This window comes from Lactuca serriola, chromosome 1 (genome assembly GCF_051521515.1).
Source record: "Lactuca serriola cultivar US96UC23 chromosome 1, Lser_US96UC23_V15, whole genome shotgun sequence".
NCBI lineage: Eukaryota > Viridiplantae > Streptophyta > Magnoliopsida > Asterales > Asteraceae > Lactuca > Lactuca serriola.
In genome coordinates this window covers 106,178,458-106,250,546 of record NC_136408.1, presented here as the reverse complement: position 1 = coordinate 106,250,546, position 72,089 = coordinate 106,178,458, and the positions used below count along the sequence as shown (strand labels likewise).

General features: G+C 35.0%; 1 protein-coding gene across 1 annotated transcript; it reads right to left on the bottom strand.

The window, feature by feature from the left end:
- Window positions 1-33,396: 33,396 nt before the first annotated feature.
- Window positions 33,397-35,163, bottom strand: LOC145059980 (uncharacterized). The gene is made up of 4 exons (XM_079007731.1): window positions 34,720-35,163; window positions 34,620-34,626; window positions 33,729-34,397; window positions 33,397-33,641 (listed from the first exon to the last, which is right to left on the bottom strand). Exons 1-4 carry the CDS (start codon window positions 35,161-35,163, stop codon window positions 33,397-33,399), a joined length of 1,365 nt encoding a protein of 454 aa, XP_078863857.1.
- Between the last annotated feature and the right edge of the window lie 36,926 nt (window positions 35,164-72,089).

Sequence of the window (72,089 nt, the reverse complement as noted above, 5' to 3'; positions counted from 1 at the left end):
TGATAAACAAGTTCAGGCTGTCTCACAACTTTGATCCCAAATATTTTTGTTTTTGTTAAATTTGTTCATAATTTTCCTCTATGCACAAATTTAGGGGGAGAATTAAAAAATAAATTCAAAAATCAAACAAAAATCAGAAAAATTCAAAAATCAAACAAAAATCAGAAAATTAAAAAAAAATAGTGTTATTTCTGTTTTTTTTTCCAGAAAATATGAAAACCCTAAAAAAAATATTGTGTGTTAAAGTTTTCTTTTAGTTTTGTTTTGTCTGGAACAATGAATTCAGATGTAGATGAGAATCATGGAGTCTGTATCGAGATTTCTGAGTCGAAGCTTCATCCGTGAACATCGAAGAGTTCTCATTCGAAGGAGCAAGAAATGATGATTATTCTTCCAACATTCAAACTTTCAACCCCAGAAGCAAGGTCAAGTTGTACTTGAAGATTATGTGACGGATTGCATTGAAGCCTCCTCAATCAATTTGGTGCTATTCTTGTACCTGTTGAAGTGACCTAGAAGGTTATTTCTCTCTGATGTTCTATCTGAAGATTCTCAAGCTGAAAGCGCTATCTTTCAAGAATCAGTACTAGAAGCCTCCTCACCCAATGTACGTTCAATGTCAAATTCTAAAGAAAAGCCCAACTGCTCAAGATGAAGTTATTCATTGAAGATTCGTATGTTCATCTTGATGTCATGAAGATATCGAAGATTAAAGCTGAAGCCAAAGCTCCCAATGAAGAATTGACAAGAAGAGCTAGCTACTTTTTAGGGGGAGCTTGTTGGGTCAATTAGAAAAGAAAGCTATAAACCAAGAGGGAGATTGTTGGGTCAAAAATACGGTTTATACTTTGCTTTTCTAGGAAAATATATTTTTCTAGAATGTTATATGTAATTTTGTGGCTGTGTACGGCCGTACACGGGTGTACGGCTGGTGTTTCATATATATATATATATATATATATATATATATATATATATATTGGGTGAGGAGTGCATGCAAGTGTAAGGCTAGAGAGGAGGAGCATGTTCTAGAGAGAGAAACTAGAGAGAAGAATAGTGTGTGTGAGAGAATCTTGTGTAAGGAGCATCATTCATATCTTCAATACATCACAGATTCATCATCTTCTTCCCCTTCTCTTCTTATTGTGATATGGCATCATCCGTTTGATTGCGATTCCGCACTATCAAATGGATCTGATTGATACACAAGCAAATTGGGACTTACAATCAAAAAATATATTTTCTTAGAAAAGAAAAGTATAAACCATTATTTTGACCCAACAAATTTCAATCAATTGTCACTTATAAATGGATATGGAGCCATTTAACTCAAGAATATGAAAACAACTAAAAGATGAGTGCCAAATTGCTTAGAGAGGAGGTGAAAAACACTTTTGGCGTTAAAGTGACTATGAGTCGGTATAGGATATCTAAGAAGTATGCTTTGACTCTAGTTGAAGGAAAAATGTAGAAAATTATTCCAGGCTATGGTCATATGGTGAGGAGATCAAAAGATCAAATCCAGGATCAACTGTAAATTTTTATGTTGATGCAATGTCTAATGGTAAGAATTACTTTAACAGGATTTACATTTGTTTCCATGGAGCGAAAGAGGGATGAAGGGGAGGGTGTAGAAGGATGAATAACCTAGATGGTTGTTTCCTGAAAAGTTTTTGCCAGTATGAGTTACTTTGTGATGTGGGTAAGGATGCTAACGATGGAATATTTCCAATTTCTTGGGCAGTTGTATGTATGGAAAACAAAGATAATTGGAAATGGCTTATTGAAAATCTTACAGAAGATTCGTAGTGTTCAAGTCAAGGACTCGGGCTAGTTCTTATTTCTAATCAACAAAAGGTATTGTTCATTTTATAAATTTATTACAATAAGCATTGACAATCCTAACTTCATTACTTCTTATTACATATGTAGGGTTTGGTTGAGGCAGTGGAGGATGTATTATCATGTAACAACGTAAATTTTCAAGCAAAATTTTCATTTTCAAAATCACATAATTCTCAATATCATATCTCAAAACCCTAATTGTCAAATTGTCAAAAACACAATTTCATAAATTGTTTGATAAAACCAGGATCCTTAAAACATAAACTCCATCTCGTGTGTACAATCAAGCCAACGCCTTCCTACGATCCTGAGAAGTACCTGAAACACAGAACACATAACATGGTAAGCACAAAGCTTAGTAAGTTCACCAAAATAACACACACACATCTCATTAGCCTCTCATGGCTATATCTCGATAAAGACCCTCCGGTCAATGTGTCTCAGTGGAGACCCGATAGTTCCACAACTCGGGATAGACCCTCCGGTCCTAACTCAATAAAGCTCAAGATAATACACAATATAAATCACAAAGACATAGTGCATGATATCACATAACTCACAATAAGCATACAAGACCCTCCGGTAACACAATATTACCACTCAGGTAAGTATAGTGAGAAGACTCACCTCGTAAGTAAGCAAGTAAGCCTCGTACCCCTCGAACAGTCTAATCTCCACCTACATGCCATAATCATCTCTAATTGACACTTATAACCAAAACCCTAAATAATTTAAGCTCACCCCTCACTCTAACTCTTGGAAAGGGTAAAAGACCATTTTAACCTTCCATAGTCTCCATAATTCATGTCTTGACCAACCCTAAAGTCAACAGAAGTCAACACTCGAGTCAACAGTCCATGTTGACCCAACTCGTTGACTGCATCTATGCGACTCATTGAGTTCCCTCATTTTCCTCAGAATATCATAAAAATCCAACTTAACTCGTTGACTTGTCTCGTCAACTCGCCGAGTTACAACACGTCCAGACTCATCGGGGAAAACCCTAACTGAGTCATCGAGTCGGCTCACCAACTCGTCGAGTCCCTTCAGTCCATTTTCTTATTCAGAGGATTTCAAGAAGAAATAAGGTCGCGTACTCTAGATCTAGCCTTATATGACTGAATCATCACGTAAAGCTGCAAGCTTTATGTTCATGCATGGCATCTAGGGTTCAAAATGCCAAAACAAGCTCTATAAAGGTTTTCATGCATGGAAACTTGCCCAAAGCTTGATAAAGCTTGGATCTTTGGGCTCACGGGACCATAATTGTCCAGATCTGGAATCTCAACCCCATGGCAAGCTCCAGCAACTCAAGAACCACAAGATAAGGGGGGAAAGCCCTAAAACTCCCTAGAAAGAGATCTATCAAGGACATGATCAAGGTGGTAGTTTTTTTACCTCCAAATTGAAGCTAGCATAGAGAAACACTTGATCCACTATCCTCTTCTTATTCCAAGGATTGATGCTCTTCACTCCTCTTCCAAATGTGCACCAAAACACCCAAAGTTAGCTTCTCTCTCTCTCTCTCTCTCACACACACACACAAATGGATACACACGATTAGGGTTTCTCGCAGAGGGTTGGGATGATAAGGGAGGCAGAAATAAGGGCTTAAGGTCCTTTAAATAGGAAACAAACCCTGATGATTAGGGTTTTCTCACTTAGCACCTACTCACCGAGTTGGGGTCCTCCAACTCGTCGAGTATACTCTAAAAATCACGCCGCCATTATCTCCTCTACTCGGCGAGTTGGGGAATCCAACTCGTCGAGTTGCTCTGAGACTATCAACTAATGTGGACCAAGAACTCTGCCCATGTCAGTTGTAGTGGATCATGGTCTCCCCAAGGCATTCCACTAGCGAACAACACCACCTCCAAACCGACTCACTGCATAAGTGGTTTGTAGCTTGCCCTTGCAACCACATGTTATGAAAGCTAGCTCCATTTCAAATATCAAGTCCATAGCTCCTTTGGATCTTCTTTCCCAGTAAAAGTTGATGGTTTGCAAGTCATGAACTCTTTGTACTTTCATCCGTTTCTTTCAATCCCTTCGTCTTGGTTATTTCTCCTAACCACTGGCGGTTCATCTTGGCCAACGGTCCTACTATAGTTTCCTTCTTTTCACTGACCTTCATTCAGTTCAGGCTGTTCAACAGACATAATAGGTTCATCCTTATTTTGTTGAAGTAGACGCCTTGTCTCTTCCATCTGACGATCCAACATCATTTGAATCATTGCTTGTACTCCTGCGATAGTGATTGTCTCGGGTGCAACCGCTACTTCTGGTCCACGCTTAATCACAGGCCGCTGATTAATGTTAACATTTCCAAATCCGCTTCGACTTCCCACCATGTTGATATATTCACAAAATTAGACGTTCAGTGTGTAGTGATGAGAATTTAGAAGGGAAAGCTTTATTTACGATAGACCTATAAATCTCCTTATCTTTTCGAAAATTTACATGCCAGTTCTAATACCGTAATTAAACGTTTAGAAATCTGAATACATAAAGTTTCCAGATCTGGTCGGCAACAGACCATAGATCCAATCATATAATGGCATCATAAAGCATCACAAATCATTTAGCACATAAAAGCATTTTAGGCATCTTCCCTAAATAAGCTAGTGCCGGTGTCTATTTAGGTGTACTTCCTAAAATATATTAGACACGCTCCTCACGATCATCGCTTATCATTCTAAGTTTAAGTCTAGAAATAAATCCTTATTCCTAGTTCACTTACACTAATGCTCTGATACCAACTTTGACATCCCTAAATTCACGGTCATTTTCAAAATTTTATTTATGCTTATTTGAAAATTAGAGTATTCATTTTTAAGAATACTAGTGCGGAATTTGTTCCCAGATTACAGGATAAATACATTATCAAATCATTTCCGACGAAATGTATTTTGTTTATATGAAAACCTTGGGATGTCATTGTCAATATAGAAACATAAGCACAAACAGACCTTACATTCATTTACACTAGTGATTTACATCTCCTTAATCTCTCAATGTGATGTAGCTTCGTATCGACACCTGTGATACAAGTTAATTGAGTGGGTCAGGTTGGGAAACCTGGTGAGTGCATAGGGTTTTCAACCCACAATAATAAAATTATTATGTTTCATAATCAAACAATTAACCCAATTACCCATCCCCATTATCTTCTTTATTTCTTAAGGTTCTACCCTAAGAATCATCTATCATTCACTCATTCATTCCTAAGGATTGTCCTAAGGAATAGGCATGAAGTCCATTGCTGCAAATGGCACAACAACTAATAATATTTATTAGGCACAACTGTCAATATTATCATTTGGGCGTAGCTGCAAGGATTATGACGCTCTCTATTAGGCGCTGCCGATATTATCCTTTAGGCGAACTGCGAGGATTATGATGTTCTCTATTAGGCGCAACTGCTGATATTATCCTTTAGGTGCAACTGCCACAAATATGTTGTTCTCTATTAGGCGTAGCTGCCGATATTATCCTTTAGGCGCAGCTACTAGGATGTTTAGAGTATATCCTTTAGGCACATCTGCCAGGATTATAATGCTCTTTATTAGGCGTAGCTGGTGATATTATCATTTAGGCGCAACTGCCAGGATTATGATGTTCTCTATTAGGTGCAGCTGCCGATATTATCCTTTAGGCGCATCTGCTAAGATGTTTAGAGTATATCGTAGTCAAAAACACCTACAGGTTGTGGCGCAGCTGCCAATATTCATCTATATCATCTTTAATCTCTCATCATTCATCTACTGATGTTTTACCCAAAATATTCGTAGGTATAAAATACATATACAGTTTAAATCATTTAAAACATGTATAAATCGTTCATCCATCATAGATATCAGGAATGCAAATATTATGCACACATAACACGTAATTTATATTAAATACTTCATATCTATATGTAAGATTAAAGCAACTATGCACTCACTTGTTAAAGTGGTGATTCCAACTTGGACAACGCTTCACTTCTTAACAATATAATTTCCTTCGACGAAACCTAGTATTATTACGACTATTTACGAGCAATATTGTTTTATAAGTGTTACACAATAATTTTCAACCACTATGTATAGACAGGCGCCAGACATGAAATACCGGAGGGCAGGACCATTTTGGCATTATAGCAGTTCTAAAATCCAACAACCCTATGCGGCCCTTCAAACCAGATTCCCCGTACCGCGAGTAGTTAAAAGATATTATAATAACACTTTATACATACATACATACATACATATATATATATATATATATATATATAAGTTCATAATAACAATAATAAATTTAAACCTAAGCTACACTTAAAGTAGGGTAAGCAGAACTCACTTACCGAGAGGTTTGGCTAGGAACCGGACTCTACGGGGGAAGAACTTCCGAGCCGAAAAGCTATTTTTCTCGTAGCCTGCAGGCACTCCGGGGCTTTCCTCTAGCACTTTGAAGTTACTAGAGTTTTGGGAGGGTTTTAGAGAAAGGTTAGAGAGAGAGAGAGAGGGGCTTTGGTGTGAAGAAGAATGACAACCCTCACACCCTTTATACAGGGGTCTGGTCCTCGGTCTACATTGGGTGTTCCTCGGTGGGATGTTGCGCGTACAAGGAATATGCCCCGCGTATGAAGGGACCCGTGTCTTCATCCAAAGTGCTGATCGTAGGGAGCAAGCAAAGGTCCAGATCATGCCACGTCACCCATCCTTGCACAACATCCTTCCGACTTCTAAATTCCATATATTTCACATACGAGCTCCTTTTTCGACATTATTTATATCCACACATAGGTGGAGGCGTACTCTACAACTTTCGTTTAGACTCTGTCGGCTAATTTTGACTTTATTTTTAAAGTTATATTTTTAATAGGCCAGGATATGTAAAGTCCGTTAAAAATTCGTAACTTTGTCATCCGATGTTTGTTTTCATTTGTTTTTTTATCGTTGATCTCTTATTAACGAGTTCTTCAATTCTCGTTTAGATTGTGTCGACTAAAAATCAATCGATCTAAAATTTGAATTTCGGGTTGTGCACTATTATGCTAAATCTTAGAAATCTCATAACTTCCTCATACGAAGTTAGATTTGGACGTTATTTTTATGTACACTCTCGGTTTAATGTATACTATGACTTTTGTTTAGATCACCAAGGCTAAAAAGTATTTTATTCCAAACTCACTTTTTACGATTCCCGGTGTCATGCCGGTTTTGCCGTAAAACTTTGATGGGTCATAACTTCTCCGTTATAACTCGGATTTCGAAGCTCTTTATATGTATGGAACCCTTGTGATATATACTATAACTTGGTTAAGATTATTTACTCTACATAATATTTTATAAAAAATTCATTTTTGACACTTATTGTCTCTAATTTAACTAGCCCGAATCTACGGGTGTTACAATTATCCCCCCTTAGGATGATTATGCCCCGGAATCATCAACAAAACAAGGCTTGTATAATCAATCCATATGTTATCTCTTCATCCTAGGTAAAAACCGTAACTTCTATGTTCCTTCGAATTAGTATCTAACTCTTGGACTTTTTGACCGCATGTGGTGCTCAATCTTGTACCCGCTCTCTGTCTCGCATTGGACTTTCAATTGTAACCTTCGAGTTACAAAGTCAATCCTTATTGGAGACTCCTTATTATCGTTCAGATAATTTCTTTCATTTTATTACTATAATAGACCGATGGGTCATGTTCTAATGACCTCTCATTGTATGATGTAATGCTTAGACTCAAGTCCTTTAGAGTCATATTCCAGAATAAAATATACCTTCCTTTAAGTTTTAATATGATATAATCACATTCTAGCATTTAACACTTCTAGCTACAAGGTTCTTTACTTTAACGGTGATCGCGATATTTCTATTGATCGCTTCAATTATCTTTCACTTTAATCTTCTGGCTTAAGCCAGATGTTACATCGATCTTGGTTCTCTGAACCATGTAACATACTTGTCTTAGTCGGGTTCGATTTGATATGACCACTAAATTCGGAATAAAAATCATCTTCTTAGTCATTACCGAAACGATGGTAACGACATACTTGAGCAGAACGTAATCAATTACTAGCTTCTTGGTAACCTTGTGACTTTCCCTAATACGAGTGTGAGTCCTGTGGTTCCGGTAGTATAGGCCTCTACTACTATTCACATATACTCATACTCGTCACAGTATTGTCTCATAGTTTTCCAAGTCACCATACAAGAATTTCACATAGTCATTTTGTTGGATTAGTGTCTAAGTCCATAACTATATTTGATATGTACTTGACTCGGTTGTAGCATGGTCCTTTTGGGTTGCCTTCACCAAAGCAACTTGGCTGGATGAATAATAGAGAAAGAGGATATTTTGGTTTATTATTAAAGGAGAAATCATATTTATTTAATTAACATTGGTTAAAAATTAATTAAGAATTAATTTTGTGGTCAAAAAAGGTTAATTGAATTAAGGGGACTGAACTTGTAATTATGTGATAGTTGCAAAGTTGGGTAAAGAAACCCTACAGTATAGGGTGGACGAATTCTAAGGATAAGGCCTTAGGAATTCGTCCAAAGGTAGGGTTCTAGAATTATCTTTGGGCTGCTTGGTGGCTAAGTAACTAGATAAGGATAAGGACCGAAACCCTAATTTCAACACTTATATAAGGACCCCTAAGGCATGGGAATTCGACCAACTCTAAACCCTAAAAGTCTTGGAGCCATTTTTCCCTCTCCCCCCTCTCTCTCTCTTGCTTAATCCAATTGCTCTTGGTGTTTGTGATTCATTAGAGGCACAACATTTGGGGTGCTAAGGTTCTCAAAGCTTCAAGATCCATAATCAACAATCAAGGTATTCATCTAACTTGTTTATTTGATATTCAATTATTTTTGTTGTATTCTAGTTTAGGGTTTACAAGCTTTGGATACATTTGCATGTATAATAGAGAAACCTAGATCCAAAGCTTTAGGGTTTTACATGTGCACATAAGATGTTCTTTTGCTCAAAACCTATCAGTGGTATCAGAGACTTGCTTGGTTTCTATTGTATTTGATGCATTGTGTGTTTGTTCTTTGCTTGAAATCGATTTTCTAGCCTTCTTCTTGAATGAATCGACGAGTCCCAAAGTGGGCTCGCCGAGTCAGATGAACTCGATGAGTCCAAAAGGGGACTCGGCGAGTCGGGTTGTCACACAGAGGGAATTTCAGGATTTTGGCTTATTTTGACATGGGATAGTCACCATAACTGTTTCTAATTAATAAAATCCGATTTTTATTGATTCCTTATGATTATCTTTGTCAAAATAAAAGATATTTTTCATTTAATTAAATAATTATTACCTTATTTGATAAATCTTAATTATTTGAATTATTTGATCAATTATCTAGCATGAAATTGGATTAGGTCAAAATTAGATAATCACCAAATTAATTTTTTAATTGTTTATTTGAATTTTAATCTAGATGGTTTTGAAATATTTTAAAACTTTCCATCAAGCTTTGGAATTTAAATTTTTGATTAAAAGTTTAATTTTGAAATAATTAAATTCCAAACCCTAGAATTTTACAAGTTTAAAATTCACCCCAATACTATTATAATATTATAAGAGTAATATATATATATATATATATATATATATATATATATATAAAAGATAAATGCTAGTCTTACCGTTAGTAGGCCTCATTCACGAAGACGATCTATAAGGGGGTATAAGGTTATGGCCTATAAAATGGCCGTTTAATGGGTGTCCACTCTCACCCACCGCTTCCTTGATTGGTGGAGGGTCGTTAGCCGAACGGGTCGGATAGGGAAACTAAATTCCTCATTAAAAGTATAATGATTAATAAAGTAACTAAATATTTTTATAAAATTCTCAATCTTAGTTACTTTAGGAAAAATGTGAATTTGATGCTAATCCATGGAATTACACGTTGTACCCTTGCTAAAACGTTAGTGGAGCATGTGTTGTGAACCGGCACACTAATTTGGCTCTAAGAAAAGGTGGAAAAGGGTGACTTGTTGTTTGTCATAGATCAATGGAGCGTGTATGTCTAACCGCCACATTGATTAGGTGACTGTAACATCGAGGGCACCAAGTATATTCACATGGTTATTCACACCTTGTTTGTGATCCTCAGTATCCTAGTCACAAACTTGAAGGACATATCGAGATTTAAACATGCCACTGAAAAATTCAATGAATCTCAAATGATCTAGGAGTTTCAATACATTCAAACCTTAATCTTTTTTGGTTTTTCATGGTGGAAATTAGTGAATCGTCATTCACTTACCTTCAAATTATTTTCATTTTAAATTACGACATCCCTCTTTTAAGTTGTAAATAATGTTGTTGGATCCTAGCCCTAATTTCTATTTGGGTGTTTCATTGGGGATTTTTATCTAATTAAACTTTGTCTCTTTTCCTTTTTAGATGTCGAACTCAAACAACGCTCAAGGCTCAAATTCTTCCGGCTCATTCTCACTCATTAATTTGTGTGGGAGGGTGATCTTCGATGGAAACAATTTTAATGGTTGGATCCGAAACATATGAATGGTAACCCGCTACGAGGACAAGGAGTATGTCTGTAATGCCTGTGTTTCTGGGCTTGTCATTAATGTTTATGTAATAGTCTAGGTTAACCTTTGTAACCCGTTTTGAAATAATAGAAGTGTATTATTTGTGTATTATGTGTTTTGTGCTTAATTGTGTGTCTTAATGTAATTGAGAATAAAAATAAGCGTCAAAATAAAACGTTATATAAAACTGATATCTATGTATAATGTTGTAGTAGTTGGAACGAGGTTTCCGAATATATAAAGAATGTCAAAATCCGAGTTATAACGAAGAAGTTATGATCTATCGAAGTTTCGCGACGGAACCGACAATGCTGAATGACGTAAAAAGTGAAATTTATGTTAGAGCGAAATCTAGCCCTAGTGATCTAAACGAATGTCGTAGAGTTCGTTAAACCGAGAGCGTGCATAAAAAGAACACCCAAATCTGACTTCGTATGAGTAAGTTATGATTTTCTGAAGTTTCGACTTAGCATTATGCACCCCGAATACTCGCTTTGAGACCGAGCGGTTTTTAGCCAAAACAATCTAAACGAGAATCGAAGATCTCATTAATTGTAGTGAAACGATAAAAAGATAGGCGAAAACGGACGTCAGATGAAAAAGTTATGAATTTATAACGGAGTTTTCTTGTCCCGGCCTACTAAAAATAAATTCAAAATTAGCCGACGGAGTCTAAACAAAAGTTGTAGAGCGTAGTCTCACCTACGCGTGGATATAAATGTTGGGTTTTGGTCATAAGATATCCTATGTGCTCATACAAACCCTAATGTTTGGATCTAGGTTTCTCTATTGTACATGCAAGTTATCCAAAGCTATAAACCCTAATTCTAGCATATGGAAATCGATATTAACATATAAATGGGTTTAAGATCATACCTTTGATTGTTATGTAGCAATAACAATCGAATTCCTCCTTGAATTGACTTTGGAAGGCTTAGAGTCACAAGTGTCACTCCTCTAATGGCTTACAAACACCAAGAGCAAATGGAGAAGGTATAGAGAGAGAGGAGAGGTATAAGAATTCGTCTCTAGGACCTCTTGGGAAGGCATGGACGAATTCATGAGCCTTAGGGGTCTTTATATAGGTGTAGAGATTAGGGTTTTAGTCCTTATCCTTATCTAGTTGCTTGCCCACCAAGTAACCATAAGATAAGCCTTGAAAACCCTTATCCTTTATCCTTTGGACGATTTCAAGGATCCTTATCTAGTTGCTTGCCCACCAACTAACCATAAGATAAGCCTTGAAAACCCTTATCCTTATCTAGTTGCTTGCCCACCAAGTAACGATTTCAAGGATCCTTATCTTCTTGAATTCATTCAACCCATATTTAGGATAACCGTTACCATATTTTGTAACTATCACATAATTACAATTCAGCCCCTCTAGTTTAATTAATTACACTTGATCACAAAATTAATTCTTAATTAATTATTGACCGATATTAATTAAACAAATATGATTTCTCCTTTAATATATTACTCTTATAACATATTAATAAATCATAATAACCTCTCTCTCTATTTATTTCTCAAATCAAGTTGCTTTGGTGAAGGCAACCCAAAAGGACCATGCACCATCGGGTCAAGTACATACCAAAATAGTTATGGACTTAGACACTAATCCAACAGTCTCCCACTTGGATAAGTCTAATAACTATTATGCGTATGACTTCAGATCTTGATCTGCAATCGTAGCTTTCCAAAGCCGCTGTCAACTCTGATCCTATTAGATACGCGTGTCCTTAGATAAGGGATCATATATTCCTCCATTCTAGATATCGTATGAGATATGATTTCAAATCATTCTCTTTGTACTATATCTCAATTTCCGATTTATGACGACTGACTAATTGAACAAATCAAATTAGCCCTAGCCCGGCCGAGCATTTACGTTTGTCATCACTAAATCATCGAGGGGCCCAAAAGATATCGCTTTTATCCTACTTTGGATAAAAGGAATGGATAAACTTTGATACAATGCTTGCTTGCACTCACTCACCAAATTACACACAATAATATGTTTTATAACACCAAGTTACTAGTGCGTTTACATATTATCAATGTGCAACCGATTTGCAAGATACAACTCACACATCTCGGTTTCAAGAATATAAGATGTTATCGTCTCACCAATCACTCGTGATACAATTCATGGAGTGATCCAAGTGAGCGTGGGTTTTATCCAATGCTCAAATTCATATTCATAAGCACTCATGAACGTTGCAGCAAACATTTGCTTATGTCTAATGCTCTTTAGACAATCCACACACCAATTCACGACAGTCTTCTTTCATATCTACTTCCAACATATGAATGACTGTGGCCCGTTCGAATAATTCGATTATTCTTAATAAACTCAATTATTCTGGAAGTCAAAACATGCAAAGGTGAAACACAAGAATAATACTAATCCCATATGGCCTCAAACCTTTGAGTATAAATAAAACACCTTTTATTTATCACCATATCGATTACTCATTATTTGTCGTTTCGGTTAATCAACTTCTTACTTGAATTACAACACTTGTCCCATGCTCCTAGCATGCACACACTGTTTACTCATGGTTCTTACTATGTGAAATAGATCACATTGAACACATTTCCAATCATTCTCATTTCACAACTCCAAATCCTTTTTCCATAAGTGAAAGAATATCAAATTCTTGCTACTTATAGAATATGCTAGATTCTAACGTTCTATGCAACTTAATGTCACTACACCAAAGTTACAAAGACTATTGCCAATGATATTACAAAGTCTTCTATCGGAGATTGTTGCAAGACAATTCCTTAGATATGATGTTTCTCACTCAAAGTACATTCCTTCGAACATCCTTTTGCATAAAGGTTTCTAATCTAGTCATAGATTTTTCAATATTCAATTCCCAATATGGACACGCTTCCATATTTTTCATATGACAACTCATTCTTAATAGAATCTTATCTATTCGTAATGATGTCGATATGGTCCATCCAATATGGAAACATTTCCATATTTTCCAATACTATACTTCCAACTACTCACAAGCGACCAATCCTCGTCGAACTTTGGATTGTCCTTTGATAGTTGTTTAATCATTTTAGTCAAAACCGATTCTAGTCCTTTGTCCCTCTAAATGCGCTAGACATTTGGAAATTTTAGAATGGTCAAACATTAAAGCATTTGCAATCGATCCTATACCCAAAGCGTATGGGACACGACGCATAATGTTTTATTTGGTATGTTTTCAAAATTCGAATTGTGAAGAGGAATGCCATAATCATAATCGAAATTTTAAGAACACACTATGTACCTTTGACTAAATTTATTAACATTTCTCAACCTAAGCCTTTAGATTTGAAATGAAGCATAATATTCTCTCCCTTAATTATAGCAAAACAACTTTATAACCCTTACTACTTTGCAAGGTATAACTCTTGTTTTCTATAATTAATATTGCCAACTTTGCAATACGTGCCTTAATAATCATACGATCATAACATTTATGCTCTCACTATCATGATGATTATTATTAAACATAACACTTATGCTCCCACTAGCTTCGACATGTATTCAAAACATCTTAACTTCCAGAAAAATAATACCTATTTAATTTCTTAAGTCCATGTTTTTAATACTTAGTGCTTTGATAATCTTTTATCAAGGCTTCTTGAACTTATACACCTTTGCCATAGATAGTTCATATGTGTGTCTAAACAATTAAGACTAATTGCCAAACTTCACAATTCAAATTATGGAAAGGGATACCGTAACCATAATCGAATTCGAGAATGCAATTTTACAATCACTATCTTCTTAAAATCTTTCTTAGTGAAAGCATTTCCTCACAATCATTTTCATGAAGGAGGAAATCTTATGACACTTAGATTTGAGCGGTGTATGTGTTCCTATCCATGTGAATTTGTTAAAACCAAAGTTTACGACAAATTCAAACTCATATGGACCGAACTTTCTTAATCTTGATTTCTTGCCTTATGGTAGCATAGCTGCCCGCCATGTCTTCCAAGTAGTTAAGCAGCTCACCCTTTCCTATCAATGTACCTTTCATTGATTAAGGTGCTTTGCCTTTTATGCGTTCAAAATGAGAACTCATAGAACTCACATGCATAATTAACTCGATTGGATTGGCACAGAAACAAAATAATCTCATCACGATAGGTTGTAAAGTTCAACTCGTGTGCTAGTGATGATCGATAAGGTTTATTTGATTTGTTCTTGAAACCTTTCAAGACCATTAAGACTCCCACTGACTCCTTGACATATAAGATTCTCTTTTCAATAACCATTTCTTGACAAACAAATATTCAAGAGTTAGTGTAGCTTTTATCAAAACACTTCATAAATTGGTCCTAGTTGGTCTTTGTCTTATCCAAGACATCACAACTTTCCACATTTAATGAATGTTGTAAACCTTCTTTATACTTATCACTCAATGTCACAATCTTAACTCTGAGACTTGTTTTGGAACGAAGTATGATTGACTTTTTGATTTAACCATTTCTTCAATTCTTGATTCCTCTTCTTAGACATACAATTGTACTAAGACTCACTTAGAGGATCAATTGAGATATGGTTCCTAATCATTAAGACCTATCATAAAGCATAAAAGCTACACTCCCTTCTTCTTAGAATGGAGAAACTTTTATCTTTCTGCCTACATGATTCTTCTTATTTGTTTTGCTATTGATTTAAACCTTTTTAATCAATTCTGAATTACACTTAATCTTATAAGTATAATCATATTTACTGAACTTTTAGTAAACCATGACGAATATCTTGTTACTCTTATGGTGGACTTGATCAATACGCAACTTTGTGTACTTGATCTCCTAGTCCTTCACTTGACACTTTGTCAATGAATTAGTCTAATTTCCAAATATGAAATTTCTCATTCATCGTGCAACCAAATTGCATGATTCCAAGTTTCTGTCCAATTAAAACTTGGGCGATGAGAAACTCTCCCTGTTTGGTAAATTTTCGACATTTCCATAACTAAGAATCAAATCCATTATTGCTAATAATAGAAACATCCAAACATCAATTTTTCATATACGCCATTGCAAGGATAAATAAATAATATAAAATCAAAATTTATTTTATTGCGGAAAAATTTTTGTCCTTACAATGCAATTCATTGAAAAACTATGCTAATACATCTTTCTTAGCAATCTAATTCTAACTCTAAGTAATAGCTCAAGAATCTAATCTTCGAGAAATGCGATCGAAATCCATTCCTTCATGGTTAGATTCTGCTCACTTCTTCCCTTAAGCTTCCTTTCGTTTCTTCGATCCTACAAAACATCAATTGCAATCTTATCACATTATGTATTAAGAATCTAGAATAGAAGCTTAAAAGAGTTAGTCAATGGATTTTACCTAAAGCAGAGCCATACGTTTTGACTCTCCCATCTCTTAGATCTCTTAGGTAAATAGGGCAGCTTCGTCTCCAATGCCCCTTCTCTTGACAATAAAAGCAAATCGACTCTTTTGGAACAGCACATCGAACTACTTCAGACATTGCCTTTCTCTTATGATCAAACTTTTCGATCATAGCATGTCTTTTGTTGCCATTGTCTATATCCATAGAGGTCTTGAAGGCAGATTCACCAATCAACTTTGCTTTTCTATTGCGCCAAACCATTGCTGATTCAGCAGCAATAAGCATATAGGTGAGATCTATAAGGGTCACGTCGCGGTTCATCATATAGTACTCTCTTACGAACTCACTATATGAGTTAGGAAGTGGCTGAAGAACCCAATCAACAGCCATCTCCTCACAGACAACGGATCCCAACATTCTTAACCTATCAATGTGTGACTTCATCCCTAGGACGTGTGCACACACTGACTTTCCTTCTTTGTGTTTACTTGCCAAAAGGGCTTGAGTGAGCTTGAAATTTTCAAGCCTTCGTACTTGTGGGTTAGGGAGAGTAATTGGAGGAGGAGGAGGAAGTGAAGCATGATTTCTCGTTCCTCGATTGAATCGTGGAATACCATCTTCATGTGGAATGCTTGTTCCACGGAATTTGGGAAAACCATAGTTGTCGAACTTTGACATCTACAAAATGGGAGAAAAACAAATTCAAGTTAGTTGATTGATTGAGTCCTTAGTAAATCACCCAAATGAGATACTAAGGCTAGAACCCACCACAATATTCTACAACTCGGGAGAGGGATGCCGTAACCCTAATTGAAGAATATTTGAAGGTAAGTGAATGACGATTCACTAATTTCCACCACGAAAAACGAAAAAGAAATTTAAGTTTTAAATCTATGAAAACTCCTAGATCCTTTGAGATTCATTGAACTTTCAATGGCATGTTTAAATCTCGATATGCCCCTCTTGTTTGTGACTGGGATGCCGAGGATCACAAAGCGGGTGTGAATAACCATGCAAACTTACATGGTGCCCTCTCATGTTACAGTCACCTATTCGATGTGCCGGTAAACCACACACGCTCCACCGAACTATGACAGACATTGAGTCACCCTTTGCTACCTTTGCTTAGAACCATTTAGTGTGCCGGTTAACCACACACGCTCCACTAACGTCTTCGCAAGGGCACAAAGTGTAATTTCATGGAATTGCATCAATTTACTTTTGCTTAAGTAACTAAGATTGAGAATTTTATGAAAACATTTAGTTACTTTTATACTTTATTATACTTATAATGGAAGGTTTCGTCCTATCCTACCCATTCGGCTAACGACCCTCCACTAGTCAAAAGTGCGGTGGGTAAGAGTGGATACCCATTCAATCGCCATTTTATAGGAAATTTCCTTAAACACCCCTTATAGACCAACTTCGTGAATGAGGCCTACTAACGGTAAGACTGACTTTTACTCATACATATATATAATGTTAGACTTTTAATGTTATATATATAGTATAGGGTGTATTTTACACTTTTAAAATATTAGGTGGTCTAATTTAACAATTATACTTTTAATTCAATTAAATTGTGAACCTAAAATTTTTATGGATTTATTAAACTTCTTTTAATTATACACCTTAATTAATTAACAAAACCATAAGGGTGTGATTTGAACTTTTTCAAAACAATACTAGAGTTTTAGAATTTAACATTCCTAATTAAACTTTTAATCAACTTTTAAATTCAAAAACTTGAGGGCAAGTTTTGAAACATTTCAAGACATTAGGGTTTAGAATTTAAATATACATCAAATTAAACTATTAATCAAAATTTAAATTCCAAAACTTTAGGGCAAGTTTTGAAACCTTTTTCAAAACATTAGGGTTTTAACTATTTAAATTTCAAAACAACAAAACTTTTGGGTTCAAATTTAAACTATAAAACCTAAAGGGGAAAAATATGAAACATTTCATAACTGAAGGATCAAAGAACAAATAATCTAAATTAACAATTAATCACATAATTATCCATATTTGATTTATTTAATGATTTCTTGCAAAACAATTTACCAATTAAATCACAATAAATAATCAATTATCACATAAGGATACAAATATTTTATTAATTGATAAATATCTTCAATTAGATCAAGAATATAGTCAAATATATCATAAAATCAGATTTATATTGATCTAATATGATAAGGTAACTATCCATAAACAAAAACAGCAAGAAATCCCAGATATACCTCTGTCTGACGCACCGACTCGCCGAGTCACCCTCTGGAACTCGCCGAGTAGGGCTGACTCGCCGAGTCCAAGAGTGACTCGCCGAGTCAGGTCGAATAATGAGGCCAACACACGTTTTGCAGTTACATCAAGCATCAATACAATAGAAACCAATCAAGGCTCTGATACCACTGTTGGGTTTTGGTCATAAGACATCCTATGTGCTCATACAAACCCTAATGCTTGGATCTAGGTTTCTCTATTGTACATGCAAGTTATCCAAATCTATAAACCCTAATTCTAGCATATGGAAATCGATATTAACATATAAATGGGTTTAAGATCATACCTTTGATTGTTATGTAGCAATAACAATCGAATTCCTCCTTGAATTGACTTTGGAAGGCTTAGAGTCACAAGTGTCACTCCTCTAATGGCTTACAAACACCAAGAGCAAATGGAGAAGGTATAAAGAGAGAGGAGAGGTATAAGAATTCGTCTCTAGGACCTCTTAGGAAGGCATGGACGAATTCATGAGCCTTAGGGGTCTTTATATAGGTGTAGAGATTAGGGTTTTAGTCCTTATCCTTATCTAGTTGCTTGCCCACCAAGTAACCATAAGATAAGCCTTGAAAACCCTTATCCTTTATCCTTTGGACGATTTCAAGGATCCTTATCTTCTTGAATTCGTTCAACCCATATTTAGGATAACCATTACCATATTTTGTAACTATCACATAATTACAATTCAGCCCCTCTAGTTTAATTAATTACACTTGATCACAAAATTAATTCTTAATTAATTATTGACCAATATTAATTAAACAAATATGATTTCTCCTTTAATATATTACTCTTATAACATATTAATAAATCATAATAACCTCTCTTTCTATTTATTTCTCCAATCAAGTTGCTTTGGTGAAGGCAACCCAAAAGGACCATGCACCATCGGGTCAAGTACATACCAAAATAGTTATGGACTTAGACACTAATCCAACAATAAAGAACGTCGAAAACGGAGTTCGTATGAGGAAGATATGAATTGTTGAAGTTTATTAAATAATTAATATATAAATTTAATTATTAAATCCGATATTATCTGAAGGGGAGTCACCGGACTTATCCGGGTTACGCCCAGCATACAACAAAGCATGACGCGCCTCGCACTCGAGTTGTTCGGATACGTAAGCAGTGATGAACTTCCGAGGCGTACGCCCCACATAGAGCATTACGCCCAGCGTAATGCGAGGCCTCAGCCTCCTATAAAAGTCTTGCGAGGGCAGCCGACTCCATTTGCCAAATTCTTTTCTCTTTCTCTCGTTTTGCATCGTTTTGCATGCCAGAAGAATCCCGAAGCCCCGATATCATTCCCGAGCCCCGAAGCAAGTCCCGAAGCCCCGAAGATCCTGAGAAGTAAGATTCCCGAGCCGAATCTCCGCCCGCGAGAAGCCAATTTTTGTGAAGATCTTCCAGATCTACCGAAGAATACTACTCTTAGAGCCATAGTGATGTTCGATCATCTTCTGATCAAGTGAGTGTGTAGTTACTTTCTTCTAACGCATAATTATGAAGTATTTTATATGAAATACGTGTTATGTGTATATTTTGTTGTTATATGTGTGAATGTATATTCACTTTCTTCTATTTCATAGATATGATTTATTCTCTATGAAATACGTGTTATGTGTATGTGTCTCATTTGATGATTGGAATATGTATCGAATGAGAATTCTATACAGGTTTTAAACTATGTATAAAAATATATATTTTTATCTACTAATATGTTGGGTAGAACAAGGGTAGATAGTTGATGTGTGATAAACAGATGAGAGGCCTCGGTGTTGTTGTTGATCTAGTTATTCAGCGGAGTATGGATAGCGACCATAGACTCTTTTTAGACAGTCCTATGGAACGCTAGCAGGTTCATAACCTGTAGGTGTTGTGAACGATGTGTTCACTTGTGTACTCTATCCCCCTCATGGTTGCCTTTAGGATATCTATTGCTGAGGAAGCCCCTTAGCAGTAATGTCCGTCCCGATGAAAATCCTAGATTAGGTCCCTTGAGATAGATGTTGTTTTAGGGACATAAAGTGAGGATAACGGGAATGGGTAATCGGGTTATTGTTGGTTGGTGAAACTAAATATAATTATTTATTGTGGGTTGAAAACCCTATATGCTCACCAGGCTCCCAAGCCTGACCCACTCAGTTTATTCGTATTACAGGTAGTGGCACGAGGGCATAAGATGGATGAATCATCAAGTTGTTTTGTTTACAAGTCTGTATCGGATCATGACATCCCGAGTTTTGATTATATAATGAAAACGCATCTCTTGATGAAATGCTTTGATAAATATTATTTTATCATATTTTGTTTTTAGGAACAAATTCCGCAACTCTTTTAAATCAAAAAGATTTACTCGAAAATTATTTTAAAAAGCATAAATGAAATCGGTCTTTTCTGGCCGAGATTTTGAGGATGTCACAGTTGGTATCAGAGAATTAATTTAAGCGAACTAGAAATTTGTAAGATTTCTAGACTTAAACTTAGAATGCTAAGTGAAATTGTCAGATGTGTGTCTGTTATATTTTAGACGCGAGCACTAGTATATTTTAAGAAGCTGCCTTAAATGCTTTTATGTGCTAAATGTTATATGTTGCCACATATGATATTATTTGTTCGGATCTATGGTCTGTTGCCGACCGGATCTAGAAACCCTATGTGTGTAGGATTCTAAGTGTACGTCTACGGTATTAGAACTAACATGTAAACGTTTCAGAGTGATAAGGATGATTTAATTATCTATCATGGATGAGGATCTAACTTCACCTTATTTGGTGTGTAGATCAAAAATGGTAATAACCAGGAGTGGCGTTGGAAACGCGGATGAAAACAAGAATCAACCACCAATGATTGAGCAAGCACCTGTTGTAGCAGCAGCACCAGAACCAATAACGATGGTTGGGGTGCAAGCCATGATTCAGGCTATGTTAGCCGAACAAAGGGATGAAATGCGACAGAACCGGCACGATACCTGGAAGCGTAAATAGTGAATTTATGATAGAGCCAGATTTAGCCTTTGTGATCTAAACGAAAGTCGTAGAATACGATAAACCAAGAGCGTCCATAAAAAGAACTCCCAAATCTGATTTCGTATGAGGAAGTTATGATTTTTCGAAGTTTCGGCTTAACAATATACATCCCGAAGTTCGAATGTTAGATCGAACGGTTTTTAGCCGACACGACCTAAACGAGAATCGAAGATCTCATTATTTGTAGCGTAACGATAAACAGACAGACGAAAACGGATGTTAGATGAAGAAGTTACGAATTTTTAACGGACCGATCCTGTCCCGGCCTGTTAATAATATATCTTTTAAAATAAAGTCAAAATTAGCCGACGAGGTATAAATGAAAGTTGTAGATTACGTTCCCCACTTCAATTCAAGCGCAAACCCATTTCTTAGTCACCGGGCTGAGCGCACCTTTGGTACTTCAGTAGGGCGAGTTCTTTGATAGTGCCCCAGGTCAACCCACGCTCGTTGTTGCCTGTATAGCTTTCTAGAGTAGAGATCTAGCAATGCATTCTAAGCACAGATCATTGGTATTGGATGTATCGTTAGGTTGTGCATAGTCAAATCTGCTCCGTTTTTTGTTTCCGTTGTAGAAAAAAGATCCCTTCCCCCTGCTTTCAAAAATGATGAATATGAAGTCCGGGAGGCTGCAGGTACTATGGATCCTCTGACTCCCAATCGGGTTGCCTTCCCAGGTCTCGCCGGTGTTGCCTGTAGGTCGTGATGTGCCTTGAGATGGCCGTCTCCTGCCCCCTCCCCCCCCTGCCAGTGGGGAATCTGCTCCCGGGTCGTCGCTCTTTCTTTAAAATGAAAAAGGGGGATAAGACAACTTTTTAAATGAAAATACAATATTATACATTCCCAATATATAAGAAAATCAGTCAAAACGTCCAAAAACTAAGAATTTAGGAACACAAAGTTTTATATATTATGTAAAAATAATAGCATATTTTGAAAGTAGACATCAACAAGATTTTGGAAATATAAAAAACGCAAAAATCTGACTTCGTGTGAGGAGGTTATAATTTTTCTAAGTTTTTCACTAAACCCCATGCATAAATGTATGTCATAAAAAGTTAGAAGAAAATCCGTTGAGTTTTAGCCAAAACAATGTAAAAGAGAATTGTGGTACTCGTGCATAAGAATCTGTGGATATAAAGAATCTCGAAAACGAAGTTCATATGAGAAAGTTATGATACTCGCAAAATCTTTTTCAGCTGCACCCCTTAAATAATATAAATTAAAGTTAGATGTGAATTAGCTAATGAAGTCTAAAGGAAAGTTGTAGTACTCATCGATACAAACGCGACAATATAAAGAACGTCGAAAATGAATATCGTGTGCGAAAGATATGAATTTTTATAGATCACAAAAATACCCACTGAGGAACGAGCATGGCTGCCACATGTCACAATTTGATAGGATTCCTTGTCAACCATGCTGAGGCAAGGCACGCCTAGGTCAGGGGTGTGATGCGTCCTCCCTCCATACAACCAATATATAGCCTCCGAACATCATTCTCTTGGAGCCCAATTTCCATTTCCCTTCTCTTGAAACATTGAAGGGGGAAGGGGGAAGGGGGGGGGGGGGGGGATACATGCTAAATTAATATTATTATGTATCAATCGTTATTGTTATATTATAAATGTCAACGCATTATTACAAAACTTAGTTTTACTTTGTCATTATTATGCCCGTACAAAAATAAAATATTTTTTTACTATCTCGTTACTATGCTTGCACAAAAATAAAATATTTTTACTTTGTAGTTACTTTGTCCGTACACATATAAAATATTTATACTCTGTCGTTACTCTGCCCGTATAATATAAAAGATTTATTATACACTGTCGTTACTTTGTCCATATAAAAATAAAATATTTTTACTCTGCGCGTACAAGTATATAATATTTATGCTATGTCGTTACCCTGCCCATATAATATGTAATACTTATTATACACTATCGTTACTCTGTCCGTTTAATTTTTAAAACAATATAATTATAACACGTTATTATAATTATACAACATAATCAATGGTCTAATGACTTGAACTTATAAAGTTAAGGGCTACAACGTTATGGTATCGTGAGCGGGATAGTTTTGTATATATCTATACGAGTTGACTCCCCCACATATGATTTCTAGTTATAACAGTGACGAATGAGTCACACAGGTGATAATTGTCTAAACTATGAAGACGTCTGATGAAGTGTCATGAAGAGACAATGCTTGGTCATGAGCTCGGTTATAGGGACTCACAGTAACGGTTGAATAATACATATAAGTTAAAATTATACTTTTATACGTTAAAACGCTACTTTTTTTTTTTTTTTTTTTTTTTTTTTTTTTATAAAAGTACATGTTCAGTAAAAATATTTTTTGTTTAAAAGTACACGTTCAATAAACGTACTTTTGGTATAAAATTACTTACTCAGTAAACATACTTTTGATATAAAAGTACATATTCCATAAACATATTTTTGGTATAAAAGTACATATTCAGTAAACCTATTTTTGGTATAAAAGTACACGCTCAGTAAGCACTTTTGGTATAACAATACATATTTCGTAAACATACTTTTGGTATAAAAGTACTTTCGATACAAACCTATAAACTCACCAACTTTATGTGAATGTTTTTAAAATCACATGCATTCCTAGGAAATCAAGAAACGGAAGCCTGTACTCCCGGAAGGCTAGTCGTTAAGTTGCAATCACCTGTAGTTCGGTGATGCAATTTTATTAAGTAGTCTACTATTTAAGGCATCAGATTATTGTAACTATGAATATCATTTTAATCATTTTTCAGTAATAATACGTTCAATAGTTATGTTAAATCTTTGTACTATTTAATGTATGTTCAATAATTGTGTTCCATGACGACGTCACACAGCCCGGTATTTCCACCGTCGCCGGCCGAGGGTCTAACAAGCATGGACTATTCTGTCGTTTAGCAACCACGGTGCAACTATGGGTTAGCGACGGTGTAGTTGTCTGACCTTTGACCGTTGACTTTGACAGTTGACTTTTGGTCAAACTGAGATTTTTGAGTCATATATTGAGGTGTGACCTTTGACAGGTTATAGGAGGTTCATGTAGCTGGGTTGGCGAGTCAATGAGTGTTGATCTTTCAGCTTGTGTTTCAAGTGATTTTTCTCACTGTATTATTTATGTCGTTGTTATGCTAGGGTTGTATGCTTAGCTAGACTAGTAGGGTCTTGCTGGTTGCTTTTATGATTGCATGCTTAGTTGAGTCGATACGGATTCGGGGTTGATACGGACTCGAGGTTGATACATATCCATTATTGAAACAAACCCGTTGTTATTATGTATGGTTATATGTGATGTATGTGATATTTTGGGGAACCCACTAAGCTTTGACTTGCTGATGTGAATTAAATGTTTCAAGTATTTTAAATGATCGTGAGTATGCGATGGCATGAATGTGCACATTTATCAGCAACTTTTTCTACCTTGTGATTCCAGGTTATTATTCATACTTTGATATTAGGATTTTGTATTTTAGAAAAAATGGTTATTGCTTTATGAAAATGGAATTTTTATCTTATTTAAAAATTAAAAAAATTATCATAAAAATTGGGATGTTACAATTTGCGCCCAAGATTTTTGCAAGCAGAAGATGTCTTTAGCTTCGGGTTCAACTATCTCCATAGCAAACAACAAGATTTGTTATGATTGCTTCCTCCCAATTCAAATTTGCATTTCCAAGACAATAAATCTCGTTGTTTGTTATGAAGATACATGAAACCGGAGCTGAAGCCATCTTCTGCTTTGAGAAAACAAATGCACCAACATTATTTAGCCGATTTGTGAATAAGGATATTGATATAAGCGAGGGACGAGATGAGAACACATTATTAATGATTGTCCCACTTAGTATGCCGTGAGCAAAATCGGAAGAAACCTATCATAAAGACTAAATGCGTACAAAAACATTAAGGACTAAATGTATACAAACGGGAAGTTATATTAACCTATTATGTTGTTTTTTTCGGCTTAATCTGAAGTGGCTGGTTATATATACTGCTGAATGTGGATTAAAAAAAAATAAGTTAAACGGTCAAATGTAGAAAAAAAAATACAGTGACTAAATATGACAAAATAAAATATATATTACCCTGATAAATCATTGTCCATGTAACATATTGATTAACGGAATGTAAATTCAATATTCAAATTTTAAACATATTGATTTCTTTCAATAACTTCATGTAATGAAAGGAGTTTTCTGTATTTAATTAACTAATTGAATAAAATCTAAGAACCAACAACAATGATGTTCTTTTTATGCAGTCAAGACTAATATAATAATTTTTTTTTTTTTTTTGCTATGAACATAATAACTTATTAGATATAAGAATGAAAATACAAGGACTTCTTCTAGTTCACCCAGTTTTTTTTGTTATATAAAATTGAATTTAGTTTTCCTTTTAACTTATTTCAAAGAATAAAGCAAAGTGAAATTATAGCATAACGTTTGTCACATTCCACATTTCAACTTACTATAAATATCTAAAAAATAAATTGACCAAACTATGTATATAAGATAATGTTAATGTCACATTCAACCATTTTTTTTGGAATTGAGACTTACCTACCTTCAAAAATGGTAAAATATGTAATCTTTTGTTATAATGGAGTTTTGAATACGACAGCCTTTTCTTTTTCTTTTATATTTTTTATATTGAAAAAGCTTTTAAAAATCATTAGATGTGAAGTTTCTTATTAAAGTATTTTCCACCTTGCTTGAGGATACCAAAATATCGAAAGAAATGCAAAGGATAGAAGAAAAAAAAAAGAACAAGAGCTTTAGGTTTTAAAGCTGTCAAAGAGTTGAATAATGCTTTTACCAAATTAAACGAGAATAAACGAAACACACACCAAAGTTTTAAATGATTCCAATTAACTCAAAACAAAATTTTATTTATTGTTAATTGGTTGTCTTTTATAATGAAAATAGCAGTTCAACACAATGATGAAGAAATAATTATTACATATAAAAATAACCTCATACATAATTATTTAAATCTTATTTAATTGTAGAATAATGGGCGGTTCAGTATAGCACACTAGTGACACGTGCAACCCTATACATTTTCGGACGTAGTGCAAAAATTTTCGAATTTTTTTTTTCTACTATCATGCAACTCCTAACTTTCCTGTGACACATCTAATATGGAATCCTGCATCTGTTGTTGTTGTGTAGAATATAATTTCTTAACACATAAATTATTGTTCAGTATTAAGAAAAAGTGATCAGCTCTCGTATTTAAAAGGAATTTTGGATAATAAGACTTGAAAATCACCGTCAACACCTCAGTATCGGTTCGGGATACTCCTTGTATTTCTCATCTTTCTTTACCCACTTAATTTTTAATTTTAAAATAAATAAGTACAAATAAAAAACACACAAACTAATTAAAAAATTATAAAATTAATACAAAATAAAACAAAAAATTAGTTAGTTTGATACTAATCTTATTATATTTTTGTAAATGAAAACAGTATTATCATATATATATATATATATATATATATATATATATATATATATATATATATATGATACTATTCTTACTATATTTCTATAAATTCAAACAATTGTATCTAATGTGAAAATTATATATATATATATATATATATATATATATATATATATATATATATATATATATATATATATATATCAAGCTATACTATAAAGAAAATTTGCATCAAACTACTTTGAAATTTCCATGACCTTTTACTATAAAGAAACCTTTGTGTATATATATATATATATATATATATATATATATATATATATATATATATAGAGGCTTAGGTTATTCTATTCAAAGTAATTATTGTGTTATTATATGCATAAATGTGCACCAATCAAATTTTCTTATTTTAAGAAAGTGATTAATACATATTACTGAATTAAATATAATTGAAAAATATCATCTAATTTAATTACAATGGTATTTTAGTCAATTAATATACATTTAATAAAGGAAACTTGTATATTTTAAGGAATCATAGATTTTATTAATTTTAAAAATCCGATTTTACGAATTATAATTCTTTTAATTCGGACATGCTGACAGAATATGTTTATGAGTATATTAAAAAATAAAAATATTTTTGAACCATAAATAATAAAAATATTCTTGAACCTATTTCTTGATCATGACTTTAAAAACTTCTTGTAGAACAACAAATTCTTGAACACTCAATTGAAGAATAAAAACAAAAAAATACATTATTTCTTATAGAATACATATAACAATGTTAAGAATTACATTTATTGTTAAAGAATAAAACTAAAAAAACTTTCAAAACGGGAAAGAAAACATCAAAATCTAACAACGACACTAATACATTCTAAAATATTAATTTTGCTTAGAATCACTTTCAATTTTGTGGTCCGTTCTTCAAGCATTAACTTCTGTGAAAACAAAATCAAATTGTAGTTTAGATTCCAATAATGCATTAGCAAATGAAAAATAAAAAACTAAATTCCTTTGGAAAAATATGTAGACTTTTGAATTGCACCAAAACCAATAACCAAGAATTGTAGAACATGCATAAATCAGTGAGAAAATATCCATACTCAATTCCAACAAAATTAGAATTGATTATTTCATTCCAACAGAATTGGAATTCGTGATTCCATTCCAAAAGAAATGGAATCGCACCAATATCATCCATTGAATCATCTACAGAAACAAATTGATTTTTATCATATAAGAAAAAGTAAATTTGATATGAAAATAGTGTCAAATTACCTTCACTTTGTGCTTTATATATAAGAAGAAGGTCATTGACACAGCCTCTTTTACACTATACCTATTTGCAACTACAGTTACACTTATAGATCGCCATTGGCTTAAACCCTCCCCTAAACCTCTACACAAATAAAACCTTAGAAATCAAGACCGATACAATTTATGTTAAAAAAAAGTCTAATTTACATTGAATCGACTGGAATAATCAATTCACACACACACACAGATACAAGCATATACCTGAATTTTGAGTGATAAAAGAATCGGCATAGAAAACAAACAGGGAAGGTGGGAGCAGAGTGACGATGAAGCCAGGACCACCGCCGCCGATGAGAGGAAGCAAACGATGATGATTTTGAATTTGAGGAAACGCTTCCTCCACCGATTGCTGCCATTGTCGGCAGACTCCTCGCTGTGTAGAATTGTTTAACAAAAGAGGATTTTCAAGCGTATCCCGGCCTTTTTCCTCATATGCTCCTAATTACACATCTCTTCAACGAACGCCTTCTCTCTTTCTCTGGATCGAGATCCTCTAGTGTATCGACAATAGAGAAATTGATGTCTAAGAAAGGTTGTGGCGATCTTAGAGCATCGACGGTTGATAGTGATGCTCCAATGGCTAGGGGCTGTCGGATGTGCCCTTCAACCTCGGCAGTATGTTGTTGGGATCGAATACGTGGTGGTTTTAAAAAGCCGATGATGGATGGAGAAAACCTAGGTAGCTCAAGTAAATGGTTACCATAATTATAGAATATTATTTGTGGAAACTAATTATCAAATTACTTATTTACCCTTATTTATTTATTTAATTATTTATTTTTATTTTAAATTTTGATTGACAATATTTATGCATACAATAACACAATAATTACTTTGAATACCTGAACCTAGCTCTTTCTCTCTCTCTCTCTCTCTCTCTCTCTATATATATATATATATATATATATATATATATATATATATATATATATATATAGAGAGAGAGAGAGAGAGAGAGAGAGAGAGAGAATTAAGATCAAATGAAAATCACTTATTATTGTGTAAATGTATAATTGATTGTAGACCAATCATTTTAATTGAATTTTAGTAAGTTAACTAATTAAATTATTTAATTTTGGTAAAAAAAACATTTAAAATCCGAAATTTGACTAAATTTATAAAAATGTGGTTAACATTTTGAAAATGATTGCTTCAGAATGAGTTATATATAATAATAATAATAATAATAATAATAATAATAATAATAATAATAATAATAATCAGAGGGAGAGAGAGGGAGATAGAGTTAGGAAATTAGTTTAGAATCATTTTCGCGCTACCACTCCGGCGACTAATCCGTTACGTGGACGATACCGTCCTTAAACCACCACTCCTTTCCACCTTTGTTAATTTTTGTTGTTTTATTATTGCTATGGTAACTAAATTATCGTTATTCAATGTTAAATATTTTATAAAACCCATTGTATAATTGTATAATAACTTATATGGTCTTCCTTTTAACTTTGTCATATATTTTGGAAAATATAAATAATGAGTTATAAAAATAAAAAAGGATTAAAAGTTATATGGCCATAATGTTTCATAACATTTGATATTTGTTTTATTTCGAAAATTTCAATAATTACTTTTGAAGTATATAATCTTATATATTTAATTTTATAGATCAACTAATCAAAAAATTAAAAAAATCTAATACATAAATAAACATATGTATAAAATAAAATGTTACTAAATGTATGGGCCAATACGGATAAACTTTACAAAAAAAGCTAAGAAGTTGGACTTTCTATTAAAGGGTTGGAATGGTTGGAATGTCACAAAAGAAACTCTTTATGGTCCTATTTTTTTTTCCTATATATCCTACTACCCAATGAAATACTACCCAATGAAATGGAGACATGTGTAATATTTAATGCTCATTTAATGAGATTTAATGATATTTTAGGATACTAATAAAACACATGTCATTATTTAAATGGGTATGAGGATTGGTAAGATTAAAAGCTAGGAGAATATTTAATTTCTCTAATTCTAATAGTAAAAATTACATTGGAAAATTAAGGTATTGAAATAATAAAAAAAATTCAATAAAAATACCGTTAAAGATGCTCTCGGTAGTTAAATATGATGTATAATGTATAATGCTAGAGGAGTGCACCCCAATTAAGGATCAACCTCTTTAAAAAAATTAAAATAAATAATTAAAAAAAATAAGAACTCGTAAAAGTCTTATGTGAATTAACAAATGAACATATTATTTCCAGTTTCTCTTACTGGCTTTGAATTGTCCGTGACTTCATGACACATTGACAACCATCACGTATACCTAAGCTCTTAAACATCCTTAAATAATACAAATTAAAACACACATTAATGAAATTTAATATGCTTCCCTTTCTCATAAAACTGGAAAATCGGCATATGATGATGTCACATAAGTTATACTTATACGACCTTCAATGTATGCAAAATGTCGACGTAATTTGCAAAATTAATTTAATTAGTTTGGGATTTACACATTTTCAATTCTTGCTTTTATTACAAGTTAGGGGTCTAGAGGGTTGCGCCCCCTTTGAAGGTTCTAAGGGTAGCACCCTTAACACTGGTGTCGGGGGTCCTTTGAAATCATCATCCCTTAATTAAGAGGTAAAAATCAACATTTAATATTGATAGATCTTATCTTTGGTAATTAAAAGAATTCAAAAAATATAAAACCCGAGTTCATGGTCTCATCTTAGAGCCTTGATACAAACTTGTTGAAAGATTATCCTGATAATCTCGATTTCATGCAACTCAACCTTAAAATCGAAATATCATATTCAAAAAGTGATCACACGATCTTCCAAACATATAAATGATTCATATCTATTTCAAAGACATTCTTGTCCTCCTAACACCAAAATTATATAAAAAAAACAATTAGGTATTAATTTTTAAACTGACATGAAAACAAATATTTATGGCTTTCAAAAACTTATTTGATGAAGATGTCCCAAAAGTACCAGCAAACAATAAGAAAATGAGATTTTCAAAGATTCACATTGTCAATTTGACGTAAAAAAAATTGAATTTAATATCATTGGAAAGAGGTTAAAATGTTATGAATTTCTGTATTTTTTTTTTTTTGATAAAAAATAAGTTCTAAAAGTTGAAAAAAAAGATTTGTTCCTTGGTTCCTTGGTTAATTATGGTTCTCTATTGAACCTTACCCTATATATATATATATATATATATATATATATATATATATATATATATATATATATATATATATATATATATATATATATATATATATATATATATATATATATATAGGAATGTTAAAGTGAGCACAATTATAAAATCGTGAACGTGAGAACAAATTCAGCCCAGTGGTGGTGACGGTGCACTTGGTTTATATTTAGATATGAATATTACATTCTTTTGTCGCGCCGGTATGCGAAAAGGTTTTGCGGCACAAAAATATATGGTCCAAATTCATTTTGCGTTTTCTATTATGCAATTGTGTGTGTGTGTATATATATATATATATATATATATATATATATATATATATATATAAATGCTCCAATATGAATTTAGTATTACTTATATGTATATTAAATGTTATTCATACTTATAACTCATTTTTATGGAAACTTATTAAATTCGTCATTACTGTCAACAATAATATTTTTTCAGAATGAATTCATATCTAGAAAAATGAGAGTATATTCTCGTTCTTCATATTCCATACAACTTTATTTTATTTTAAGTGAGTGCGTCCTGAAACAAAGTACGAATTCATATATATAAACCTAGATGCGAATTCATTCTGAAAGAACGTTATTGTAACATTTATAACAAATTTAATTAGTTTCATAAAAAGAGAGTTATAATTATGTATATCATTTAATATACATATAGTTATTATGGAAATCATTTACTATCTATATTTATTTAATTAAATAATTATTTAATTTACTAAATTTTTATTGGTGTATTTTAGCACACAATAAATGTAAGAAATAAAATAATCTAGCCTTTTATATATATATATATATATATATATATATATATATATATATATATATATATATATATATATATATATATATATATATTCAAGTCAATTAGTTGAAAAAAATAAAACCTTTTAACTCGTTTATAGATTTTGTGCCGTGTTGACCTCATAATATGAATGCATCCCATCTTCTCCTTTCTTTATTGTTTTTATTGTTTATAATGATCATTAAGAACGAGATTATGTTTAATGTCAAATTGTTGGTAAAGTCATCTTTCTAGTTGACGTTTTCAAGCATTTTAACATGACCAAGTCAACTCAAATGGTGTTGTCTCACTTTCTCTTACCAACTCCCAAGTGGTATGTGAAAAATAATTGTTATAACGTAGTAACGTACGTTTAGAAATGAGTTTGTGGAAGAGTCAACTAAAAATAGTGGTATTTGGTAGCAAGAAAATAATTGAGACATGAGGGAGGGAGGGGAGGGGTGTAAAGTGGACATTTGTACATAACCCAATTTTATTTATTATATATTTTTATTTAAAAATAAAAAAAATTATAATAAAGATAAGAACATTTTTTTTTCTTATTTGTCTCGGACGTTTGAAAATATTTAATTATTCAGGACCGACCCTCTTTTAAAGCCTTCTCAATTATAGATATTGACCTTCCTTTCTAGACAATTTATTTAGGACGTTGGCTTGAATGTTAGGATTGCCGGAGAGGCTAGGCCGGCTAAACATCCTATCCTCGATAAATTAGGCCTAACAAGATTTTAGATAAAAGATCTAAGTGTTAATGAAATGATCAACCGGGTTATCAAGTACATGGTAAAACACATTTCATATTTTTTTGATTGAATTCATTAATATGAAACGAGATCTTTGTGGGTGTACATTTTATTTTATTTTCATTTTTTTTTGGATCTGATGGATTTTATTAAGGCCTTGCAAAATGTTAGGACCGGTTATGAGAATTCAAATACCTAGAACGAGATGGATAAAAATGCTCTTATACCTTAACGTGTAACAAATTAAATTACATAAACTAATTTTTTTTTATTAAAATGACGATAAACTTTATAGCAGTAAACATAACAAAATCATAGTTCTTTAACGAGTAATTAAATATCTTAACAACTAACCGACGATCCGTGAAGCTCTCATAACATTCTTGATTGCAAATTGGTTGATCAACTATTCGTAGTCTATACTTTCTAAGATTTTGTTCTCGATAGATATCATCGCGAAACCGCTAAGTCTTTCTTGGGTCATTGTGGAGTGTAAGTAAGATTTCACAAGCTTCAATTTCGAAAAAACCCCTTTCTGCAGATACAACTGTTACTGGAATAGTCAATAATATTCTATATGTCATGCTTGTATTTGGAAAACAATCAAGTTCTTTCGAAAAATTCAAAACATTTATAGGGTTGCTAAATTCATTGGTTTCCAATGTCTCAAATAATTTCAACTTTGTATAAAGTTCCTCGGCATCAATATCCGATCTTTCTTCAAACTTGAGTTTTTTTTTCAAGACAATGATAATACGACTTAAGATCTTTATCTTCAATTCCCCTCAAATTATGTGGAAATAAAAAACCAAATACTTTGCCATACTCTTTAAATTGTTCAAATCTTGTCTCAAGAGAAGAAATAGCTTGATTAACAATGTATAAGAAATAATTGACTCTGAAATTCTCTTTAGGTGTAAATGAAACTTCTTCGCTACTTGAACTATCATCAAACCTTTTTTTTCCTGTCAATCAAATGCTTTTGTGAAAGTATTGTACCAATACCCATTTCAATAGCAATCTCCTTAGCTTCAACAATCGCTTTTAAAAACCAGTTTCTCTATAATCCTTGAAGTACCCAATCAATTTATTTATTTCAGTAATAACATTATCAGGATGCATATCCTTTGATTGTAACTTCTTACTCACAATATTCACATGGTTTAGTACTTCATACCAAATAACAATTGATACCGAAAGTTCAAAGTCACAAAGTTCTTTTTTTGCTAGTGAAGTTGCTTCACTTGCAACTGCAACATCATTATCTTTATCTCTAACTTGAAGTAAAGCTTCTCGTACATCCATAAGTTGCAGTTTAATAGCCTTTACACTCTCAACATGGCTTTCCCAACGAGTTTGACACAATGAATTAAGTCTCCAAGCTTTAACATTATCTTTCAAAATTTCCCACCTCTTAGTAGAATTTGCAAAGATAGTATAAATGCATTGGATGAGTCCAAAAAAGTTCTTTCCTTTAACATACTTGTTAGCCATATCACATAATGTTAGATTAAGAGAATGGCAACCACAAGGAGTGTAAAATGCTCTAGGATTTATATCTAAAAATCTCTTTTGCACTCCTTGGTGTTTTCCTTTCATGTTTGCTCCATTATCATAGCATTGACCACACATATCATCAATTTCAAGACTAAGAGACTTTAACTCCTCAAGTGTAATATCAAATAGACCTTTTTCGGAGGTATCATCGACATTCCAAAAACCTAAAAAGGACTCCTCGACAGTAACACAGTTATATGATAACTACAAATACCTCACTATTATGGTCATATGTTCTTGAGCTAGCAAAGATTTTAGTTCGTTTTCAATTAAGTGGCCAAGATAATGCACATGAAGCCTATCGCTCGTGATCTGCCACACATGCTCTTTGATAACTCGGTCAAACTCTTCCAACATTTCAATGACACCTAAAAATTTTTGATTACCTTTTAACTACAATGAAAAAATAAGAAGTGAAATCAGTCATAATAATTAACAAAAAATATTTGGTGGAATTAGAACAAAAAAAATACAATTTATAGTTACCCTTTTTATACAACTTTTCATTGGATCCACAAAATGCAAATTATGTTTAGCAAGAAACTTCACTACTACAATGATTCTCAAAAGAAACTGTTTCCAGTAATCTCTTTCTTTCTTGAATTGCTTGTATTGAACTTTATCAATTATTTCGTTCAAGTTCAATATTTTATGCATATCAAACCACTTACTCCTATTTGTAAGATGATCCAATGAAATTTCATGTTCTTTAACCCTAGTGGTAATGTGGTGCCAATCTGCATAACCTTCACAATCCAATTTACCTTTCGAAATCCCTTTTCTAAATGCTTTACAATAGAAACAAAATACCCTGTCTAGCTCTTTCGAATATACTAGCCATTCTCTATCACACTTCTCCAAATTTGATAAAGTTCTTGTATATAAAGCTGCAGAAAATCGTCTACAAAATTTATCGTATGGACCATACATAATACTATTATCTCTTTTAGGACATTTCTCGACCAAAAGTTTAATCTCATCAGAATTAAGTTTTTCCCACCTTCTTGGATCATATACATCAACAAGCTCTTTAATAGGATCTTAGTCTTTTGCCTATTTTACTTCTACATGCTCTTGATCTTCAACATGCTCTTCAATGTGATTTTCAACAGGTTGTCTATGGATAAACTTATCTAGAGCACCAAACTTATCTAGAGTACCGACGTCAACCTTTCTCTTTTCTTCATCTACTTTTCTCTTTTTAAGTTTTTGATAACCGAATGGTCATTTAGAATTCATCACTATAAGCTCATTAGTTTCGACTTTCAAGTTTTCAACTTTCAACATTCAATCAATTACAATAATCATAATTTGAAAATCCGAGAATCAAATAAACTGATTTTTGATAAACAATTTTACAATAAACATAAACTAATAACTTAATTTTTGTATCTAATAATCTATTTCAGAATCATTATTCATTCATTAAACATTCTATAATCTAATTGAATCATGTTTCACAATTATTAAACTGATAATCTATTAATCATATTTCAAAATCAAACTATTAAACTGATAATCTATTATCAATGAGTCATTCAACTATTCAAGTATGCAATTGACAATTATAAGTTGATAATCCTCAATTTCTCATAAATTATAAGAATCACTTAATATAACCTATGAATCATTCAAGTTATCAAGTATGAAATTGACAATTACGTTTACTGATTTACCTGATTGACTGATTAGTAGGACTGCATGAGATAAGAAATTAACAATCACTGAATACTGATTCACTAAATATAATCGACCTTTCGAAATCAAAGTTTCACCTTGCTATCGCCCTGTTCGCTATTCACTAAGAGCCTAAGAAGAACAATTTGTTTATTTTAACGACGATATCAGGATACGAACATGACGCGGTTATGCTTCTGTTCGTCAAATTCCTTCTCTCGTACGTGAGATGACTAATGAATGATGATATTGGACAGCTTTACATTTGGATTGGGCTGAAAATTGTATATCTTACTAATTTTTTTGGGCCCCTTAAAATCATGGGCCCTATTCCAATGCCCACCTTGCACATGGTCTAAACCGGGCCTAGATGTAGACAAAAAGCATAATACACAAAAAATAACAATCCTAATATTATGCAACCGACCAACTTATTTTATCTTACAAATTTTGCTACTATTGTAACTCTGAAAATATGATTTGGAAACAATGTTATCAAAGTTTTTTGCCTTCCTTGTTTTTATTTTATTTTATTATTTTTTTGGGACAAAATTTTTATTAGAAAACTAGGAAGATGCTAGAAAAAGAGCATTACAATAAGGAAGAAGCTAAAATAGGATTATGGAGCCACGGAGTCCAAACCAACTTAGATTTTCTACACTTATTGGAAATCTAGAAAAAAAAACTCTATCAATCACATCATCAAAATAACAAATTTCCTAGGTAGAACCATGAAAGATCTAGTATGTTGAAGAATCATATTTAAGTGATATTGTTAATTAACATATAATAGTAACAGGTCACACTGACAACAACTTGATACAATTGATTATTTAGTAGAAATTGATTTTAATAAATATTGAATAAAATCTTATAATTAATTGGAAATTAATTATTTCTTGGAAAAATAATTTTCATTATGAAGTAACATTACATAATTCATATGCTATGATTTATTAAGTAATGCACAACATTTTGGACTAGATAAATTCTTTTGTCTTTTACCAAATAGTTAAATTTTATATTTTATAACTTGGTTTATAAAATATAAAATTTATCTGTTTTTTGAGAGATATGGCCGAAAATTGACTAGGATAGTCAAGACATGGCTTTCAAGTTTAATTAATCAAAAGTAATGTCTAAACCATACAAGCATGGGGGAAATGTTGATGTAATGACAAGAGAGGTTAAATGGTTAAGAACTTGTGTGTAAAAGAACCACTTTATGAGGCTTTCATTTGTGTGTCTTTCTTATATGCAAAAATTGTAAGTGCTCTTGCACTTCACATTCTCCCTCACTTTTGGTTCATCACTTGAATACTACTTCCTTTCTTTTGCTCTCTTGAAGTTCATATTGGTTATGAATTTCAAGCTTAAGAGTTAAGATTTTATGGACTAACATCTACATCAAGTTGAGTTCTTATTGGTGTCTCAAAAGTTCTACATTCTCCATCGACTTCCAAGCCTCCCAAGAGGACCCAAACAATTACGAAAGGTTGTTATTTCTTCATCTTCTTCTTTTGTTGGTGATTTAATCTTTCTACAACTTGCAAGATGATCCTTGGTGGGTATAATTTGTTATGTTATTTTCGAAAAATTGAAGTCTTTTATTTGCCATTTTACTAGTTTATGAAACTAATTTTTAAATAAAACCCAACAATTGGTATCAGACTCAAACTTAATATTGTATATTATCGTTAAAATTGATCTGTGTCAAAATATAAAATCAGATTATATATTTGAACCTTAAATGTGACTTTTTGGAAAATCGATATCATGATTAATTGGATGCATGTAATTATCATGATATCATATGTTTTTAAAACTAGAATTATAAAACATATAAAAGACCATTTCAAACCTCAAATCTATGCAATCATTTTGAAGAGCACCCACATATCTCTTGTATGCACTAGTGGGATAAAGGATACCTAACCGCTTAGTGTTATCATTTGATGGCCAGGGTATATTTGCGATTTCTATAACCAAGTTATAGGCCGATTACACAAGTTTTTCAAATTGAATGATTTGATCATAAACCTTTTGTGATAAAGGATACCTAAACAAAAGAAATCTGAGGCATAGATGGGATCAAACATGTCTAATTAAATTTGTTATTAGCCTTCCCATAAATATAGGAATTATATAGTAAGATATAAATGATAATCGATATCTACTGGGTTAGATTGAAATGGATGGGATAAAGGATACCTAACCATTCATTTATTTTGCAACTTGGATAATTAATGTTTTTGGAAACTAAAAGGGTATTAATGAACATGAGATGAAACCCATGTATAATGTGGAATCTCTCATTGATGAGCTTTTATTGATGGTTTATGGAAAATCCATCAACTACCAAGATGTTATGCCAAGTCTCGAATCTACTAAATGATAGAGTTATGAACATGAGATGTAATCCATGCATAATAATCAAGTATGGTCTTCATTAAACTTCCTCCCAATGGCAAGGTTAAAAGGAGTAAGTGATTCTTCTAGAAAGAATACATTAGATGGATAACTATATATATATATATATATATATATATATATATATAAAGCAAGACTAGTATTAACTACGCACTCTGACTATGTTCAAACCTTTTTTACAAGTAGTTATGATTAGATTAATAAGGATATTATTTACTATAAATTCATATTCTTAATATGAGATATAGCAAATAGATTTCAAGAAAGACCGCTTTTCTTAACAGATATCTACTAGAAGATATCTATATAGATTAGCCAGGAGGTTTTCTTAATCTATGTTATCCTAGGAAAATGTGTAAAGCTTGAGTTCCACTTGTGGATATAAATCAAACATGTTAAGGTTGTAATCATCATTTCAATATATAAAACCACAATGTATGCTTTTATATCAAAATGAAAAGAACATGTGTGTTTACTAAGAACTAGTGGGAGCATTGTGGCATTCCTAATATTGAATGAATGAGACATACGTAATCATGAGAAATTACATTCTGACCATGTTAGGACTTTTCATGTTAAATTGGCATGTGTTTTTAAATTAAAGATTGAGGAAATACAAGATACATTCTTGGAATGTAGAATCTATAGAGATAGATTAAATGAATGTTAAAAGTTTTATATCTTTATGCATATACTGACAAGATCTTGAAAGAGATCAGGATAGAAGATTCATTTGGAGGAATCTTGGCATTGTCACATGGCACTAAGTTTGAGCCAGCTTCAAAAAGGACCTAGCTCATAGGTTTAATCTAGCTGAAATAATTTATTTTATATTTGCTTGGCAAATGGATCCATCATTTATGCCATATTATGCATAAGATCTAGTATATCATCATGTTGTAACCATATCATAAGATACAAAGTGAATACATGGTTAAGTCATCAGATGACTATAGGAACATTCTAAGAGTACTTTAGAAGAACTAAGAGAATGTATATTAGATAATTGGTTTAGAATAAAATTTTCATGTATTGAGCTACTTAAGATTTTTATTTCTAAACATATATATATATATATATATATATATATATATATATATGTGTGTGTGTGTGTGTGAATTATATTTGGATCATGAATTTATTGTGGGATGAAGAGTAAGCTTAGTTGGAATGAGGTCCAAGCAAAACATAATAACACAACCTACTACAAAATCAGAATATACTACTTTAGAAGTTAAAATCAAATATGATTGGATGAATAAGTTCATTGAAAAGCTATGTTGATTTATGCCATTCAAGAATCACATAGAAATCTTTGTGACTTCGAGAGTATACTTAATCTAGCTAAGAGACTCTATGTAATGAAAGAAAACTAATCATATTCTCCATGATATTTAACTATACCTAGAATAAAATCAAATATGGATATGATAGTATTCGCATGATTGATACAAATTAAGTTTAGTCGAACCCATTAATAAAGTCCTTCTTTTGAGCTACATATGAATGATCACACTTCAGTTGCAAGACTTTATTATTCTAGAAATGAGATTTTGATTTGGATTTAATATTTAGATATTAGAACATTATGACAACAACTATTATATAATGTTTTGATATACTGGGATATGATCATAACATCAATACTTGCTGTGTTCTATATTAACTAGTTTAATCCCTGAATAATAAAATTATTCACAAAGTTCATAGTCGATTATAATTGTGGGTGCAATTATAAAGTAAGAGTAATATGAACTGGATTGGTTGAATTTCACAAGATGAAATTAGGCAATGGGTTGTAACCATGTTGCATAGGTACTTATCAGAGAATTAGTATTGAACTGACCCGCATCAAGATCATCCCATGGATCATTATCATGAGTGATACTTGATTAAAAGGTACTATCTTTGTATCCTTAACACATGAGGTGCATAGTGGGACTTAAGTGTTGGGAGTGTTGTGCTTTGATATGGTCTAATGTCGATCCTAAACCAAACACTTATAAATTCCATTTTCAGCTATAGTGTGAACTGTGCAAGAGGCTTATGTAGTCAAGATGAGATTTGTTCCTCTTATGTGTTGAGAGTTAGACATCAAGGCGCCTTACCAAATATTGAACACAAAATGATATTGATCGCGGTTTGTATCTCATGTTTAACATGATGTCTATGAAAAAGGGATAACTGATGAACTTACCTTATGCATCAATTGTAGCTTTGAGCTTTTTGGGAATTGGGTATTGATAGAATGGAAAAAAATTCATATGTTGTCAGGAAAAGTGAATTGCTGGTAAACGTTCACCATTGTCTATATCAATATAATATGACTCTTGCACAAGTGGAAATTGAAAGATCTAGAATGCTCAAGAATCATATTAAAGTGATATTATAGTGATATTGCTAATTCACATATAATACTAATGGATCTCATAACAACAACATGATACAACTGATTATTTATTAGAATTTGATTTTAATAAATATTTAGTAAAATCTTATAATTAATTGAGAATTAATTATTTCTTGTGAAAAAAACCTCGTTAGCGAGTAACATTACATAATTCATATGGTATGATTTATTAATTCATGTACAACATTTTGGACTAGATAAATTCTTTTGTCTTTTACCAAAAAGTTAAAGTTTATATTATATAAATTTTGTTTATAAATTATATAACTTATCTATTTTTTTTAGATATGGCCGAAAATTGACTAGGATAGTCAAGGCAAGTTTAAATAATCAAAAGTAATGTCTAAACCATACAAGCATGGGGGATATGTTGGTCTAGTGACAAGAGAGTTTAAATGGTTAAGAACTTGTGTGTAAAAGAACCACTTTATGAGGCTTTCATTTTTGTGTCTCTCTTATATTTTTTCCTGTGTAAAAGAACCATTTTAAGAGGCTTTCATTTATGTGTCTCTCTTATATGCAAATACCGTAAGTGCTCTTGCACTTCACATTCTATCTCTCACTTTTGGTTCATCAGTTGAAGATTACTTCCTTTCTTTTTCTCTCTTGAAGTTCATATTGGTTATGAACTTCAAGCTTAAGAGTTAAGAGTTTATGGACTAGCATCTACATCAAGTTGAGTTCTTGTTGGTATCTCAAATTTTCTACATTCTCCATCAACTTCCAAGCCTCCAAAAGGACCCAAACAACTACAAAGGTTGTTATTTATTTATCTTTTTCTTTGGTTGGTGATTTAATATTTCTACAACTTGCAAGATAATCCTTGGTAGGTATAATTTGTTATGTTATTTTAAAAAAATTGAATTTTTTAATTTTTCATTTTACTAGTTTATGAAACTAATTTTGAAATAAAACCGAACAAACCGTCTCAAAAATAATGGAATTACGGAAATTCCAAAGGCACCAATACGAAACACACAACACTGCCTTAAAAGCCGACCTTTTACCACTCGTCATCCTAACTGTATCCAGCCAAGACATCAAAAAATCAATGGAGGAAAAGTTAGGAATACATAAACCCCACCAAACAACAATACGGGTCCAAAGCCTAATGAGCTTACCACAACCTGTAAAAAGACAATCAACAGTCTCAACTGAATGACAACAAACTGGGAGAATTACGTCTGAGAGAATCTGTCTCTAACCAAACCAACATACTCTCCCTAACTGACACCTACCTATGCATATCAAGCGTACAAATCCGACGAAATCTCAGAGAAAAGGGTTCATTACCATGCCAAACATCCATCCATAAAGAAGTGAAACGCCCATCACCCACCCAAATCAGACAAAAAGACTAAAGATCAAGTTCACGAATCTTAAGAAGACACAACACATAAATAATACTATTCTAGGGACCCAACTAAGCACTTTTTGAGGTGAGAAAGGAGTACTCACCATCTACACCATAAACCCCTTGGACTATCTTGACCCACCTAAGATCTTGAGCATGATAGAACCGCCAACACCATCTGAAAATCATAGCTCTATTAAAAGAAAAAGGCTTCCTACACCTAAGCCACCCTCATCTTTGCTCGCCAAGACTCTATTCCAATGAATCCATTGCATTCGCCTATCATCAAGATCTGTAGCCCAAAAAAATCTAACTTTGATACTCTCTAACTGGCGGATAACGGTAGCTGGAACACAAATAATAGACATCAAATAATTACCCAAGCTGCCCAAAACAGATTTTACCAAAGTTAGACGACCACCAAACGACATACATTTTGCCTTCCAACCAGATAAGTGACTCCTAAAGCGATCAATAACTGAAGACCAAGATGAAACACATGCCATATTCTGACCTACTGGGACGCCTAGGTGGATAAACGAAATAGAATCAGCCCTACTGATGGGTTTTAAGCAAAACAACAATCCTATGGTGCACATGCAAACCCTAAAGCTTTGGATCTAGTTTTTCTAATTGTACATGTAAAAATAATCCAAATCTTGCAAACCCTAATCTAGCATACATAAAATCGAAAATCATAACTAAAAACTAAGTTAGGATGTTACCTTTCAATTGTAGCTTGATCTTTAACCTTTGAGAGCTTTAGTATCACAAGTGTAATACCTCTAATCGATCACAAACACCAAGATCAAGTTGGAGAATATGAGAGAGAGAGAGAGAGGAGGAGGAGGATGAGGCTCAAAATCGGCTCTAAGATCCTTCTAGGGTTTCTGGTAGTTGAAGATATGATGCCAATGGGTTCCTTATCTAGATGAAGAATTAGGGTTTTAGTCAAAGACCTACTCCGGTTACTTAGGCTCTAAGCAGCCCATAAGATCCTTCCAGAATCCTTATCATGGACGAAATCCTTATGGGCTATCCATAATATTTTGTCCACCCTATCCCTAGGGATCCTCAACCCATTTTGCAATTATCACATAATTACAATATTAGTCCTCTAAATTTAATTAATCTCTTTTGACCACAAAATTAATTCTAAATTAATTCTTGACCAATATCAATTAAATAATATGATTTCTCGTTTAATATATTATTCACATAATATATTAATAAGTCATAATTAACCTTTTTCTCCATAATTCATCCAGTCAAGTTACTATCGGGTCAAGTACATACCAATTATAGTTATGGGATTAAACACCTAATCCAACACCTACAACCCACACAAAAACTTGAGAGAAAAGGACTCCCACACCAATCAATTTGCTTTTAAGCAAATTAATCTTCAAACCTGAAGCCAGGTAGAAAAAAAATGCATGATGCGAATAATTCCCCTAGAATTCTCTGGACCCCACTTGTCAAAAGCACCGCATCATCTGCATACAATAAATTAGAGATCTCCATACCACTAACCCTAGCCCCCTTAAGCGTATTCGCAGACTGCACCCTCACTAAAGTGACATTGAACCCTTCCATGGCTAAAATAAAAAGGAAAGGAGACAAGGGATCGCCTTGCCTTAGGCCTCTGTACATCTGGAACTCATATGTAGGAGACCCATTGACCAAAACAGAAGCTCTAGATGATCGCAACATCTCTAAAATCCATCCATATCAAATTGTGTCAAAACTCATAATCTGCATCATCTTAAGAAGTTAATACTAAGAAGGAAAGTCATATACCTTCTCAAATTCCACCTTGAAGATCATAAGGGGATGTTTTGCTGCTTTACTCCAAGCCACCACTTCATTCAGCAAGAATGAGCCATCCAAAATGCTTTAATCACTTCAAACAAAATGTTGTTCCAAAAGTTCAAAATGACCCAAAGAGCTATGATAATTACCGCATCAAAACATTTCATATGATTCGTGCTTTGTTCGCTTAAATGAATTCCGCCTAACCATTTCAACAAAAGACACAAGCGTAAAGGAATATGAATTCCACCACCTTTCAGTTTGGGTCCAACTTGATTATGCAGCCGGGAAAAAAAGTAAAGAAGTGATCATGGTCTCAATAAAAGCATCACAAAATAGGACAAATAGTTTATTCAACACCAATCCCTTTATAACCAATTTATATCGCAAGGTACCCGATTAACACATAATTTCTACATCAAGACATTCAACTTTGTAGGGTTTCAAAGTACTCCATGGATTATGACAATGGGTCCCCTTGATGAAGTGTAGGTTAAAAGCCCAAGACTTGTCTTTTCCCTCTAAATAGTCATCTATTAGTCATAATTAGTGTTAAGAGTGAGACAAAATGTAGCCACCACGTTGTGAGGTTTCTTATGTAGAGTTAGATTCTTTAGTCTATTTTGAAAGTGTAATCTATTCCTCATGTTTTTGAATAAATCGAGTGATTATTCGACATATCTTCTTTATTTGTGTTTGTTCTTATTTTCTGCATCTTGTTCATCAAATCACAATTAGGGTTTTAGTCCCAACAAGTGGTATCAGATCGGGTCTTTGAAGATCTATTGATTTTTGAAGTATCGGTTCTTGATTTGATGATTTTCTGCACAAGTTATTGAAGATTTTTAGTGTTTTGGTGGTATGGAATCAAAATTCTGTTCAAAACACTATTCATGAAGATCTATGATTTTCTTCTACTGTTCATCTGGGTAATATTTTTTTTATTGGATCTGAATTCAATATATTGTTGTTGGATTAGTTTCATTAGTATTGGGCCATTATTTCGATCATATATTGTTCATGGTCCATCCCTTTTGCCTTAATATAATACCAAGAATTCCCGTTTGCGTCACTTCTTCTGGTTCAATCTTCCCTCTTTCTCAAAACAAACATCAATGATTTGTCTGAGGTTATTGATTGTCGAAAATTGTAAATCAATTGATTCCTGTTTCCTTGTATTGTTCATTGTTGGTTGTTTGGGCCATCTATCGTGTTCCTTGTAACCATGTACTGCAATCAACAAAGCTTATCTATGATTGTTAAATTTATTGCTCATCCGTTCCTAAGTCGATTACTGTGAATAATGCCATTATCGAGATCAATTTTGATTTTATCAATTGATTCTATGTTTACAAAAAGTCAATCTATTTGTTCTTGCTCCAACGTCAATTTTGCTTATAGATTATATCGATTATGTGAAGTTAAAGACGAATCAGTGTCTCAATGATTTAAAGTTTTTTTTGAGGTACCAATATATGTTGTGAATCAAGAATACAGATTATGCAGTGTGATGAACAGATGAAGATCAAATGAACAGAACTGGGTTTGTTTTTGGTCAAAAACAGAAAAGTCAAAATTGGATTTATGGACTTTTTTCTGTTTGAATGTTTCACCTGCGAATGTAGTCGGAACCGAGGTCTTAGAATCGTGACTCATATTTGCAATCAGAGTCGAGCCTATGTTTGGAATGATTGGATTTAGGTATTGACAAGGATTCGCGTCTGAAGTACGATGTTCAGAGCGAATGAAATCGCTATTGGTACTCAATTTGGAAGAACATCAGTCAAGTGAACAGTCAAAATTATTGTGAATATCCTTACCTACGAACAAATGGAGTACGAATCAAAACTTATAGGGTGTTTGGCTTAGCTTTTCACAGCCAAAAGTCCTTTTTGGAAAAGTTACAAAAAGTCAGGATTTCCTGACTTTTCCAAAAAATTCCTTTTCCTTGTATAAAAACTCCAAAAGTAGCTTTTAAAACTAGTTTTGCCAAACATCTTTTGTTTTTTTTTTTTTTTTTCAAAAAGGACTTTTGAGCTGTGAAAAGCTAAGCCAAACACCCCCTTAATCAGGGTGAACTACGAACGAATGGTCTTACGGTTGATTCGTAGCGAAACGACTTGCAATCGAGGCTGCGAATGGATCGGATTCGCAGTTGGGACTGGACTCGATTCACATGTCACAAACGATCCTAGCGCTCGGAATGAAAGTATGATTCGTGGCTGTTGATTTCTTGGATTCATATGAAGTCACTATGTTCAATCGTTCGTCTAAATGGGAAGATAACTCAAGTTACTCTTTTGGTCCCTGCAACTTTAGCGACTTGACTATTCTGGTCCCTGTGTTTTTCGTGTCTTGGCAGTTATGGACCAATTCCAGAAATTGCTACAACTAAGAGGGAAATTGATGCAGAGTTACATTTTCAGTCCCAGAATTTCAGAAAAGTGACAGTTTCAGCCCATTTTTTGAAAAGTTTGCAAATTTAAGTGCTGGTGAACAATTTTAATTTTTTTTTATGCATATATTTTTTGTGAACAGAAAAATAAGGATTCCATCAAGTCTTGGCGGTTCGGAAAGTCGTTTTTCGCAATAACGTAAAATTTTATCGACTTTTTGGGATTTTATACTTCATCATTTATATCGTTTTGTCACGGGGGGGGGGGGGGGGGGGGTAGGGCATGGTAATTTTTTATCCATTCAAGATCATTCTCATGACTATTAGAAGGCTTTATAATCATGTTTTTGACTATAAATCAGGGGAGAATTTGGTATGGCCATTCGAAATTGGATTTGTGACTTTTCAAATTTGAAGATTTTTTATAAAACTTGTGGTAGAATTATGAAGGTAGCTTTTAAAGTAGCAGTTCTTCATCGAGCTCTTCTAAAGCTTTTGCAGAAAAGTATCCTTTACAGTGGCAATTCTTCATCGAGCTCTTCTAAGGACTTTTTATATCTCCGACTTCTAGTATTTTCTCGATCAAGTGGCGTTACGAATCTTAAAATTTGGGTTGTTACATGATAATTTTTGGTGGCTTATATCATTAGCTTATTTGAAGATCATTGTGACTTGGAGGGAGATCTCTTCAAAGACAAGAGGTGATTTGGTTTCTTAATTCTGAAATGGGTTTTTATGGCGAGTTTGGCTTGATTGAAGATCTTTGGGATTACATTAGAAAATAAAGTTTAAAGATATTACTTCAATGCTTGGTTTATATATCCTAGAACATGTTTTTGAATACTATTGAAGAATCAAGATTCGTGGATTGCTTCAAATATTTCTTGTCGCGAGATCATTTCTTATTTGCTAGATGCTTGGATTGGAAGTTGAAGCCTTGTCATCCATTCCGTACTTTGAGGGGGAGATTGTAGGGTTTCAAAGTACTCCATGAATTATGACAATGGGCCCCCTTGATGAAGTGTAGGTTAAAAGCCCAAGACTTTTCTTTTCCATATAAATAGTCATGTATTATTCATAATTAGGGTTAAGAGTGAGGCAAAATGTAGCCGCCACGTTGTGATGTTTCTTACATAGAGTTAGATTCTTTAGTCTATTCTGAAAGTGTAATCTATTCCTCATGTTTTTTAATAAATCAAGTGATTATTCGACATATCTTCTTTATTTGTGTTTGTTCTTATTTTCCGCATCTTGTTCATCAAATCACAATTAGGGTTTTAGTCCCAACAAACTTGGTATGAATAAAGAATTTCATCACATTGGAGTATTTTCCACCCCAAAGTGCCATTATTTAAGAAATCTAGCAGAAGAGACCCAAAGGACACATGTAGGTTCTAAGTTACATACATATCTATCATGTTGATTGAAAGATCAGATTCAAGCAGAACATGAAGTTCAGTTCACTGAGCCTCCTTGACGTTTTTGTGAAACTAAGGACCCAAGATTTAATCTAAATTCGATTTTTAACAAGGCAATTTTTATGTTCCTCCATCCGAAAAGCTAAAGTCAAGTTATTTTGAGTTAGTTATAAGGGTAGAATAGTCTTCATTTATCAAAAGTAGTTAGATCCATTTTTGTAGCTAGAAGATGATAGTTATGTATGCATTTTTGTATATATTGTGTTGTAGCTTGTCTTTATAATCAGTAATAACTAAATTTACTGAAACTCTCTCGATCTATCTCTTCACATTCTTCATCTTTCTTTCATCACAACATGATACATCGTCTAATATTCGAGGACATTTGAATTAATCCACTTTATTGATTTCTCAAGCCCATGTTATATAGGATCTTTGGATAATCTTGGAACTGTTCTTGTTTCAAATATTGTTACTGGAATTGGATTCTAAGCATGGAAATGCTTAATGATCATTTCACTTTTAGCGTAGAACTAGATTGGTTTCGTTGATGGTTCCATTTCTAAACATGGTGCTAATTCATGACAATTTGCTAGTTGGAATAGTGTCAATTTCATGGTGATCAACTAAATCATCTTGATGTGCCACTGGGTCTGTCTTCCATTGCTTGAGTTAGAGATATGATTACTTGAAAATTAATTTACCTGGAAACAAAAACAACTTGTAAGCCGATGACCAGGAGGAGATCTTGGGCCAACGCTCTGATGATAATGTCAGTAATGACCTTAAGTGAATGTAGTGAGTAAATTATTTGATTTGATCGAATGAGTGTGTATTGTGTACATCATACAGAAGATTTATGTTACCAATTTATAGATGGTGTGAAGAGGTAGCGTAACGTCCGATTTTTGGTAATAACTTAATTTTCGTTTTTATGTACTTTTTGACTGCCTACGGTGTGGTGAAGAAATCACTACGATGTGGCATTTTGCATTAATACGCGTATTAATTAATGGTCGCCAGGGCGTGGTTGTCATTTATTTCCAAACACTAAATCTCAGGCTTTGGGCCCTATTTAAAGGACATAATGGTTAGGGATTCGTGCATTACCAGCCTCCGTCATCCTCCAAACACATAAACCTAAACCCTAGCCTCTCATTGAAGTTATTAAACTTCTTTTTATTGTTTTGTGACTTTGGGAAGAAGAATAAGGAGCTTTTGAGCAAAGATCAAACAAGATACTCATCTTTACTCCTTGTGTGCATCTTCTCGAACCATTATGAGTTCCCAAGTTTCGATCTTGAAGATATTTCTTTATAAATCTAGGTTATTTGTCATATTTTGGTTCATATTTGAGTTTTTGGTTGTTAAAATATACAAGGTTTGCAAGTTTATGAATCTCCCTAGTATTTTGGTCATCATATATTATGGAACTATAAGTTGGTGTAGTTTTGGTAGCCATGCTTGAGTTTTAGGTCACTTTTATTCCCGTTAACCTAGTTTGGAGAGGGATATGCATTAGTTGTGCATGTCCGTAAAGTTGGGATTTTTTAGACCTTTTAGGTCCCAAGACTCTTACTGGAAAATATAAGAAAGAAGCTTTTCAGATTAAGACCTTAACCTATAAAGATTTGCCTAAGTGTGATAGCCACGATGTGGCTGGTAGAAATCCACGACATGGTGAAGTGAAAATTTACGACTGAACTATCAGGTAGATACCACAAAGTGGGGATAGTTTACCAAGATGTGGTGGTTGTGTTGATCATGATTATGCTAGGTGGCCATAGTGTGGCTATGGGTTGACTATGACATGGAGACTCGCTGAAGTTGACTTTGACCGTTGCCTTGACTATTGGCTTTTGACTTGGTTGAATTTTGGTCATTTGGCTGCTTTTAGAAGATAGACTAATGGTTTACCTTGGATGGTTTATTAGGAAGTGTATAACACCCAATTCATTGTGACATCCCCAAAATCACCGCCAAAAAAGACCGGTTTCATTTATGCTTTTAAAATAATTTCAGAGTAAATCCATTGATTTAAAAGAGTTGCGGAATTTGTCCCCAAAACAATACATGATAAAATAAGGTTTATCAAAGCATTTCTTAAAGAAATGTAATTTTCATTATATAACAAAACTCCGGATGTCATGTTCCGATACAAACACAAAAACATAAATAACAAAACATAGACCTTACACAGTTACATACAACTACAGGTCTATAAACACAAATATCTTCACAAGTTCTCCAACTTATGCTCTCACGCTACTACCTGTAATACAATGAAACTGAGTGGGTCAGGCTTGGGAGCCTGGTGAGCATATAGGGTTTTCAACCCACAATAAATAATTATATTTAAATTCACCAACCAATAATAACCCGATTGCCCATTCCCGTTCTCCTCACTTTACGTCCCTATGACAACAACTATTACAAGGGACCTAATCTAGGATTTTCATCGAGACGGACAATACTACAAAGGGGTTTCCTCAGCAATGAATGTCCTAAGGCAACAATAAGGGGGGATAGAATACAACAAATGAACACCCAAGTTCATTACACCTACATGTTATGAGCCTGCCAGCGTTCCACTGAACTGTCTAGAAAAGTATGTGGTCGTCATCCATATTCTACTGAATGACTAGATCACAATCACATCGAGGCTGCTCATCAGTTTATCACACATCAACTATCTACCGAAGTTCTACCCAAGATTTTTGTAGATAACAACATACACATTCATTCATATGCAACTTAGAAACTGATAAGATACTCATTCAATAATCGTTCCAAATAAACAGATAACATACATATACACGTATATTTATACACACATAACACGTATTCTATAGGCGATAGTTCATATCTATGTGTTAGAAGAAAGGTAATATACACTCACTTGATCAGAAGATGATCGGACAGCACTACAACTCTAAGAGTAGTATTCTTCGGTGAAACTGGAATATCTTCCAAGATCGGGCTTCTCGCAGGCAGAGTTTCGGCTCAGAAACTCTTTTCTTCTCGGGATCTTCAGGCTTCGGGACTCGCTTTGGGTCTCGGGATGATAGTGGGGCTTCGGGGGTACTTCTTTGCACGTAAATCGAGGTAATATGGGAGATAGGAAAGGAATTGAGCAACAAAACTCGGCTGGCCTTCAACTTCTATTTATAGGGCCATTTTCTATACTCACATCGTGAGATTTAAGTACTCACATCATGAAATCAGAAGGTCACTGTGCTCGTCATTCGTCCACTTGCTCTGGAGGGTGTCCAGTCTGTGCTCACGTCGTGAACACTGTGCTCACATCGTGAGCTCTGACTCAGCCTCGAAATTTGTGTTCCAAACTTTAGAAATTCATATCTTTCGCATACGAGCTCCATTTTCGATGTTCTTTATATGCACGCGTAGGTGAGATTGTGCTCTACAACTATCGTTTAGTCTCCGTCGGCTAATTTTAAATTTACTTTTATTATATTATTTTTAGTAGGTTGGGACAGGAAAACTCCGTTATAAACTCATAACTTCTTCATCTGACGTCCGTTCTCATCCGTTGCACTACTATCGACGAGATCTTCGATTCTCATTTAGATTGTTTCGTCTAGAAATCACTCGATTTCATAATCGAACTTGGGGCTGCATACTGCTAAGCTGAAACTTAGAAAAATCATAACTTCCTCATACAAAGTCAGATTTAGATGTTCTTCTTATGTATGCTCTCGGTTTAACTTATTCTACGACTTTCGTTTAGATCACTAAGGCTAGATATTGCTCTATCTTAAATTCATATTTTACGTCATTCAATGTAGTGTCGGTTCTGTCGCGAAACTTCGACAGGTCATAACTTCTTCCTTATAACTCGAATTTTGGCATTCCTTATATATTCAAAATCCTTGTCACGACCACTACATCTTCAGGTATCGATATCGGCTTTATCTACCATTTTCTGTTTATGCTTATTTTTATTCTTAATTCAAGTAAGCCACACAATTAAGCATAAAACACATAATACTCAAATAATACATTCTTATTATTTCAAAATGAGTTACAAAGGTTAACCTAGACTATTACATCATCATTATTGCCTAGCCTAGAAATATAGGCGTTACAATTCTCTCCCCCTTAGAATGCTTCCGTCCTAGGAATCACACATCAACAAAAAAATGCGGATAGCGACTCATCATGTCACTCTCCGTTCCCTAGGTGAGATTTGGCCCATTCGTATGTTTCCATCGGACAAGCACTAATTATACCATTTTGCGTCGCAACTTCTTAGTCTTTTGGTCAATGATTGCCTATGGTTCTTCAATTAACCTTTTGTTCTCATCAATTCTTAACTCATAAATTGGAAGTATATCGAGAACTTCTCCCGTGAACTTCCTCAAATAACACACATGGAAAGTGTTGTGAATTTCATTCAGTTCTTCGGGTAATTTGAGCTTGTAAGCTTGGTTCCCAATCCTCTGAAGAACTTTAAACGGTCCAATAAACCTTGGACTTAACTTTCCCCTTTTACCAAACCTTATAAGTCCCTTCCACGGTGAGACTTTAAGCAAAACCGAATCTCCAACTTCAAAAGGCATCGGTCTTTGCTTGTTGTCAGCATAGCTCTTTTGACGATCCTGAGCTACTAACATTCTCTCCCTAATCACTTTCAACTTTTCAGCACTTTGATGGACTATCTCAGGTCCCATAAACTGCTTTTCCCCAACCTCAAGCCAACAAGATGGCGTACAAAACTTATGTCCGTACAAAGCTTGATAAGGTGCCATCTTAATGCTCGAGTGGAAGCTATTATTGTAGGAAAATTCTACCAAGTTACCTTGGAATTCCAGGGTACATGCTCTCAGCATATCTTCAAGCGTTTATATTGTTTGTTCACTTTGACCATCAGTCTGTGGATGGTAAGCTGTACTCAAACACAACTTGGTACCCAATTCTTCTTATAGACTTTTCCAAAATCGCGAGGTGATACGGCTGTCACGATCTGACACAATCGTTAACGGAACACCGTGAAGCCTCACAATTTCCTTCATGTAAGAACTTGCAAGATTATCCATAGACCATTTCTCATTGGATGCTATGAAGTGCGCACTCTTAGTGAAGCGATCAACGACCACCCAAATCATGTCGTGATCATTCTTTGTTTTGGGTAGTTTAGTGACAAAATCCATAGCAATGTCTTCCCATTTACCCAAAGGCACAGGTAAAGGTTCTAAACTCCCGTGTAGTTTCTAATGTTGTGCCTTGACCCGCGCACATGTCACACACTCCGCCACGTACTTTTCAATATCAAGCTTCATCGTCGACCACCAGTAATAGGGTTTCAGGTCCCTATACATTTTAGTGCTGCTAGGATGAATTGAGTACATGGTTTTGTGAGCTTCTTCCATCAGATGATCTCTTATTCCTCCTGACTTAGGTACCCAAATATGATCTTGGAATACCTTCAGTCCGTGACTGTTTGTACTAAACACCAACGTTTTGCCCAAACGTTCCTCCTTCCGGTCATTCTTTTTAGAAGCTTCCTCTTGAGCTTTCTTTATACTCTCCATAATGGTCGAGACAACTTCTATTCTTAACGCTCTTGGCCTTTTTATTTCAAAATTGACTTTCCGAATGAGAGCATCAGCGACAACATTTGCTTTACCAGGGTGGTAAAGTATCTGACAGTCGTATTCCTTGAGTAACTCTAGCCAGCGTCGTTGCCTCATATTAAATTCTTTCTGATTAAAGAGATATTGGAGGCTCTTATGATTTGTGAAAAGTTTGCACTTTGAACCATAGAAGTAATGCCTCCATATTTTTAGAGCAATTACTACCGCTGCCAACTCCAAATCATGAGTCGGGTAGTTCTTTTCATGCTCTTTCAGTTGTGGAGACGCATATGCTATCACCTTTTCTCTTTGCGTCAAAATACAACTCAACCCAACACCAGACGCATCGTTATAGACAGAGAAGCCTTCAACCCCATCAGGTAGAGAAAGAATCGGTGTTTCACATAGCTTCTTCTTTAGCAACTTGAATGCTTCTTTGTGCTTATCACTCCAAGCATAAGTAGCTCCTTTGTGAGTCAAAGCTGTTAATGGAGTAGCGATCGAAGAAAAGCCTTGGATAAACCTTCGGTAATATCCAACTAATCTTAAAAAGCTTCGGATCTCCGTGGGACTTTTTGGTTGTTCCCACTTCATCACAACTTCAATATTTGTTGGGTCAACCATTATCCCTTCTTGGCTGACCACGTGGCCCAAGAATTGGACTTCTCGAATCCAAAAATCACATTTGGGGAACTTAGCATACAACTTCTCCTTCTTCAAGACTTCCAACACTTCTCGCAAGTGTCTACCATGATCCTCTTGGCTTTTCTAGTAAATCAGAATGTCATCTATGAACACTGACACAGATTTATCAAGGAACAGTTTACAAACCCTGTTCATTAAATCCATGAATGCTACCGGAGAATTGGTTAGTCCAAACGACATAACCAAGAATTCGTAGTGTCCATATCGTGTTCTAAATGTAGTCTTCTTGATATCCTGCTATCTCACCTTCAGCTGATAATATCCTGGCCTTAGGTCAACCTTTGAAAAATAACTTGAACCTTGCAGCTGATCGAACATGTCATCAATCCTTGGCAATGGATATCTATTCTTTATCGTTGCCTTATTCAGCTCTCTATAATCAATGCACATCCTCATACTCTCGTCCTTATTCTTTACGAATAACACCGAAGCTCCCAAGGGTGATGAAATAGGTCTAATGAAACCTTTGTCCAATAACTCCTGAAGTTGCATCATCAGCTCCTTCATCTCTATTGGCGCTAGTCCGTAAAGGGCTTTTGCTATTGGCGTGCTTCCTGGTAACAAGTCAATACGGAATTCTACTTGTCGATCAGGCGGTAATCCAGGAAGATCTTCGGGAAATACTTCCGGATAATCACACACCACAGGAATGCTCTACATCTCCTTTTTCTCCTTCTTTGCATCAATCACGAATGCCAAATATGATGTACATCCTTTGGCCAAACATTTTCTGGCTTTCATTAGAGAAATGATTCCAGAATTTACCCTGCGTTTGTCCCCATACACCATAAATGACTCCTTCCCTGGCAGGTTTACTTTTACTATCTTCTTCCGACACAATATTTCAGCATCCTTGAAGCCAATCCATTCCCAACACAATATCGAAACCATTTAGTTCGATATGCAATAATTCCTTGTGGAACTTATTCCTATTCAAGTCAATTAAGATGTTTTTCATGCGACGGCTAACAGGTATAAACTTGCCACTAGTAACTTCGACTAATAATGCATTATCTAGTCTATCGACAGGAAAAGCTAGTTTTCTACCAAATTCATGCGAAATAAAGGAGTAGTTGGCTCCATAATCAAATAAAATTTAGGCAGACAATTCGTTTACGAGAAAAGTACCTAAAGCGACATCAACTTAATCTTTCGCAGCCTCAAGTGTCATCTGAAAGGCTCTCGCCTTCGGCTTTGGCGGAATATTGGGTCTTGCTGCCTCCTTCTTTTTAGGACAATCTTTCAAAATGTTCCCCTCTTCGTTACATCCAAAACACACTCTCTTGTTAGACGGACACTCGTTGGCATAATGCCCCATCTTTCCACACTTGTAGCAAGTCACTTCCTCAATACATTTCCTGGAGTGCTTTTTCTTGCACTTTTCACACCATTTCAATTCGCCCTCTTTTCCTCCAAACTATTTCGAATCAAACTTCGAAAATTTGCTTTTCTTGCTGGAACCCAAAGTTTCTTCAAAATTTCTCTTTTCACTAACTTCAACTTTGCAGGCGGTTCTTCCTTTGATCATGTCCTCAACAGACTTGGCAGCCCAAATAGCTGCCTCCAGAGTAGGTGCCTGACGTACTGGCACTGCATACTCCCATGGCAGTCCCTTTGCATATCGATCAACTTTCATCAACTAGTCTGGAATGATGCGTAAAGAAAACTCCATTTTGTCAGTGAAGGCGTTACTGTATTCATCAACTGACATGCTGATTTTTGTCAATGTCAGAAACTTGTTCTCCAACTCTAGCAAATTTTGGGCTGAGAAGAACTTGCGCTTGAACTGCACCAAGAACTCTACCCAAGTCAGTTGTAGTGGATCATTAGGGCTTAGGGTCTTCCCCAGAGTGTTCCACCATCGAACAGCTCCACCCCTGAACTGACGTACTGCGAAAGTGGTCTGCAACTTGCCTCTGCAGCCACACGTCATGAAGGCTAGCTCCATTTCTGAGATCCAATCCATAACTCTGATCGGATCCTCCTTTCCAGTGAAGGTCGATGGTTTGCAAGTCAAAAAGTCTTTGTACTTGCATCCAAGTCCATCAATTCCTCCCTCCTGGTGGTTTTGTCTAACTAAAAGTGGGTTGGCTTGACCAACAGTCCCACTGAAGTTACCTCATTCCGAATGCCCTTAATTAAGCTCGAGCTGTTCAATCGGCATTGAAAGTTCTTCACGATTCTGCCGAAGCATACGTCTAGTTTCTTCCATCTGACGATCCAACATCGTCTGAATCATAAGCCACTGTTATCGGCTTAGGTGTTGCTGCTACAACAGGTACTTGCTCAATCACAGATGGTTGATTCCTGCCTTCATTCACGTTTCCAACTCCACTTCTGGTTCTTAACATTTTTTATCTACACACCGAATAAGGTGAATTTAGATCCTCAATCACGATAGATATTTAAAACATCCTTATCACTCCGAAACATTTATATGCTAGCTCTAATATCGTAGTTGTACGCTTAGAATCCTAAACACATAAGGTCTCTAGATCCGGTTGGCAACAAACCGAAGATCCGAACAAATAATATCATATATGACAAACATATAACATTTAGCACATATAAGCATTTTAGGCAACTTTTCTAAAATAAACTAGTGCTCGTGTCTTAAATATAACAGACACTTATCTCACAATCTTCACTTAGCATTCTAAGTTTAAGTCTAGAAATCCTAAAAATTCCTAGTTCGCTTAAACTAATCCTCTGATACCAACTGTGACATCCCCAAAATCACGGCCAAAAAAGACCGGTTTCATTTATGCTTTTAAAATAATTTCAGAGTAAATCCATTGATTTAAGAGAGTTGCGGAATTTGTCCCCAAAACAATACATGATAAGATAAGGTTTATCAAAGCATTTCTTAAAGAAATGTAATTTTCATTATACAACAAAGCTCGGGATGTCATGTTCCGATATAGACACAAAATCATAAAATATAAAACATAGACCTTACACAGTTACATACAACTACAGGTCTATAAACACAAATATCTTCACAAGTTCTCCAACTTATGCTCTCATGCCACTACCTGTTATACAATGAAACTGAGTGGGTCAGGCTTGGGAGCCTGGTGAGCATATAGGGTTTTCAACCCACAATAAATAATTATATTTAATTCACCAACCAATAATAACCCGATTACCCATTCCCGTTATCCTCACTTTACGTCCCTATGACAACAACTATTACAAGGGACCTAATCTAGGATTTTCATCGGGACAGACAATAATGCAAAGAGGTTTCCTCAGCAATGAATGTCCTAAGGCAACCATGAGGCAGATAGAATACATCAAATAAACACCCAAGTTATTACACCTACAAGTTATGAGCCTGCCAGCGTTCCACTGAACTGTCTAGAAAAGTCCGTGGTGGACATCCATATTCTGCTGAATGACTAGATCACAATCACATCGAGGCCTCTCATCAATTTATCACAAATCAAGTATCTACCCAAGTTCTACCAAACATTTTTGTAGATAACAACATACACATGCCTTCATATGCAACTTAAAAACTGATAAGATACTCATTCAATACTTGCTCCAAATAAGTAGATAACATACTTATACACGTATATTTATACACACATAACACATACTCTATAGGAGATACTTCATATCTATGTGTTAGAAGAAAGGGAATATACACTCACTTGATCAGAAGATGATCGGACAAAACTACAGCTCGAAGAGTAGTATTCTTCGGTGAAACTGGAATATCTTCCAAGATCGGGCTTCTCGCAGGCAGAGCTTCGGCTCGTAAACTCTTTTCTTGTCAGGATCTTCAAGCTTCGGGACTTGCTTCGGGTCTCGGGATGATACCGGGGCTTCGGGGTACTTCTTTTCACGTAATTCGAGGTAATATGGGAGAGACGAAAGAAATTGAGCAACAAAACTTGGATGGCCTTCAACTTCTATTTATAGGGCCATTTTCTGTACTACGTCGTGAGATTTAAGTGCTCATGTCATAGGCTCGGTAGGTCATTGTGTTCGTCATTCGTCCACTTGCTCTGGAGGGTGTCCAGTCTGTGCTCACGCCGTGAGCTCTAACATGGCCTCGAAATTTGTGTTCCAAACTTCAGAAATTCATATTTTTCACATACGAGCTCCGTTTCGGCGTTCTTTATATGCACACGTAGCTGAGATTATGCTCTACAACTCTCGTTTAGACTCCGTCGGCTAATTTTGACTTTACTTTTAGTATATTATTTTTAGTAGGTCGGGACAGGAAAGCTCCGTTATAAACTCATAACTTCTTCATCTGACGTTTGTTTTCTTCTGTCTTTCTTCTGTTGCACTACTATCGACAAGATCTTCGATTCTCGTTTAGATTGTTTCGTCTAGAAATCACTCGATCTCATTATTGAACTTTGGGCTACATACTGCTAAGCTGAAACTTAGATAAATCATAACTTCCTTATACGAAGTCTGATTTAGATGTTCTTCTTATGCATGCTCTCAGTTTAACTTATTCTACGACTTTCGTTTAGATCACTAAGGCTAGATATCGCTCTATCTTAAATTCATATTTTACATCATTCAACGTTGTGTCAGTTCTGTCGCGAAACTTCGACATGTCATAACTTCTTCGTTATAACTCGAATTTCGGCATTCTTTATATATTTAGAATCCTCTTCACGACCACTACGTCTTTAGGTATCGATATCAACTTTATCTAACATTTTATTTTTACGCTTACTTTTATTCTTAATTCAATTAAGCCACACAATTAAGCATAAAACACATAATACTCAAATAATACATTCTTATTATTTCAAAATGAGTTACAAAGGTTAACCTAGACTATTACATCATCATTAATGCCTAGCCTAGAAATACGAGCGTTAGATTCATCGACTATAAGAGTTGTGAGTTGTTGATTATGTATGCAAGTTGAGTATTCTCACTATATTATGTACGTTGCTAGATTGTCTTTGTGATTCTTGCATGAAAGACTGTGGTTGGATCACAATACCTTTATGGAGACTGTGGTTGGACCACAACACCTCTATGAAAGACTGTGATTGGATCACAACACTTGTATGAAAGACTATGGTTGGAAGACAACACTTGTTTTTGTCATTGTGACTTGCATGGAAGACCATTGTTGGATCATGGCAGAAAGGTTATAGTTGGGTTGTATGGAAGTGATTGTAAGACTACGGTTGGATCATAGTACTTACGTATGGTTGAAATATACCCCTAAGGTTGGGCCCACTGATATGTATGGTATGTGGTATGCCGGGGAGCTCACTAAGCTTCATGCTTATGGTTTTGTGGATGAAATATTTTCAAGTACTTCCAATTCAAAAAGGAGGGGCCGAATTGACTACACAATGTACCCTGATGATTTTTCGAACCGATTATTATCATTTCACTATGATGTTTGAGATAAATTTTTATCATGATAGATTTTGGAACAAATGTTTTATGGATTTGATGGTTTGAAAATGAAAATTTTTATTAGTATATATTTGGGATGTTACAATTTGGTATCAGAGCCTTGGTTTGAGGGATTCGGGCACACTCTCGGGTGTGTCTGAACTCAAACTGAGGAACTGATAATATTTTTGAAAGAAAATAATTTTTCTAAATAGATTTTCACATAGAAAAGGGTGGGATGCGTTCATTCATCCGAGCTCAAGTAAGTGATTTCCAAAATAGTCAGACATGAGTATTATGCTTAGTATGCTATTATGTGAGTTTTTGCCAGATTAGGGCTAAGGACACCTTCAGGAACTGCATGATAGAGTTGCATTTTGTTTGATGGCTTGTAGCCTAAGAGAGATCGGATGTTATGTACTGCTTGGAGTCTATATTGAAAGAGTGAATTTCTAAGTGTATGTTTAAAAATTGTATACGATTAGGATAACATAGCCTTACAGTTATTGATTTAACCTTGTTTCCCGTTCATTTTCTGGTTGTGGGCTTAGGTTGTAATCATTTATTTGACAGTCTATTTGATCCCATATTGTGTATAATTGGCATGTATAAGGCAACCAGAGGTGTTGGTAGAGGTTTCGAGTATTGTAAAAGTAAGTGGGATAAGGATTTCTAGGAGAGCCTAAGGTGTTCTTTAGCACAAGTCGGAGCAAGTACAGATAGCGTTGGGCTCGGAGAAGAGGCCCAAGACTTTTGATTCTCGTTCTAGGGGCCAACAGGGATGGGGCCACTACGCCAAGTTTGGTAAGCCACTCGACAAGGCTTGTCGAGTAGTGGGTTCAGGTTGTTTTAGTTGTTTTCAGACTGGACATTTTGGTAGGGATTGCCCTCATGGAGCATTCATATGCTTTCACTGCAATAATGCTAGCCGCAAGAAGGCCGATTGCCCGAGATTGATAGGAGGAGTAGTGGCGGAACCCACACTAGCCACCTTGCAGATGACTAATGGACATCAGGGCAAGGTGGAGGCTCTCGTGTTAAAGAACAGGGCATTCCAGTTGACATTTGAGGAGGAACGAGCAACACCATATGTGGTTACCGGTATGTATCCTTACCATATCTATTACTTCTTCCATTGTTTATGCTTATGTGTGTGCTTGTTTACATTTAGGGATGTTTTCAGTGATGGGTTTCCGGCTCTTGTTCTTTTTGATTTGAGTGCTACCTGATTATTTGTGTGTCTATCTCTTAGCAAGCAGTTTAGCGATGCTCCAGGGACTCATAAATATCCATTGGAGGTGGAGATTGTTGATAATCGTTGAATGAGTGCTTGGATTGTTCATCAGGGATGTGCTTTAAATATGTTCGGTGAGAGATATTCGATTGATCTTATTCCGATTCATCTTTGAGCGTCAAAGGTTATAGTGTGTATGGAGTGGTTAGGCCCCAATACAGCTATGATTGATTATGAGAACCAATTGGTGAGATTTCGAACCATAAGTAAGGGAGAACGGGTTATTCATGGAGAGGGTTCTCCACATGGACCAACTATCTGTTCAACTGCGAGAGCAAGGACATATCTTCAGCAGGGGTTCTTCGAATTCCTATCTTATGTGGTGGATACACGAGTTGAGGATAAAAAGACTGTGGATGACGTGCACATTGTTTTGTAGTTTCCCAATGTGTTTCCTGATGATTTGTCGGGAGTGGCTCCTCAGAGGCAGGTTGAGTATCATATTAATCACATTTCAGGTGTGACGCCGATAGCCAAGGTGCCCTATCGCTTAGCACCTCTGGAGATGTTGGAGTTGTATACATAGCTGTAGGAACTGTTAGACAAGGGATTCATCAGATTGAGCAGTTCACAACAGGGAGCACTGATCCTGTTTGTGAAAAATAAGGATGGTTCACACATGATGTGTATTGACTACCGAGCTGAACAAGATAACAATGAAGAACCGTTATCTACTCCCGAGGATCGATGATTTATTTGACCAACTTGAGGGTGCATCTTGGTTCTCCACGATTGATTTGATATCGGGTTATCATCAGATGAGGGTTTGAGATGAGGATGTGCAGAAGATGGCCTTTAGAACTTATTATGGTCAATATGAGTTTATGGTGATGCCATTCGGGCTCACTAATGCACCGAAAACGTTCACGGATCTCATGAACCGGGTGTACAGGCCTATGTTGGATCGGTCAGTGAGAGTATTTATTGATGATATCTTGGTTTATTCTAAGACCAAGGAATAGCATGAGGAGCACATATGGGAGGTACTTGAGGCTTTGAGGAGGGAGAGGTTTTATGTCAAGTTATCAAAGTTTAACTTTTGGTTGCACAAGGTGTAGTTCTTGGGGTACATCATCAACCAAAAGGGGACATTGGACAATCCGATCCAGATCGAGGCAGTGATGTCGTGGGAGGTTTTGAGGACACCATTTGAGATTTAGAGCTTCCTTGGTATAGTGGGTTATTGTTAGAGGTTCATTTAGGATTTCTCCAAGATTGTTGTTCCTTTGGACCGTTTGATGAAGAAGAATGTTACATTTTGGTGGGCTTCATGCATTATCAGCCCCCATCACCCTCCAAACTTAGAAACCTAAACCCTACCCACTCATTGAAGTTCTTGACCTTCTTTTTAGTGTTTTGTGACCTTCGGAAGAAGAAGAAGGAGCCTTGAGAAAAGATCAAACAAGCTACTCGTCTTTACTCCTTGTGTGCATCTTCTACACCAATTGTGAGTTCCCAAGTTTCCATCTTGATGATATTTTTCATATAGATCTAGGTTATTTTTCATATTTTGGTCTATAGTTGTGTTTTGGTTGGACAGAGGAGATAAAGTTTAAAACTTTATGACTCTCCATGGTATTTTGGTCTTCATATCTTCTAGATCTAGAAGTTGGTGTAGTTTTGGTAGCCATGCTTGAGTTTTAGGTCAATTTAACTCTTTTGACCTAGTTTGGAGAAGGACATGCATGGGTCATGCTTGTCCGTGAAGTTGGGATTTGTACGGACGTTTTAGGTCCCAAGACTCTTACTGGAAAATATGAGCAATAAGATTTTTTAATTAAGGACTTAAACCATTAAGATTTGCCCAAGTGCGATAGCTACGACATGGTTGGTAGAAAGCCACGACGTGGCAAAGTGAAAATTCAAGACTTAACTATCTGGTAGATGCCACGACATGGGGATAGTTTACCGTAGTGAGGTGGTTGTGTTGACCACGATTATGCTAGGTGGCCACGGCGTGGCCATGGGTTGGCCACGATGTGGAAACTCGTTGAAGTTGACTTTGACCATTGAACTTGACCGTTGGCTTTTAACTTGGTTGACTTTTGGTTATTTGGCTAGTTTTAGTAGGTGGAGTAAGGGTTTACCTTGTATGGCTTATTAGGAGGTGTATAACACTCGATTCATTGACTGTGAGATTTGTTAGATGTTGATTACGTTTGCAAAGTGAGTCTTCTCACTATACTATTTAGGTTACTAGATTGTCTACGTGAATCTTTCATGAAATATTGTGGTTGGATCACATCACCTGTATGAAAATTATGGTTGGATCACAACTCCTATATGAAATATCGCGGTTGGATCATAGCACTTGTATGAAAGTGTAACGCCTGCAGATCCGGGCTAGCCAATTTAGAGACAATGAGCATCAAAAATGAGTTTTTAATGGAAGATTATTTAGAAGGATTAATCTTGACCAAGTTTTAGAATATGTCTCAAGGGTTCCATACATGTAAAGAACGCCAAAATCCGAGTTATAACGAAGAAGTTATGGTCCGTCGAAGTTTTACGGCAAAATCGGCACGGCACCGGAAGACGTAAGTAGTGAATTTTTGATAAAGTACTTTTTAGCCCTAGTGATCTAAAAAAAATTTGTAGTATACGTTAAACCGAGAACATACAAAAAAGAACGCCCAAATCTGACTTCGTATGAGGAAGTTATGATTTTTCTAAGATTTGGCTTAGCAGTGCACTACCCGAAACTCGACTTTTAGATCGAGCGGTTTCTGGCCTATGTGACCTAAATGATAATTGAAGATCTCATTAATAGGAACTCAACGGTAAAAAGACAGACGAAAACAGAGTTCGTATGTAGAAGTTATGAATTTTACACGGACATTTAACAATATAATCTCATCGTACAGTTAAGTTTAAGATCGGTCGAGAATTAGCCAACGGAGTCAAAATGAAAACTGTAGATCTTATTGTTACCTACGCGTGGATATAAAGAACGTCGAAAACAGAGCTCGTATGCGAAAGTTACGGGGTTTAGAAGTCGGCATGGTGCTGCTGCAAAAGGGGTGACGTAGCACAATCTTGGCCCTTGCTTTCTCCCCAAGGCTTGCCACTAGTTGGTGACATGTGGCACCAATTTCAGCCATATTTCACCCTATAAATACAACCCCTCCCATCCTCATTTTCTTCATACCTTTCCCATTCTTTCTTCTCTTTACTCTCTCTCTAGGACCTCTCTCTAGCCCCGAAACCCCCCGTAAAGCCTACGGAACCTCCCTAGCACGAGGCGGAAGCCCCGGAGTGCTCGACGGCTCCGAGAAGAAGAGATTTTCAGCTCAGGAACACTGCTCCAAGCAAATCCCGATTTTCTATAAAACTCGTTGTAAGTGAGCTACGCCTATGCTATTTTTAATATAGCTTTTATTTAATTATAGTAACGTTATTAGGAACTTATAATAAGTACTTGGGCTATTATTATGGGTTATATAAGTATTGTTTAACACTTATATAATAGTAATAATAGCTAGACTATTAATTAGTCTCGGCGAATAATAGACTAAACTCTAGTGGTAATAATACTAGGTTTCGTCGAAGGAAATTATTTTTAAGAAGCGAAGCGCTGTCTGAGTTCAGAATCACCACCTTTTTCAAGTGAGTGCATGGTCCCTTTCATCTTACACATAGACATGAAGTATATTATATAAACTACGTGTTATGTGTGCATATTATCTGTATACTTGCTATCTATGCTGGATGAACGATTTTATACAACTTTTATATGATTCAAACTGTATATGTATTTATATCTACATAATATGTTGGGTAAAACATGGGTAGATGAAATATGAGTTGGATAATGAGTTGAGAGGTGATATATACCATGAGGTAAGGGTGAGAGGTGGACGATGTGAGAAGCCTTGTTCCCAAATGTTGGCCCTGTCATCTAGCAGAGTATGGATGACAACCACGGATTATTCTAGTCAGTCCAATGGAACACTAACAAGCTCGCAACCCGTAGGTGTTGTGAACGATGTGTTCACCAGTGTACTCTAAAAACCTGTTGACATGTATCGCGAGTGGACTCTCGAAAACGATACTGTCAATAAACGAGATAACCTTAGCAGTTGTGCTAGAAGAACAATACTGGCAGCTACGCCTCATATAGAATGTCACAATTATGGCAGTTGCGCCTAAGTGATAGAACTAGCAGCTGTGCTTGACAGCTGTGTCATTAACAACGATAGACTTCGTACCTATTCCTTAGGAAAATCCTTAGGAATGAATGAACGAGAAATAGCTGATTCTTAGAGTAGATCCTTAAGAGTAAAGAAGATAATGGGGATGGGTAATTGGGTTAACTGTTTGATGATTAAACATAATAATTATATTATTGTGGGTTGAAAACCCTATGTACTCACCAGGTTTCCCAACCTGACCCACTCAGTTTATTTATATCACAGGTGTTGATATGAAGTCACATTACACTGAGAGATTAAGGAGATATATATCACTAGTGATAATGAATGTAAGTTCTGTTTATGTTTATGTCTCTGTATTGACGATTACATCCCAATGTTTTAAATGAATAAAAATACATTTCTTCGGAAATGCTTTGATAACGAATTTATCATGTTTTACTGGGTACAAATTCCGCAACATTTTTTATTACAAGAAGTACTCTGATTTTTATAAAGCGTAAACAAAACCGATCTTTTCTGGCCGTGAAAATGGGGATGCCACAAAAAGACTGTGGTGGGATCACAACACTTGTTTGTCTTTGTGATTTGCATGGAATACAATGGTTGGATCACGACAGAAAGGTTATGGTTAGTCTGTAATCTAAAAGTGACTTTAAGACTATGGTTGGATCATAGAATTCATGTAGTGTTGAAATATACCCCCTAGGGCTAGGCCCATTGATATTTATGGTATGTGGTATTTTAGGGAACCCACTAAGCTTTGTGCTTATGGTTTTGTGGTTTAACCATTTTCTGGTACTTCCAGTTAGAGATGCACACAAAAACCGGTTTCACTATTCAAAATCGGTTTTGACAAAACCGGATCAGATCGAATTTAAAACCAGATTGTCAATTGGATTGTAATCCAACACTCCAAATCGGATTTGATATCGAATCGTAAACCCTATTTGCTAAAAACCAGATCCAAATCTACTCCAAAATTCGCTAAAACCCATTGAAATTGGTTTAAACTGGTTTCAAATCGGATTAGAATCGGATTTGGGTTTTGGTTGGAACCAAATCGGGTTTTTACCTGATCGGATTTTTGATGACGTAAGCGAAACCGGATCGGATCGTATCAGATTAGATTCGGGTTTTGTGCATCTCTACTTCTAGTTCCAAAGTGAGGGGCCCAACTTGACTGCACAGTATCCCCTGATGATTTTTCACATTGACTATTATCATTTCATTCTGATGTTTGAGATACATTTTTATCATGATCGATTTTTGAACAAATGTTGTATGGATTTGATGGTTTGAAAATGAAAATTTGTATTAGTATCTTTGGGATGTTACAAGTAGTAACCTCTTCACAAACTGATAAGGTTTTCCAACTTGTCGCATTTATGGATGTATGCCCATAGGTACATGTTAGCGTACTTGTGAGTCGTTTAAGTAACTGTTCCTCGTAAGTATGATCAGTCAAGCACCTATTCATTCAAGTTGTATTACTTCGAGTTCCAATGTCCTTTGACATTTTAATGATGATATCTTGTACTTTAATAGTCTTCCTTCATGGTTAGGTATGTATACGTAGTTCGGTGCATAAGCTTGGTTAGGTATATAGGCCGATTTTAGCTTATGTATATGGTTCGGTACTCCCTAGGGTATATGTGTATACTCGGTCCCTATACACTATTAAGTCCTCCCATTTTGGATTGTAACTTATTTTTTTAGAGGTGATAATTCAAATTCATAAGACCTGTAATGCGACCGTTGTAATCGGATAAACTCAAACACCTAAATTAAATTTTTACGTGGCAGTTCGGCTGCTCCTAGTGTTCATCATTGCTTATAACCATATCTTCATTTATTTTCTATTTAAAGGATCCAAATTGTCTATCTGCCACTTTTTCCCCTTGGTGAATGTGGTTTTGTCTAATGCCCTATAAATACCCTTTTTGTTTGCCTATTTTCTTTCACGACCTACAATTGTTTTCTTATTGTCTCCTGCTTGCTTGTTTATCACATTTCTCATGGCTAGAAAGGAAATCTCCAGCATCTAAACCATGAAATGTAGACTCGCCCCATAAAAGCTTGGTGGATATCTTGAAGAAGTATAATATTGATCCTAAGTTCCACCCACATTTTCCGGAACCCGAGAATGCCATTGTTAATGCTCCAAAAGGCTTCGTTGGTGTATAAAGTGTCTTCTTTAAAGTAGGATTGCGGTTACCAAAATTCAACTTCTTAAAGACTATCCTGGATTACTATCATTTGAATATCACTCGGATTATCCCAAACGGTTTTCAGAAAATCGTTTGTTTGTGATGTTGTGCTCCGCTTTAGATGTTCCGCCTTCTATCATTGTCTTCCATCACATTTATGTTACCATGTCCACGATGATTGGGCATCTTTCTCCCTTCACCATGGGTTGGTGGAGCTGTGTAACAGTCTTCCTACCTTCATCAAGTACTGGAAGGAGGAATTTTTCCTTGTCGAAGCCTCCTCTTTCACAGGAAACGTCTGACGAGTTCGACTTTGGTAATAGTAGAATCGAATGTGATTCTCCTTTTTGATCAAAGTGTAGTATAGATTCCGCCATGAATCCTCCTAGGATAGAGACTGTTGTGTCTGTGGTACGTTCTCCTATCAAGAAGTTTATGAAGACGAAGTATGACAGTGAGATATCCCCCTCTTCCTCCACTAGGGTTGTTTTGAGAAAGCTCTCTTCTAAAAGGAAAGTTGGAACGAAGAAGATTCTTTCTTTGGAGGGAGTGATGAGTCGCTCCGTCCAAGTGGTTGACTTATCCCTTCCTAAAAAAGATGTTTACTTGTGGTGGTAATATGAACACCCCGCTCCCGAGTTGTAGCAAAGAAAAGAAGAGAAGAGAAAAGAAAGTAAGGAGAGAGAAAAGAAGAGAAATGAAAGGAAAAAGAAATTGTCATTTGTGCTCCCGAGTTGGAGAGAAATGGAAGGAAAGTTAAACATTTTGTTCTTTCTTTCCAAATCGGGAGGAAAGGTAGGAGGGAAATTTTTCCTTCCATTTCATTTCACTTCCTTCCTTTAGTGAAACTCGGGAGCACCATTCTCTCTTACTTTCCTCTCATTTCCTCCCATTTCCTTTCTTTTCTCTCTTTAAGTTGAACTCGGGAGCGGGGTGGAAGGGTCATGGTTAGGTGAGTTTGAGCATCCATACCCATTCCAAATCTACAAATCTATATGTCGCTTTAGAGTGTTCTACAACAACTACTCTTCATAAATGTCGATTAACTACTGGTCCCAATCTGAAAACATGTTGAGAAGACTCTCCCTCTAGCTGATGTTGAAGTTTCGTGTTATGAGGTTCCTCCTCTTTCTTTTATCGAAGTTCAAACTCATCCTACTTCTACCGAGGTTCAAACTTTTTTCAAGACTTCAAGACCATTGTAAAAAGGTAAATCTTCCTCTATTTTATCTGTTGCTACTATCTTTCAGCATAAAATTTTTGGTTCTGTCGGTAATTGTCGATTTCAGGCTGCCAGTACCGAGTCTACGTTGGTGATAGTGGATTCCCTCAATGTGGATGTTCATGGAGGTTCGACCAATACTCCCATGGAAGTTATAGACCCCTCTTCATTATTCAAGACTAATGAAGATCTTGAAACGTTTGTTCAAAAAACTCAAACAAGTTCAAAGAAAAATCTTACATTCTCTTGATGTATTCTTATTATTTCCTATTTTTATATATGTGTAATTTGGATTATAAGAATCTTTTTTTTTCAGTTATTCGTTCTTCTGGTAAGGTGGCTCCTTTACTAATATTGGTCACTTTTGTTGCCTCTCTTCCTTAATTTTAACACCCATTTGCCTCTACTTCTGTGCCTAAGGGCTCTGAGCTTGCAACTGCTTCTGATGAGGAGAGCCTTGATAGGGCTTGATCCTGTTTGATGGAAGGGATCCATCTATTGAATAAGGTTACTACACATACTAAACAACATTATCTATCCTCATCGAGCAACAATGAAAATTCGAAGAGGATTTCTGGGAACTAAAAGGAATGCATGTTAGTTATAAGGGGTTGGTTTCTAGTCGCCACCCCGTAAATTAGAAGCCAATCCCTAGAAATAAACCTTCCCTAAATATTTATTTTATTATTTGTTTATATTTTTGTTCTGCTTTTGCTTTCATGTTGATGTATATTGTCGATACTATTTTTACTTGCCATCAATCCATAAATTGGTTTCCATCCATACTAGTGCAATGTCACTAATCTTTCAGACATGATACATCATCTTTGCAGTTAAACCCAACAACAGTGCAATACTAACATACTTTTCAAAATTGTCACCACTAGAAAATAAAAAAATTGTTTTGTATATTTTAAAAAATATATTTGTGTCTATTTATATAATATATGATATGTGAGTATATAATAAAAAGAAAATGGGTACTATATTGCAAGCCTTTCTATACTTGCAAGATTAAATCCTATGTGGCATTAGATACCCATTTGCAAGACTAATGCCAATAGTCGTACATGGTAAAAGTACTTTTCTGTTATATAAATATATTAATAGACATGAGATTATTGAGTCGTAGCCGGTTGTTTCAAGCCAGAGTTGCAGGGATCACCTCCTATATCATCCAATCGGATGTCTCCTTTGTTCTATTTCTCATGTCCACCTGCTTTTTCAAGTACACTTCCTTTATCCTTACCCCATATCCACTTATACATACCCTATAATCATTGTTTTTACTAAGTAAGTTACTGATTATGTAACACCCCGATGTCAAGCTAATTTCAATTTCAATCCTATGTTTGACTAATATTGCATTTAATCCCCCATGAAGTGGAACAGATTGCAAGTTTGGACCTTAGTGGCGTTGTGGTAAATATTGGACATGAGGCTAGTACGTTGGGCATACGAAATGTACGCTTAACATACTAGGGCGGACCCTAGTATGCTTGGCCTACATCTCGTATGTAGGGCATACGCACAAAATGTCAAAACCCTAATTTTTAGGGTTTTGGCCTTATCTAATTATCCTTAAGTCCTATCCCCTCACCATATTTCCAGCCTCCATGACATAGAACGTTTCTCACAAAACCCTAGCCCCTCTATTGCTTTTTGAGTGTGTTTTGGTGTGTTCCGAAGGCAGCAGAAGGTGGTGTTAAAGCTTAGAGGCTAAGAACAAGCGTGGATATGGGACTCGGGCATCATTCTCCATATCTAGAGGGTAAAAAGTTCCCACTTTGATGGCTTAATTGATAGATCTAGCTTACATGTTGATATTATGAGCTTTTGTCCCAAAATAATTACTTTCTTGTGCATGGCATGCTAGAGAACATTTAGGCTGTCCTTTTGGATGTTTTTCCAGGTCTAAAGTCATAAAAATACAATCTTGGTCCCATAGTTGTCCCCATGCATGTTATTAAGAGATTTAATGGTTAAGACAAATTATGCTTTGTTGTTGGGTTTGATTTAGACATGTAGAACCATAAAGTTGGAAACTTTATGGTTTGGAATAACTTTTGGGACTAAGACCAAGGTTTGTACATTGTTAATTAATAAAATAAGCCCTTAAGTGGAAATTGGAAAACCACTGTGTACGTTTGGCGTACTAGGATTTACATTATGCGTGCACCAAGAGGAGCCCCGATCTGGAACGCGAGTACATGGGGCGTACGAGCTGAGTACGTTGGGCGTACTCGGTGTAGGTTGACTTTCTTGATTGTTTGACTTTTGACCATTTCACGTAGTTTGACCCAAAGGGGTATTTTGGGTAATTCAAATTATGTTTGAGATTTGCTCATTTTGATGATTAGGTGTCGGGTTGAGCTAAGATTCGGAGTCGGGGCCTCATTAGCTAATGTTTCAGACAGTGAGGTGAGTTTTCCTCACCGTACTTGCCGGTCGAAGACTTCAAGGCCGGGCCACCATAGATTTCGTAGGACGATTGCCCTATCTCTTAAATTTAAGGGGGGAATAACTACGTTTTTGTCGTAGTCGACCTTTCGGATTCAGTAAGATGGCCATTTTGTACCAGGTCGACGCGCTGGCCGAATTCTGCTTAAAAATGTACAGGTCTAATGCTGTCTTTATCAAAAAGATGCTGCAATCTTCAATCATCGTTCATCGAGCACTTTCTCTCATCTTCCTTCTATGTATGCCTTTGTGGTCGTTAACGAGAGCAATCGGCAGACCCAGTCACTCTTGGAATCCTGAATATGCCAATAATTGTACTAATCCACATATGTCTATCTCCCGGTACTAGTTGCAGTAATGAGAATTCCCCTATTTATTTGATGAGAAATGTGAAACGCAAAAAGAAAAGATCCCCCGTTAGGTTAGGAATGATATTCCGCATTGGATTAAATATCTTTTTTATGTGATAGTATGTTATCATGTTGTAGTGATCTGTTAGATCAGAATCATGTATATAGGATGATGTTATGCTTAGTGATCTATAAGATCTTCCTGATTTTTTGTTAACTAGTTATATGTATGTTTGTCTGTTATGTATATGTCGACATGTTATGAGTGGTTTGGTTGAGGCGGACTAGTATAGACTGAAGGCCAAGAGACCCAAGGCGTCCCGGATAGACTGCAGGCCTGAAAGGAATACTAGTCAGGTCGAAGGCCTAGAGAATGGTCCATATAGGCTGAAGGCCCAGTGAGGCGTTCCAGTCATGCTGAAGGTTCTATGAGCGTTCCAGATAGTATGTTGTCCCATGTGGCGTTCAAGTCAGGCTGAAAGCTCTGTATGCATGTTGTTTGTTATTATCTTTATGTGGTGGTACTTTGGGTGAACTCACTAAGCGTTGACTTACAGTTTTGGGTTATGTTTCATGTACTTTGTATGACCGCGGGAAGGCAAAGGCGTAACTGTACGCATCCTCTTGCTTATGACTTATGATTTTGGGAGACTTTGATGTTTGGAAAATGTTTTGAAAACTATGATTTGTAAACAATTTATGAAATTGGGTTGATTTTAAAAGTTTAAATTTATTGTTATTTTAAGGGATGTTACAAATTAAATATTTTTACTAATCATTAGTAGTTTTAATAATTAATTTATGATTAATAGTATTTTAATATACAAATAAATCTTTTTACTAACATATTATTTAGTTTATTTATAGATAATTTATTAATAGTATTTTTATAAAAGATACATAAATATTTTTATTTAATTAAAAAAATTTGATACAACAATAATAAAATAATATTTTGACGTAATAAATAATAAAAGAGTTCAAAT

Excerpts from the sequence above, each read along its gene's own strand:
- LOC145059980 (XM_079007731.1), bottom strand. The coding sequence starts at position 35,163 with ATGTATGGTCCATACGATAAATTTTGTAGACGATTTTCTGCAGCTTTA. Across the intron at positions 33,642-33,728 it reads CAAGGATTATAGAGAAACTG|GAAAAAAAAGGTTTGATGAT; the intron begins GTTTTTAAAAGC and ends TTTGATTGACAG.